The 64,349-nt window shown below is 50.1% G+C and overlaps 1 protein-coding gene and 1 pseudogene across 1 annotated transcript; one reads left to right on the forward strand and one right to left on the reverse strand.

Moving 5' to 3' along the window:
- Positions 1–14,785: 14,785 nt before the first annotated feature.
- FAM174B (family with sequence similarity 174 member B) lies at positions 14,786–45,877 on the reverse strand. The gene is made up of 4 exons (XM_034668897.1): positions 45,857–45,877; positions 45,007–45,344; positions 26,527–26,658; positions 14,786–16,608 (listed from the first exon to the last, which is right to left on the reverse strand). The coding sequence occupies exons 1-4, from the start codon at positions 45,875–45,877 to the stop codon at positions 16,605–16,607; spliced, it is 495 nt and encodes a 164-aa protein (XP_034524788.1). The 3' UTR covers positions 14,786–16,604.
- On the forward strand, positions 20,817–22,018 carry LOC100472053 (annotated as a pseudogene).
- Positions 45,878–64,349: the final 18,472 nt, after the last annotated feature.

Below are 64,349 nucleotides of genomic sequence, written 5' to 3' on the forward strand. Positions count from 1 at the left end.
AGGGGAAGTCGTGATGGTGTCGGGGAGGGGGCATTGGCAACATTGCTGGAAACTGTGTGGCTCAGCGCGACCCCCCTCATTGAAGCAGCCACATCTACCGAAGAGAGCAAGAAATGCTTGGGGACAAGGGGGGAAGGGGGAGATTGGCTTGTCTGGGGAAAATGGGGAAGGGGCTTTGTTTCACCTTTGCTGACGTGGATAGCAGGAATTCGAGCAGATGTCTGAGGCCAGGGGACAGTGAGAAGGCCCTTTCCAGAAACTGGCAGGAACACAACACGGCTGTGTTTCAGCCTTCTGTAGAACTGTGGCCTGGAGCAGGGCTGGTAACATGGTCCCACAAGGCGCAGGCACTGCCCCTCCTGGCCTGGGCAAGACGGCCCCTCCCCCACCTCGAGCCCTCCCCTATCCTGCAAGGCAGCCTCGCTTGGTGACAGGCATGTCTTCAGGGCGCTCAGTGCTAAATTGCAATCATGCAAATAGGTTATACATCCCATTTCTTAATCCATGTAATGGAAAGAAAATGCAAATGAAAGTATCCAGAAGATACTGTGACTGGATCGAGTCTTTTTTCAATCACCAGTCTTCTGAGGCTAGACCTCTAAACCGCAGCCACGCCACGACCCCGGGTCCTTACAGTCCGGCTACTGTGGCTCTTAGCGAACCCCTGTCTGGCCAGTGCTCATGCTCGCAGCCTCCCGCCCCCCACCCTGAAATCCCCCCCGTGATGAAAGCCTGCTGGTGCCAACACGGAGCTCAGCTCTACCCCACCGAGGGCGCTGCCCGGCCCCAAAAGGCTAGTGATAGAAGCTAAAGAACATCACGCACCTGGGCTGGCACGCACAAGTCCTGGAGGGAACGGCCGCTTGCTCGGGGGACAAGTAAACCTGCGGACCTGGCGGTGATCGGGAGGAGGGGGATTCTAGCACAAGGAGAGGGAAATCCTGCTCTGATGATTTAGGAGAGCGAAAGATTCCTAAATGCATCCTCATGCAAGACCATTCCTGAGAATATGAAATCCACCCAGGCGGGCTTCTTTTGTAGGCCTGTGTGTCCCCAGGGCCCAACACTGGACTTGGCACACAGTAGGTGCTCAGTAAATATTTGTGAAATGAATGAATGAATGAATTGATCAAGATGGGTTCCTTACCAACTGAAAGTAGACGTGTGGAATTATTAAGTTGAAGAGCACTGTGCCAGTTAGGCCGCCCACGGCGGATACCGAAAAGGCCAGCTGGCTCACCACCAAGCGGCCACGGGAGGATAGGAGGAGGAAGGAGGACCTCCACGCAGTTTCTGCAAGCTGAGAAGCCCGGTTTTCCCGGGTATCAAAAACTGATAAGCTCCAAGGCCGAGGGTAATCATTACAAAAAAAAAAAGAGAGAAAGGCTTCTGTCCCAGGGGACATGAGCATGTCCTGCAGGCATTCCTCCCTAGTATCTGCCCCCTCCTCTCTGATCCTCTGAGGTCTGCAGGCCCCTTCATCACCTCGGACTTCTCCTCTTCCCTCCTGGGCTGTCTCCAGGACACATCCAGAATTTACCTTAGGGCTGGGAAGTGTGGGATCCGGACAAGACACTTTAATGGGGGAGCACTTGGGCAAGATTTACATCATCGTATGTGGCTTCTTGGAGGGCCACGTGGTAGGCACTCTCTAGAAAAAGCAAAGGCCATGATGATATATACCAATAATCTTTGCCCTCCGTGATCCCACTTCCAGGAATCTTTCCTTAGAAGTGATGAGCAGAGGCAGTCATAACACAGCTGCCAAGGATGTTTTTCACATCATTAATGATAATGATGAGAGAAGTTAGAAGCTACATGAAGGTAAAGGGGTAAATCAGATCCTGGTCCTCAGGAAACCCACCCATGCCGCCAGCACACCGTAGGCCCAAGAGACACAGGAAGTTCCAAATGAAATGCAGCCATGCCTACAAAGAATTTTCTCAATTTGCAGGAAGTGTAGGGGTTTGCAGAGATGACTTACATCGTAGCTTGGACAGCATTTTACTCCAAACAGAAAAAAAAATTCCTATACTCAGCTTTTGTCCCTGTGCCTGCCTGGGCTCACCTCCAGCCTCCTGAGTCCCCAGCTGTGGGCTAGACCCTCTGGCCTCAGTCTCCCCCATGGGCTCTCTCTTCTTCCTTATTAGATATTTAGAAAAAGAGAGACCTATATATGATGTGTCCCATGCCAAATCTGGGGGGGGGGGGGTCATTGGCCCAGGCACCCACGAGCTATGACAGAGGCGGGCCACAGTCAGAAGGCACAACACACATATATATCCTTTTGTGAATGTAAAATACATAAATATATGAGAAAAGAATTGAGGTGAATTTTGAAGAAATGTAAATATAATTTGATTTCCACTTGGGTCTCTTTTTCTATACCAATGCCTAAGTTCAGAAAAACACAGACTACCCTACCTAAAGGCCTAGGTAGGAGTCCCCTAGAAGTATGTTGGCTCTTTATATCGTCAGGCAATTTGATCCCTCCTCTCTGATCCTCTAAGGTCTGCAGGCCCCTCCAGCACTCCTTACTGCTTCTCTCTCCTTGTGGGCCGTCCCTGTCCCCAAACCCCCTTAGAGAAATACAGACTTGCAGCTGGTGAGCCAGGAGGCCGGTTCTGGGTGGCCCAGATAGATGCCAGACCCTCCAAGCCTTCCTGGGTGGTCTGGACTTGAGGCTGTACCTCTGAGCTCTTCCTGCTCTAAAGGCCCAGAGAAGCCAGGCTCGGCCCCCCACCCCAGAGCCCAGCTGGCCATCCTCTGCCCTTCCCCCTCCCTCCCCAAGCTCTGCTGGGCTCCATGCTCCCAGGGTGGGCATCTCTGAAACTGAGGAGAAGCCCATGGCCAGGAGGAGCCTAGAGAAGTAACTTAAGACTTCAGCTTCTGGAAATGGCCATTGAAACTGTCCCCAGAAAACCATTATTTAAAAAAAAATAAAAAGGTGGGCTATCATCAAAGGAAGACCCTTTTTAAAGGCATCAAAGAGATGACAAGATAGTGAGGAATGATTGAGCAGAGTCACAGAGAAGAGAGAAGAGAACCCAGAATAGGAAACCCAGCTCTCAAAGCTGCTTTTGCCTTGAAGGCGCTGCTTAGAAACTGAGCTGTGCTTCCAGGAGACTCAGGGACAAAAGTCACAGCCGGGGTCCCACCACGCAGCCTGGGGCCCTAATGAGCCCCTCTTACCACCACCTCCTTGACACGGACCCCAAAGCGTTACACCCCCAGAGCAAAGGAAAACCAGAACTGAGCCAGACCTCCACGGGCTAGCGGCTCGGCTCCACGTCCTCTAGCTGGCCAGGAAACCTCGGGCCACGAGCTGGCAGGACGGCGGGCCCCACTCTGGCCCCGCCAGCAGGGGTTTGGCAGAAGCGGAGAAAAGTCTTCTCTGGAAGAAAGAAAGTGACATCACCCTAGGCCTCAAGTTGTTCCTATAAAGAGCCATTCCTGAGGTCTCTCCTCACCAGACACTCCTGGCAGGCCAGCTCCCTAAAAAGACATGGAGGTCACCTCACAGGGACCCTGGCATGTGTGCCCCACGGGCGGAAACCCACCTGACCCCTCCCCACCCTACAATGAGCCCTCACTGTGCCCTTTTCTGGGATGAAGCAGGACCCAGATGCAGGTCTCTGGGAAATCAGCAGTGTCCACGCTGGGGGCCTCTTCTCAATGAGAGAAATTTAAAAACTTAAAAACTGAGAACCACTAAAAACCCATGACTGTCCTCTTCTCCCAGAGTTTTCTTTGCGAGGAGCCATTAGGATCACTTAGGAATCGGGTGGCCCTGCTCCGGGAGGGGAGGGTGTCTGACTCCGGGAAATGGGCTCCAGGCTCTTTGACAGGAAAGTATCCCTACAATGGGCTCAGTTCACATCTCACCTCTTGGCCATTTCTCCTGAGCCTCACTCCTGGGCCTCCTCCCTTGTCCCCATCCCTTCCTCTCCCTTCCCATGCGATTCAGGGCTGACCACCGCTTTCCTCCCTTGGAGCTCTCACCACCACAAGGGACTTTCATTTGCTTGATGTCTGACTTTTGCTTAGTCTGAACCCCAAGGACACCCAAGCCAACTCTGTTTTGTCCATGAGGGTGTTCCCAGTTCCTAGAATAGTGCCTGGCACAGAGCAGGGCTCAACCGCTTTTTTTTTTTTTTTTCCCGAGTGAATGAATGAAATCACAGCATTTCCTATGAAGCCCAGAGATTCCGGGCAGCCAGCTCGAGGGCTTCACCCCTGCCTCTGCTTCAGTGATGGACTTCCTCCTCCTTCAGGAATACTGGGGGTCCTTCTCCTTACCTCCCTTCATTTTCCTCTTCTTTTGTCTCCTCCTTTTGTACGAGACCTTTCAGGTGCGGGCTCCCCGGGGCTCTTAGAGAACGCTTATAGTAAAGTGATGGTCGACTCGTTTCCGTCGTAAAAACACTCCCAAATCCATCTACCAGCAATGTCCTCATACTACCGTCATTGTCGCTATCAAAAATGGTCGCTGCCTCGCTGTCCGCGTGCAAGGGCCCAGACTGAGCCCAGGGAGAACTGAGAGTCGGGGTCCACCCGGAAGTCGGAGCGTCGTGGGGAGGGCGGGGCCAGAGCGCTCTGATGATGTTGCAGATGCGTCGACACGGGGGACAAGGGCCGTGGTTGAGAACGCACGCTGATTGCTGGGGGCGGGGCTGGGAGCGGGTTTGATCAGCGCTTGCGTGGCAGGGGAGGGCCCCCCGGAGCCTGACGGTGCAGGCAAGAGGGTGAGCCCACGGCTTCCAGCGGCAGGGGGGCAGAAAGAAGGCTCATGGGCAGGAGTGTCCAAAGTACTCTTGTAAAAGTGTGTGCATGTGTTTGCGGTGCACAGTCAGGCACCCTCAGGAACGCCCCAGGTCCTCCAGAACGTCGAAACGTTGCCCCCACGTATTTTACGTGATTGAGTGTTGACTGCACCTGACACCCAGGATGATCTGGTAAACAGAGAGCAGATGTAGAGAAGGCAGAAAGCAGGAGGCAAAGATGACCCCCCCGCCCCCGGTCACAAGACCCCGGGCCACCAAAGAAAGGCCACAGCGGTAGGACTGTGTCTGAGCTCCCTAGATCTTAAATCTCACCGGGGCCTGGTCACCTCGGGGAATCAAGCTCTCCGGAGATGGGGCCACGGGTCGGTGCGCTACTGCACCATATGAAAGTGGGGCTGGAACTGGACCTTGACCGGAAGGGGGCAGGGCACGAGGGTTTCCAGGAACCGTTGAGGACAAGAGCTGTGTGAAGACTTGGGGGGTGGGGGGGGACAGTAGCAGGTGGAGCAGGCTGCGAATCACCTCCTAAGCTAAGTTAAAGAGTTTGGACTTTGTTGGCAACGGGGAACCGACCACAGAAGCACCACCGCAGGGTGGTGTTGGAGAGGCCCTGGGGGCAGAGCTGGGGGGCGGGGGGGNGGGGGGGGGGGGGGGTTGCTGGAGCCCAGAGAGCAGTTAGGAGACTCTGCAGGAGCTCAGACTGGGGGAAGGAGGGCCTGGAGAAGAGGGGACCGAGGCCAACAATGGCAGGGGAGGCGAGGAAGTGACAAGAACCCACAGTGAGCAGCTGGTTGGAGGCAAGGAGGCAAGATGGGGGAGGAGGGCAGACATAAAATCAAAGAGATGATGTGGATGACCTTGATGCCTGGGGGAGGTCTGGAAGCTCAGGGGACCCTGGAGAGAGGTGGGGGTGGGGGGGCTCGGGGAGCGTCAGCAGGGAAATGTGCCAGGTGAGCACACCAGAGGGAGGGAGGCAGGGAGGCCTTCTTGACTCCCATGCCTTTTCTCAAATGCAAACTCCCTCTCATTCTCATCCTCTGTCTTCTCAAGTGCACAGAGGCTTCGTGCCATCTGGCCTTGCCCGTCTCACTGGATGGAGACGTGCACCACCCCAAAATGCCCACTGGGTGCCACGCACACACCCCAGCCTCCAGCACTAACAGGTGAGCGAGGCAGCCTCACCTGCCCCATCCAGTTGCTCCCTTCTCCTGGGGGTCAGGCCAGGGGCCCACCACCCTGCTGTCCTCCCGACCCCACTCACAGTCCGTGCAGCCACCCAGCTGCCCATCTGCCTTTTCTCCTATGCCCACGCTCAAAGGAAGCCCAGCACATATTTGGGATATCCTGGGGGGCAAACGTCTGAGATTCCCTGCCATGCTGAAAGTGTTGAAAATCCCCCCAACTATGCGCTTACCATCTTCTGTGCCAATTTTCGTGATTCTTTACCTCTACTTGCAAAGTTTGAACGTGTAACTTTCTATCAGGACTGACGTTTTGGGGGCACTTTCTCTTTTGCTCCTCTGCATTGATGGCTTCCTCATGCCACTTTGTGTCGCTGCTTGGCCAGCTTCCAAATACTTTGCTCTGTTCTTCCTCTCCATGCTCACCGTTTCCCTGGACGGTGGGAAATACACCACATCCTGTCTTTCCCTCTCCGAAGTGAACCCTCGCACCGTGCAAGCTAGCGTCCTGCAATCACCTTTTTTGAAAAGGTGATCTGTCTGTGCCACGGCGACGACTGCACGTCCCAGCCGTGGCCCATTTTGCCTGAGACATGCCCCTGTCACCCTTGGAAGGCATTAGGCCCTGCACTGAGACGCCAAGGCGAGATCACCTCCTTGACAATCCCGCCTGCAGTGTGTCCAGGGGGCCCTCAAGGGCTGGACCCCTGCTTCCTGAAGGGGAGAGTTAATTCTCAGTTGTTGGTTGCTTAGAAGAAAAGGAAACAAAAAAATTTTAAGCCTTTTCTTTTCACCGGCCATCCCAGGAAATCTGTTCCTCCAAGGTGACCCCACTCAAGTCCCTGCTCCCCGTGCTCCCCCAGGGCACTGGGGATAGCCCCCTCCTGGCCTTCTAGCCTGGGGTCTCGGGGCTGATGTGTGGGGTCAGCACGTGGGACTGTCTGGCCCGGACCTCCGTGTGACTCTAATACAGCAGGCTTCATGGTATCTGGGGACTGTTGAAGAAGTGGAGAGGCGGTGGGTCAGGGGTGACCTCGGAAAGCCAAGGAGTGACCATGAGGCAGGGTAAAGGAAATAAGCAGCCAAAACCATTGCTCTTCAGGACAAGTTTCCCTGGACCAGCTTTAGTGGCCTCTCTGGGGAACTTGTTGGAAATGCAGAGTCTCAGGCCACAGGCCTGCTGATTCTCCCTGGGCTCCTGCATCTTCAATGCTGTGTGGCCTTGGCCTCAGTGGACCCCACCATGGTCCCCAAGTGGGCCTCTTGTGGGGCCTGCTAGGCTGGCTGTTGGCAGTCCAGGGCCTGGCTGCCATCTCCCGGCTCTGGGGGCTCTGGCACCCCCCACCCCCGCCCACCGAACACCCCACCCTGGCACCTTCTTCTCCCAGCCCGGGCACGTGCTGGCGGGGCCTCCAGACGGGGACATGGGCAGCCGAGCCCCAGCAGCCGATGCCAGCATTGGCCGCAGCCAGTGAGGGGGGCACAGTACTCTCCACATTGCTTCCTGGTCCCCTCAGGGTAAAGTTCCAGGCTTTCAGACTCCTGGGTCCCTTGGCCGCTGAGCCGCTTTGAGGAAACACCCTACAGTACTTTCCTTTGGGAGAACCACGTTGTGAATCTGGGTTTTTTTATAGATGGGTCCAAATCCACTCTCTGCCCCAGTTGCAGTGGCCACACCCTTCCCAGTCTGGACTGTGCCCACCCCACCGACTGCCCTGTAGGTACCGTTCCCTGGACAGGGCGGGAAAACCACGAGGCACAGGTGTAGAAGGAAGACCTGGAGTAAGAGGAGGCCAGCGGCCACCTGCCGAGTCTTGCTTCGGGCTCTGGGTGCAGGTGGTCTGGCCGCAGAGGGGCCTTACCCTCCTGCGGAGGAAACAGTTGGAATTCCATAAATTCTGTGAGCCCCTGTTTCCTGAAGTGTAGCACAAGGACACGGGACTCCATGACCCCCCCAGCATCCCTCCAGCCTGAATACCCACACGACAAATCCCCCCGTGTCGTCCTGCGGGGCAGTGCTCAACCCTCCAGTGTAGACTTCGGCCTTTGGAGGCCCTAGGACCTAGTCCCACGGATAACTGTTAACACCACAGAGCAGAGATGCAAGAGCTTTAAACGTAAAACTTGGACGCAGAGCTTAGCGTATCACAGAGCTGGTGTCCCAAGTCCGTGGTGCAGGGACAACAGGAGAACAAATAAGATTGAGTCCAAACGTCACACGATGCTGTTTCAGGGCCAAGCAGAGGCCTCGGTGGTTCTGAACCCCGTCTACACATCAGAACAGCTGGCGACTCTCCATGGGGCCATCCCCATGGGGAGCGGACAGAGCTGACCGGGCTCGGACGGGTGTGGAGATTCAGCTCACTCTGCCCACAGAGCCCCCCCTGGGCAACAGTGGCCCTTTACAGGCTCGGTCTGTGCCGCATAGAGGGTCACAGCACAGCTGTCTGCCAGGGGAAGGACAGCAGAGGGTCAGGATTGCAAACAAACCAGAGGTGACTAGCCGTGAGCAGGAGTTCCCTGCTCACGCGGAGGTAAGGACAGACTGCGGTGGGCCCAGCTCCGTGCTCACACAGGCTTCACCCTCTAGGCTCCACACTGCAATAGTGAAAAGGGCACAAAGGGGAGGAAAGAGGAGCTGGAAAGGAAACTAACCATTATCCGAGCTCTCCTCAGGGGCCATGTCAGACCCCAGAGGCCTTGCTCCTTGTACTTGGCCATGCGGCCTCTGGCCTCCGTAGCTTCTGCCAATATAGGTTAGAGACCAGGTCACTCGGTGGCAATCCTACAACATACAATTCTAAGGCCCTCATGTAAAGAATTGTTTTAAATATTTATAGACGCCAGAAACGCTCGTAATAATAACAGCGGACACGCTCATAATATTAAGCGAAAAAATCAGCTGTGTGACCCAATTTTGTAGAGAAGACTGAAAGTCACCCACAGAGAAGTCCAGAAATCACTCCTCAACCACGCAGAGCTGGTCCCTTCCTGGTCAGGGCTTCTGAGCGCCCCCCCACGCACACACAACCCAGTGCCTGTCACGGCCCTTTCTTCTCTGTCATCACTGAAGGTCCTGTGTCTGGTCCTTCCCCAGACTCAACTTCTCGAACCTCTTAACTAACATGGAGTCTGGCATAAGTGGGCATTCAATAAATGTCTGCAAATAATGAGTGGATAAATGATGGATGGATAGAAGGAAGGAAAGAGGGAAGGAAGAAGGAAGGAAGGGAGGGAGGGAAGGGGAGGGAAGAGGTAGGGGAAGGGAAGAGGAAGGGGAAAGGAAAGGAAGGGGGAGGGTTGAGGGATGCGGAGATAAGGGAGGGGGGAGGGGAAGGGAAGAAAGCGGTGGGAGGAGGAAGGGATGAGTTCAGAGGGAAACACACTGAAATGTTGAGGGTTATTCTCTGGGGTAACTTATTTTATCTTCTTTATAGTTATCAGTCTTCCAAAATTTCACCAATTAAAAAAATCACTTTTATAATATATCCACTTTTTATCAAAATTCTATTTAAATCGGTCTGAAATGTTTTCTCTTAATTTCCAAGTCCTATTTTAGATGAATCTAGAAGACACTGAACTAGGTGATGTCTGTATGGCGGGCACATCTTCCAGAGCCAATAGTAGGGACATAGGATCTCACAAGTTCCCAAATGCTCCTAAAAGAAATGGAACTTAGTAGTTCGAATCAGGGCGCCCAAGAAATCTGGGCAAGACCGCCACATCTAAGGAACAGGCAGGAAGGCTGGGGGTGTGGGATCACTTGGGACAGTGGGCCTGCTTCACCCTGAGGTGGGCCCCTCTGGAAGGCCCACAGCAAGGATGGGAAGAGGGAGACATAAAGGAGAAAGACACCCTTCCCAGGTCTGATCTTCCTTCCAACCTGACTCGGCCTCCCCAACGCTGAACTCATCCTGCTTTTAGGACACAGCTCTTGGCATCCCACAGGAGGACTGGATTATCCAGGCAAAGAAAGGCCCTTCTGAAGCCTCCTGTCCCCACCCCACCCTCCCTTCACCTCTCTGCCCAGGGGCTACGTCTGGGGACCCCACTCTCCCAAGCACCAAGCACCTGTTGCCGCCAACGCCTTGCCCAGGGGAAAGGGAGCAGCCTCAGGAGAGCCCTCCGGGGACCGCGTGCTCTCTGTGCCTCTGACGCCGTGTGGCTCTCAGCAGGGCCTCCAGGCAGCCAGGCCCCGTCAGGCCCCGGCCCCCTGAGCTTGGACCAAGACCCAGCACCGGGCAGTGATGCAGCACTGTGCACAGCACCCAGGGCTTCGGACCCAGGCAAGTCCATCACCATACCCTGGTTTCATAGCTTGGAGAGCAGAAATGGTGGCAGAAGCTCCTTGAGAGGGGTGCCATCTACACTGCCACGTGAGAGCCATGGGCCTGGTGGGGACAAGAGCATGCCCAGTCCGCAATGCCCAGATGAGGTGGGTGCCATCGTTACGCCCCTTCTACAGGGGAGCAGAGGGGCTCATGGGCAGGTAAGAGCCGTGCCCAAGGTCCCACGCATGGTAAATACTAGAACCAGGCCTTGAGTCTGGCGTCGGAGCCTGAGCTCATAAGATGGCGTCTGGAAGCTCCTCAAAGCACAAGAAGTCACAGCTCGTGCTCTGCTGTGGCAGATGTCTCAGTAAAGCAGAGGCTGGCCCTGATGGGGCTCCGCGTGCAAACCCCCTCTTGCTTCCACTCTACCAGCCTTACAAGACGGAAGTATGCCTGTCCCCTTCGGCTCCATGGCCCAGCAGACCCTGTGTCATGCCTTGTGGCTCCCTGAACACCTTGAATGTGTAATACGATGACATCCCTTTTATCAGGCACCCACCACGGGCACCTCCTCTCATTCGATTCTCTCTCTCTCTCTCTCTCTCTCTCACACACACACACACACACACACACACACACACACTGAGAATTCCCTCAGCCAAAGGGTCCAAGCCAGGTGCAGAGCGTCCCTGGGGAGGCTGGCCTCACCTCGCAGCCTCTCTGCAAGCGAGGGGTGAACATGGACAAAGGGACACCAATTCTGCCCCCAGGGGTAGCTTTCCAAGGAAAAGGAGACGATCCCATTTCCTTTGTTACTTTATGTGGTGCTCATACAATTCTGTTGTTCTTTGCTTTCGACTCCAGAACAATTCTAAGCAATTATTCCATGGATTGTGACTCCAAGTAAAAGGAGAGAAAAGTACACTAACGCTCACCAGGACCTCGAGGGAATCAGGAGGGAGAGCGAGAACATTGGAAAACGCAGGGTGACGTCAAGGGCAGTTGAATGGATAATGGTTTCACATCGTGTAATGTGAATCATTACAAAGAAAAACAATGCAATCTCAAAGCACGTCCCTACTGCTCTTTTGATTGGGAGAAAAAAGAAAAAAGAAAAAAAAAAAGGAGACGTGGAAGATCCCCGTGAGCCAGACTCCAGTCTGGCAAATGGTCCGTCCTTACCCCACAGTTACCCAGGGCGGGCTTGTCATCGCATGTGTGCGTCTGATAGTCTCCCCACCATTGGTTCTAAAGTTGTACAACGATGCTGAGGAGATCAGACCTAGAATGGAAGCCAAACACATTCTTTTCCCCGACGTACAGCCAAAATCGGGTCCTGTGGATTGAGCCGAGTCACCGCCACTGTTTGCCGCGCCCAGGTCAGAATTCCAGCCAAGGCCCCTGGCGGCAGCCTGTTCCCTGGCTCCTGCCACCACTGCCTGGTCTGCACTGCGAGGGGCCCTGCACCTGCCCTTGGCCACCCCAGCCTGCACACCCCTGTCCCAGGCATACCTGGCCACTCTTCAGCCAAGGTGCAGGCACACAAGTGGCCCTAGGCAGGATGTCCCGGAAGCCAGGGACACTAAGGCAGAGAATTCTAGCATGAGATCCTGGCAGAGGGAAGGGCATGGGTCCCGTGAGGAGGCCACAGCCAAAATGGGGCCCTCTAGAGGGTGGGGTGCCAGGCAGGACACATGACCTTCAGTGTCCTAGCTCAGATGTCTTATGCCATCCTGCGAGTAGGCTGCTACGGTCTCTGGAGAGACACCCCCTGCCTCCTTCCTTCAAGGGAAAGTGCTGGAGAGGGCGGGAGACTCGAGGCCCAAGACCTGTCCCTTTTAAGCTTCTGACCCTGCACAGCGACAAAACCGACAAAACCGAGCCTCCAAGGAGAAAACAAAGACCATCCCCAGCCTCCCCACGTGGTTGGCTGGACTCCAGACTGCGAGAGTGCAGGGCCCACCTGAGATGTGTTTTCTTGTGGGGAGTCTGGGAGGAGGTGCAGCTCTGGACGGGAAGAGCTCAGGACCCGTGGAAATGACCACAGAACCCCGAGTCGGCTCCGGGACTGACGCCTACAGAAAGGGCTCTCCCAAGGAGCTGAACAAGAGACTGGATGCAAACACACCTGGCCCACAGGAGGGACTCAAACCTTCCCCATGATGGGGGGGGGGGTGGCAGCGGTGACAATTTCCCGAGTGACTCTGTGCCAGGCCCATGCAGCATGCACTTCGCTGGATCATTCCTTTCAATGACCACAGTAATCAAAGAAGTCGGCTTGCTCCCACACGGCCATTGGGAGGAGTGAGGCCAGGCTCACACAGCTTGTCGGCAGCCAGGCCAGGAATCCCACGCTGGTGTGGCTGCCTCCCTATTCTCCTTCCCCCGGGGACTCGGCAGCCTGGCTGGTTTTCCCGAAGATGCGCAGGCAAAGTCACCACACCCCTACCTGCCCGCGGCTCCCACGGCAGGTCAGCGGGTAGACGATCCAGGCCGCCAGCTTCGCCAACACGCTACAACGCTCTGTGTTCCCACCATGTCTGCGTAGCTCGTGGAAAACCCATCCCTGGGAGAACCGAGCTTGCTGATAAGCCAACCAACCATGTGCACAATCTCACACCTCAGCACATTCTGAGCACGCCCAGGTACTCAGTGGACCAAAGATCTAGGGTGTGGCTCACGACCACCTCAGGAACACTGGAGTCTGTCTGGTTCCCAAAAACAATGCCAAATAGGGGCGCCTGGGTGGCTCAGTCAATCAAGCATCTTGATTTCGGCTCAAGTCATGATCCCAGGGTCGTGAGATCAAGACCTGGGTCGGGCTCTGCACTGGGATTAAGATTCTCTCCTTCTGCCCCTCCCCACCTTCAAAAAAAATAATGTTAAAAATAATAATGCAAAATAAACCATTTTCACAAGCTTGTGTGAGGTGTGCGCTTGAGTTCACATGTTCTGGGGCCCATTCATAAATAAAAACCATAAGAATGTTTTAAGACGCCAGCACTGCCAGGCCCAAGGTCAGCCCTGCCCGCCCCCCGTCTCTGCAGGGGCCATCTGGGAGGCTTGCTGGGGCAGACCGTCTCTCTACACTGGCGGGTTGCAGAGACAAGCTCCCAGACCCTGAAGCCCGCTTGCCTCGCCCTCAAAGCATGAAACCACTTAATTGCTGAAGACAAGGCCTAAGGCCCATACCCTCGGAAGACTCAGGAGACCATTAACGGTGAGAAATGTAAGCAATATCGGGTCCTGCAGGTTCATGACTCTGCTCTGGGAAGAGGTGTGCAGGGGGCCGGGGGGTGAAGGGAGGCAGCATGGAGTCCTCACAGAGCCCTGTACTACCACTGTCTCCTGTGCTGGGTCCTCTTCCCTCCCCTTCTCCCCTCCCAATCCCCCACCTCTCCCTTCCCCTCTTCTCTCCTCTCCTCCCCTTCATTCCCTTCCCCTCCCTTCTTCTCTCCTCCGCTTCCTGCCTTTCTTCTCTCCTCCCTTCCCCTCCCTTCTTCTCTCCTCACCTCCCCTCCTTTCTTCTCTCCTCCCCTGTCCTCCTTTCTTCTCTCCTCCCCTCCCCTTCCTTCTTCTCTCCTCCCCTCCCCTTCACTCCCCTCTTCCCTTCTCTCCTCCCTTCCTCTCCCCTCTCCTCCCTTCTCTTCCCTCTTCAGGAAAGGGCAACTGTCTAATCTGCCGAAAAGGCTGCCAAGGGAAGGGTTTGATACTATGAACCCCTTGGCCTTCAGGTTCTCTGAGGTCATTTGTGTCACAGGGGGCATGGTGGGGGTTGACCCCAATGGAATCCCCCCAAATAAAAGGCAAGGTGCAGTATGGGTCAACCCCTGGGGACCCCCATCGACTCTGGAACATGCTTTGTCTCCCGCACCAGGCTGGCCCCTCCTTGGGTGTCTGAAGGACCCTGCCCCACAGGAGACCCTAGCTGACGGGAACTTCCCATGGGGGCTTGCTTCCCCATGCACCCCCCCCCAGCCCTGCTGGGAGAAAGAGCCACCCTGACAATGCCAGCTGCGAGGGAAGCAAGCAGGAGCTGCTTCTCTGGGAAGAGGAAGGTAGAGGACTCCCCCCAGCTCCTCCATAACCTCCACGGACAGCACGTTAGGATGGAAGCAAAGGACCTTCCCTTCCTGTCCCACCCAGCCCGGGCGGAGTCCGGCTCCTCGCAAGCTGAAGCCAGGCCAGGGAGGTAGGAGGCAATAAGCAGCCAGCACTCTTTGACACAACTGGTTCTCTCTTCCTGGAGGTACCCCAAGATTCTCCAAAGACGAAGGTGGCTCAGGACTTCCCAGCCACAGCGGCAGCCTCCAGGAAAGATCAAGTGCACGCACACACGTGTAGGGACACATCCATCCCATGCCCTCCACTCCGCCGCCAGCCCCACCACATTCCTAGACTGTCCTCTAAACCACCAGGGCCAAGCGCCTCCCCCGGGGCCCCCACCCCTGCCCTCCTCCCACCCGTGCGCCCGCACCCCTGACCACCGAAAGGCAAGGCCTCGCGGGTGCCTCCCCAGAACGCATCCAAACCGAGGCACACGTGGGTCACGCCAAACGGCTTTTATTGGAGAGCCCGCGGTGCTGAAGCCCTGGGATCTGGAAGGTCGCTCCTGGCGGCGGCCGAGTCTGCCAGGCCCAGTGGAGGAAAGCAGCCGGCAGGCGGCCCTCGTGTTGATTTGCACGGAGGAAGCATCCAGCTTTCCCGCTCAGGATTCCAGTTCCAAGGTCCGGAGGACAGCGCCCAGCTGCTAGGCGGCCGGTCCCACTGAGTCACCACTCTGGCCCATGAGTACCCGGTGGAGGGGAGAGGTAAGCAGGCCCGCCCCTCGGGCAAACAGGGCAGCGGAGAGCAGAAGGAAAAGTGAACCAACCCCTGAGATGGAGGAGGCAGAGAGACAGCGGCTCGTACAGGTGAGCTCTGCACTGCGCTCCTCTCAGAGCCGTCTCCCCGGGGAACCCCCTCTTTCGTGCAGAGGCCAGCATGCCTTCCCAACAGCTGGGCCTCAGAACCCCGGGGACCCCGCGGACCCCGCAGCACTGACTGCCCTTCTCAGGACACTGAAGGATCTGAGAACAGGTGAGTCAGAAAAGGCTACAGAGTTTTCATCCACAGCCAACGGTGCAGGCATCCACAGGCAAACGCACAAACCTTGCAGAATGCCAGGAAAAAGGGGATTAAAAGAAAAAGAAGAAGAAAAAGAAAAGCAAACCCCTCCTCCAGAAAGAACAGAGTCCCAGGGCCCCAAAGGCACTGCTAACCAAGCTTTAGCAGAAGCGGCTTGGTTGTAGCAGATAATCTCAACCCCCGGGAAACAGCAAAATGCGAGGTCTCTCTCCATCAACCCTGAGAAGTCAGCCCTGCTTCTAGAAGCTGGCAGACATCTGGGCGCACAGGCTCTGAAACAAGCCACCACCTCCCCCCCAACCCACAACCCACACCTGCGGGAGGGGCCTTGCTGCGGTAACCTCCTGGGTCCAGCCTGGCCTAGACCCAACTTCAAACCCAGTCCCCGACACTGTGCCTTTTCCAGCCAGCCCCATCCCCAACCATCTGAATCACCGGAGTGATTCTTTTTAAATTACATTTCCAAGAGCAACAGTGTAGAACAGGGCAGAGAAACACACTGAGGATGTTCCTAACCAAAGGCTGCCTGTCCTGCCTCTTCCCCCAGAAAAGGAGAAATGATTCTATGTGTACACACACATTCGTATGCACCTGTATACACGCATACGTATAGGTTTTTCCCTGAATTCAAAATTCTTTGTGAACTAGCTATGTCTGATTCTGCTGGGCCTTTTTTAAAAAAAAAAAAAAAGGAAAGGAAAGGAGCCAGAAATACCAGTTATACTTCTGCTAGGGCTGGCCAGCGCTCAACATTTCAACTTTGAACTTTCACACAGCCATCACCAAAAGCAGGCCAGAATTTGGCCAAGCCCGAAAGATCACCAAAAGCTCAGACGTCTAGAATGTCGTAGATCCAGGAGAGCAGAACGTCAGAAATTATAAGCTGAATATTCTTCAGGCTTTTTGTGTTTTTTAGGTTCCTGTTAACTTCTGATCTTTACCCTTTACTTTTGTCAACAGTTACCTTAAAATTATTAATTTTTTTTAAGTCAAAATGTTTCTACCCCTGTCCCTTAGCAAGGCAAGGGTGATATTTTAAAGGGGGCATCCCGAGTGTGGTCGAGGGGACTCTCCTGCAGTAGCACTCCGAGCTGACGTTCGACACACGCAACGTTGTGCCAGAGATTCATCAACGTTTGTTTTGCTTTCAACACCTCGGACGAGAGAACTTCCAGATCCTTCACACCCCAGACTGCAGCTGACCAGTGTTCCACAGGATGCCAACATGCTGGAAAGAGATTTTACCTGAAAGAAAAGGAAGAACCAGTCAGTGCCCTCAGCAGAACCCTGCATCCATTCTGACCCTAACAGTCTCCATCCTGCAGGCCACGCTCGCCAACCACAGGACCTTTGAACATGCTGTCTGGAAGGCAACTCCTTCCTTCCCTTCAGGTCCTAGCTCAGGACTCTAGCTCTCCATGCAGACTCCCTAGTACACAGCTTCTTCCGTCCTTACACCCCTCCTTCCTAGCACTTCTACCGGTGTTTACACCAGGGCTTGGCAAAATGTTTCTGTAAAAGTCCGGAGAGTAAATATTTTTCAATTTGTGGGTCCTACATTCTCTATGACGACTACTCACCTCTGTCCCTGTGGAGGAATAGCAGCCACAGACAGTATGAAAATGCTTGAGCGTGGCGGTGTTCCAATAAAACTTTATTTGTGGACACTGAAATTTGATTTGCAAACAATTGTTCCATGTCATGGAATGTTAGTTTTCTCTTAATTCTTTTTCAACTATTAAAAATGTAAAAATCATTCTTGGCTCAGAGCCTTACAAAAACAGGCCAATGGCCAGATCTGACCCAGGGGCCAGAGTTTGTGAATCCGTGGTTTATGTCATTACCTGATTCACATCTGGCTCTTGCTTAGGCTGGAGCTCCTTGCAGGGCAAGACCCTTGTCTGAGCTCACTCACCTTTAAACCCCCAGCATCAAGCACACAGTACCAGGCAATGTAGGGGGTGCAAGGAACATTTGTGCAGTGAGTGAAAGAAAGACACCATCCAAAGAGACTCGGGAAAGGAAGGAAAATCTGCGAGGTCAGAGCCATCACCGTCTTCTGTTCGTGTTTGATCACGGGCATCAAAAAAATCACACATGTAACAACACTGGGGATTTAACAGAAGTTATAAAATAATGAACTTCTTTTTAAAATGTCACATGACCCCAAATATAAATATTATCGTTATCAGGTAACTACTTTCTAAAAGACACAGACATCCTATTTTTAGGAAATACACACTTGAGTATTTGCTGGAAAGGGACATGATATATGTAAGTTACCCTCAAATAGTTCAGGAAAAAAAAAATCCATATGCACACACACAGAGCCATCATTAGGCAAATGAGGCAAAATGTTAAACCAGGAAAATCTGGGTAAAGAACATACTATTTTTGCTTTTGCAACTTTTTTTAAGTTTGAAATGATCTCCAAATAAAAACTTCTTCCAAGAAAAAAACCCAAATAGATAGGGGCAACCTCCTATTGGACACCAGGGTACCCTCCTTGACAGACAGGAGGACGAAAGAGACAAATCACCACAGCCGTGTCCTGGGGGTGGCTTTCTTCCAGCACCCACATGCCCCCTCCCCCTCTCTCAGCCTCTCTGTCTCCCCCCAGAAGAGCCCAACTGCTAATGACACTCCTGCTTCATCATTAAGATAAACCCCGAAGAGTCTCCATGCTGAGCCTGCCCCCCGCTCCCCCTTGGAAGTTCCGTGAGAAGTGAAGGGAGTTTTAGGTGCCACGCTCCATGCAAATTTACTCCTTTCAAACATCCAAGTGTCCTGTCCAATGACTTTGGGTCGTAACCGTCACAGAGAAAGAGAGGGACGTGTCCCAACCTGTCCATGTCCCATGCTCTGTCAGCAGAAATATCCCTCCCCACAGGAGCACCTGTCTCTGCACCTGCCCGGCGCCCCGGCAGCTGACCTCTCCGTGCAGTGGCGAAGGACACCTCAGGTAAAGGGCACACGGGCTCCAGGAATAAATGACAAGGAAGCCGAGGGAGGGAGCGAGGCCCCGTGTGGGAGTGTGCGTGAGACAGACGGACGTGAGGATCACCTGCCAGCAGTCCTGCGGCTGTCATCCCAGGACACCAAGCACAGAGAGGAACCACTGAATAATGTGGCTAGCTTTTACAAAAGCATCGCTAGTGAGGATTATTTGTGCTGGTTTTTTTTTTTCCTTTTTGCCTGATTCTTACGTAGCTCTATAAACTCTCTGTGTGTGTGTGTGTGTGTGTGTGTGTGTGTGTGTGTGTAGGCAGGAAACTGAGTAAGTCACATTCACTTAGTGGTAAATTTTCATTGCCACACAAATTCCTGTTCGCACAGGTCCTCCTCTCACAGACATGAAACTCAGAGAGTTTTAAGGTGCGCGATACCTTACCGAGAACTGACCCCAGATCGCCAATATTGCTCTTCAGGGAAACAAAAGGGCCTCATGACATGTCCATTTTACACACACAAGCTCGGCATCCTGCAAGGAAGGGGACGGGCAGAGCTTCATTCCGACTGGTCCGGGGAGGACCCTGCTCCCGTTTCAGGTCCAGGTAGGACACTCGGGCATCCTCGGTGGGGGGAGGGGGCCTGCGGGTCCCCGATTCCCTGCAGGCCTCAGAAGCTCATGACACCCATCACCTCCACGGCTGTCCACAGGTCGATGTTCCTAACAGCTTCACTCCTCACTCCCAAACTTTCGTTCCAGGAGATGAGGAAGCACGGGATAGGCAGAAGGGCCTTCTGAGCCCAGCCTTCCGGAAGGCCCTGCGCTGAGTGCACTTAGCAACCCCCACAGGGTGTCCCTGCGGACTCTGAGCCCCGGGCCTCCGTCTAGGACAAGCGAGTCAATCTGATTTCTCCTGCTCTCCAGCCTCACCTCCAGGGGCCATGTGCTGCAAACAGCCACCCAACGCCCTCTGTTCCAAAGACAAGATGCCAGGCATGGCGCCCAGCGTCACGGCACAAATCTCATCGGTTTCTAAGGAGATTCCCACAGGAAGCTCTAGCCCGGAGAGGGTGGGAGGCAGGCATTTCTAGAATGCAGGACTGTATTCCCACAGGCCACATCTTTTCCAAACCTAAGCGGCAGAGTGGGGAGGAAAGGTGTGTCTCCCAGGCTCCCAGCAGCCTCCACCTGCGGGCTGCACTTGTCACAGCTGCCGACACCACCCACGGGCAAAGGGTGGGAAGGGCAGCATCTGCCTCCTGTCGCGGGAAACACCTAGAGGGGATCACAGGAGCCCCCTGTAATAAAGCGGGGGTGCATAAGAGGCCCGAAATATCAGCCACAGCTGCACGCTGGGCCAACCAAGCTCAGAGCATGAACAGCCAGGACTCCCAACACCTTGTGAAATATGGAATCATTTCAAAACCCCAGGGCTCTCGGTAATCTGTGTAGCCATCATTTCTTTCCTCTAATTAGCCTTTTCATATGCAGAGCTGGAAATTCATTTCTACAGACTCTGTTGCCCCCCCCGACCAGCCCCCACCGCATCAGGCCCTAAACAGCGGAGGTCTTACCTCACGGATTAGAGCATCCCAGGTGCGTCCGAGCCTAAAAAGAGGGCTCTGCACAGAAGCCTTGCCCTGGCCACCTTCTCCCCATTTCCCGCCTGGCTGATGCGTCCAGGCTCTAAGTCACAAAACGTTATCAAAGAAATGCACGCGCAACAGCATGAACCGAGTTACTGCCTCGCTCCCTCGTGCCAAGAACACGATTTTCCTCTTCGCGCTCACTCGTAAAATAGCCCAAGGTCCCCGATTCAGCCACATCAACTTAAATGTAGTCTGTTTCCCAGAGGGAACCCCAGTATTTAGCTGAGCTATATCTAAGCAGAAAATGTCTAAGTACCTGTGAGCAGATTATCAGGTGCAGACAAGGAAGTTCTCAAAAACACTAAACCGAACATAAAACGGGACTTAAAATTCTTGTTCTTCCAAACTTATTGACCTATGAAGTTGTTTGTAATGTGTCGTTCAGGTGGAAAACGATCGCAAAACAGCATGTGTAACACGGTCCTACTTCTATAAAAAAAAGAAAAGAAAAGAAAATCCACAGATACGTACTCACACACACTCTAGTGGTTATCGTTAAGCAGTGAGATTACAGGTAATTTTATGCTTCCTTTCTCTTGTCTGTCATGTCTACAGCATACATTACCCCTGCACTCAAGAACGCTGTTGTTCGGTCTTCCTAGATGGTCAGTCGCCTTTAGGCCTGAGGACTGGAGCAGTCTTGCATCTTATGACCCCGCTCCAAGTTCACTCGCATCCTGATACCATTTCAACCCGCGAACAACACAAAATTCTACCAGGAGCTACTTGAAGTTCAGCAAACAGGGAGGCAGGGGAGGGCCTGGCGATAAGGAAAGCCTGTGGGAGGCAGCCAAAATGCCGACACCAGGAAAAGCTGAAAATAAAAGCTAAATACTCGATTTTCTGAATACTCAATGGAAGATGCTGGAAACACACCCAAAGAAAGCTTAAGGAAGGGAGGCAGAGCCCCCGGCCCCGTCTGCCTTCTCCACAGGGAGAGCAGCTCCCCTGCCAACCCTCAGCCCCTGAAAACGGGCGCCTGTGCAAAGTTCATCTTCTCGGTCAGGAGCACCTCTCAGCTGTTGAACCGATCACTGTCTGCAGCGGTGTGAAAACCACCAGAAATGCTGACAGTGGACAGCCCCAGCAGCTGGGCAGCCCCATGCCCCCTGACCTCACACATTCCCAGCTGCAGTTTCCAAACCAGCGCCCTTTCCTGGGACATCGTCATGGCAGCCGAGTTCATTGGCACTGGGGCTGCCACGGTAGGTGGCTGGCTCTGGGACTGGAATTGGGACTGTGTTTGGGGGCCTCATCATTGGTTATGCCAGGAACCCCTCTCTGAAGCAACAGCTCTTCCCCAACGCCATTCTGGGCTTTGCCCTCCTGGAGGCCATGGGGCTCTAGCGCTCGCTGGTGGCCTTTCTCATCCTCTGCGTCATGTCCAAAAGCCGTCTCCACCTCCCATAGGTCTCTCTCCCGTGTCTCATCCGCCCTGTATGTTCCTTTTCCTATACCTCAGGAACAGGAAAGTGGCTGGCTCAGAGTCTGACAGAGGGAAGACAAATAAACCCTGTATCGATAAGAGAAAGAAAAAAAGGAAGGGAGGCAGAAATCAACTCAAGTTGCAAATCAATGAAGCCAAAACATGGTTCTTTGTGTAGACAAAGAAAATCAAACTTCCAGCAAGATTGATCAAGGAAAAAGAGAAAAGGCAAACACAAGCAATGTTAAGAATGGAAAGGGGACTATGTCTACATGTTACCAAGATTTAAAAGACAGGCGAATGCTGTGAACAACTTTAGGACAATACATTTGAAAACTTAGATGAAGTGGACAAAATCCAAGAAATACAACCCATCCACACTGACCCAAAGAGAAACAGATAAAGACTACGGAGTCCTATCGCGGTACAAAGAACCGAACATCAGTAGTTTTTTAAAAAGTTTTGTACTGAGAAAGCATCAGGATCCAGGGAGTCAGAAAATAAGGAACATACCCTAACTTGTTTTATCAGGAAAACTTGTTTTACTACTAAAAACCTTTACCGAAGCCTGATAAAGACATCACAAAGTACGAGAAAGACAAACCAATCTTGGTCGCTCAGAGAACCAAGAAAGTCCTAAACAAAATATCAGCAAACTAAAAGGTAGTGATGTGTAGGAAAGGACACAACCATGATCAAGCCCATTTTATCACACAGATGCAAAGCTGGTTCAATATCAGAAAAGTTGAAAAAATTTTCAGAAAAGTCGATGAATACAATTTCACCACCTTAACAGACTGACGGTAACAATGACCCTCTCGATAGAGCTAGAAAAAGCATTTCAATAAAATTTGACATTAGCAAACTAGGAATGGAGAGAAACTTCCCAGAAAAGAAATTCTACAACCCTACAGGGAACACCACCCTCAGTATGGGAAGCACACCCTTTAAGGTAAAGGATAAGACAGAATGAGGGGCGCCTGGGTGGCGCAGTCAGTTAAGCGTCTGACTCTTGGTTTCAGCTCAGGTTGTGATCTCGGGGTCATGAGATCGAGCCCCATGTCAGGCTCTGCCCTCAGTGGGGAGTCTGCTTGAGATTCTCTCCCTCTGCCCCTCCCCACTCCATGCTCCCCCCCCTCTAAAAAATAAATAAATCTTTTGAAAAAAGAATAAGACGGAATGTCTATTGTTATCACTTATATTTAACAATGACTTAGAGGCCGAGAATGAGTACAAAAAGGCTTAAAAAGGAGATAAAATGTTGAAGGATCTGGGGGGGGGGAGCTTATTAGAACAGGTTGATATATCTACACAGAAAATCCCCAAATTCCCTTTTATGCTACTAAAATTAATGAGAGTTTGGCAAGGTTGCTGGATTTGTTAAAAAAAAAAAACAGCATTTTAAAAAATCAACCAAAATTCCAGATACCATAAACAAAAAGTAAGAAAATTATATTTTTAAAGTGATTTAGGAGACATGGTCACAAATCCTGTGACAGTAGCTCGCAGAGGACCGGTCTTTGAAGCTGTCCCCAAAGTGCCAGCAGAGAGAAGCGAGCAGCCCAGGAAGCAGAAACCCGGGCATGGAGATTGAACCTGCAGGACACAGGGGTCCACTAGGCCTAATGATCTGTGGCGGAAGGTCAACCCAAATGGATGTGCTGGGACATGGGACCTTAGGTCCCTCACGCACCTTAATGTCTCTCCTTCACCCCCCAGAATGCGTTAGAATGGGGGTACAGGAGAAACATCAAGATGCATGAGGGACTTAGGGTAATTCCTGTATTCAAAATCACCATGCAGGGTGCCTGGGGGGCTCAGTCGGTTAAGCATCTGCCTTCAGCTCAGGTCACAATCCCTGACTCCCAGGACTGAGGCCCTTGTCAGGCTCCCTGCTCAGCAGGGAGTCTGCTTCTCCCTCCGTCTCTGCCCCTCTCCCTACTCATGCTCTCTCTCTCAAATGGATAAATAAAATCTTATAAATAAATAAACAAACAAATAAATAAACAAATAACCAACCAGCCATGTGTGGAGGGGCTCCATGCGACTGCTGTCAGAGAGAGGTGGAGCGCCCATTACTCAAGTAGCCAACGACAATGTTCCAGAGCATGCTTCGAGACCCGTTTTCTTACCTGCTCTTGCCCTTACAACAGACCAGCGAGCAAACTCAGACTTTCAAAAACCACAGGTAGGAATCTGTTACCTTAACACCTACCAGGTGGTTCAATTTAAATCATTTTCTTTTAGAAGCAAAATCACCAGGTTGAAGAGATCTCTGCCGCGCTGTCCTCACCACAGCATTGTTGACAATAGCCAGGACGCGGAAACAACCAGTCCATCGACAGATGAACAGATCAAGAAAATGGGGTATACGTACACAATGGAGTATTATTCAGCATAAAAAAAGAAGGAAATCCTGCCATGTGCAATTACATGGATGGCCCTTGACACCATTATGCTCCGTGACATAAGCCAGACAGTGAAAGACTAATACTACATGATCTTACGTGTGGAATCTCAAAAACAACAACAACAACTCATAGGAAAAGGTCAGATTGGTAGTTACCCGAGGCAGAGGGTTGAGGGTTCAGGACGTGGGGAAAGGTGGTCAAAAGGGACAGACGTGCAGTGAAGAGATAAGTAAGTACTAGAGACATAATGCCCGGCATGATGGCTTCCGCTGCCTTATGGCCTATCTGCAAATCGCTAACAAAGTCCCAGCATCCATACAGCACAAACTGTCAGCCTAGAAAAGGCGCTTCCTCCATTGTTTGAAGAACTAAGATGAGCTGTGCGTTTTCTTAATCTGACGGTGGTTTCTATATGTACCTTCTTTTCATGATACCAGACACAATATCAAGCCAGCAGTCTTAGACCACAGTAACCCGTGTATCCACATACTCAAGAGAGGGCCCCCTCTACCACCGTGCGCCCAAGGACGAGTCTGAACACAGGATATCTGGATGGACTGATTGTTCTATTTCTCTGGGAGGGTCTCTTCCTGTTCAGTGAGACCTGAGGCTTCCACCCTTGGTTCACTCACTAAACATGGATCAGATTCTATTTAGCGTCTTGGAATCAAAACGGTGCACTGATCCACGTAAGCCCTCACGTGCTCCCCATCGTGTGATACTCCCAGGCCTGCAGGATGCAACAGGCCCTTTTCACCGCGACTAATAACGAGGACATAGTTTTCTTCACATTATGTTTTATTTCTGTGCATTCAGTGTGAGACAGATAAAATGGCTAAGCAATAAAACCAATACAATCACTAACTTCCTTATGTGTGTATTATGTTGTCGTACGGCTGAATATCACTGATTGTTTTGATTCTACTCAAAGAGGGCTATTTACCTAATGTGCAAATTACAGCTAATGGTTTGCTCTGCCATCTACAAGAAGCAATCCGTGTTTTAATGTTTACCTGTTCTTAATAAAATTTAGGTGTGATTCATTAACAAACTTTGTTTCTAATACTGGTATGAATATACACATGATAGTGCAGCCATTTTTTTCAGACATGATGATAAAAGAGTATTTTTAGGTTAAAAATATACACACACACACATATATATATTTATACTTGGAGATACATAACAAATATATATATACTTATATGTATTTATTTATATTTATATGTATATTTATTTATATATATTTGTATATATAGTGTATATATATTTATATATAGTGTGTATATATATTTATATATATATATTTGGGAATATATCTAATATATCTGGGAATATATCTAACAAAAACTTATAAAACATTTATGGAGAAATTTTTGAAAGTCCTAAAAGACATTTTTTTTAAATACCTGAATAAATGGAAAGCCACCCCCTGTTCGTAGATTGGAAGGGTTCTTATAAAGGGGCCGATTCCCCTTAAACTGATACATGGAGTCAAAAATCCCAAACATCGTTTTGTTGCTTCTGACAACTGATTTACGTAGAAGGTCCAAGAATGGCCAAGGCCGTGCTGATAACAAGTCAGGAGAGGTGGGAAAGACCCGCCTCCTCGAGCATGGAGAAGCTGCGTGTGCTCGTTAACCTTGCGTGTCACTGCGACTGAGCCACGGCGTGCCCAGAGAGTTGGTCAAACACTGTTCTGAGTGTGTCTGTGAAGGTGTTTCTCGGGCAGATTAACAATTGTATCAGTAGGCTGAGTGAAGTAGATTGCCCTCTCTGGTGGGGGTGGGCCTCGTCCAATCAGTTGGAGGCCTGAATAGTACAAAAGGTGGGTAAGACAGAATGCACTCTCCTTGCTGACTGTTTTCAAGCTGGGACACGGGTCTTCTCCCACACTTGGACCGGGACCTATACCACTGAGTCTCCTGGTTCTCAGACCTTCAGACTTGGACTTCTAAAATAAATCTTTCCAGTGGTTCTGTTTCTCTGGAGAACTCCGGCAGGGAAAGCTCAGGATGGGGTCCAGCCCGGATTTGTGGCTCCCCTTTGTTGGTAATAACAAGAACATTGGGCAGACAGCTTCCTCTTCTTTGAGGCTTTGAGCCCTTGTCTCTAAACTACGCTCGCGCCCAGACTTACAGTGAGAATCTCACATATCCGAAGGACACTCCAAAAGGATCCAAAAACCAAACTACAAACCCCAAAGTCACAAAGTCATTCTGACTTTCCCACAGGCTGCCTTCAGCTCACACCCCTGCCTTTGGAGCTCATCGGTCAATTCCATCCAAGGGGCAACCCCCACCCCATGCTCTCAGCCACGAGTTTCAGAGAGGCTGAAAGAGAAGTGTCCATTTGCGTGCCCCACGTGCAGCACCTTCGGCTGCTTGGACCCGGTCCCCCACCCCCCACCCCTGCCCCCTGCAGCACATGACAAGCCTGCTGTCTGACATCCAGCCCCCCTTTCCTTCATGTACATTTCTCCAGCGTTCGCATCCGGGAAAAATGGGAAAAAACCGTTCTCTGCAAGCATCTCTGCTGCCTTTCTGGGGGCTGTGTGTTCCAGGAAGGATCAAAGCCGTTCCCTCCATAAGCAGAACGCCCCAAAGTCAAACACGCGACCAAAGAACAAGGACACATGGACGCCACACCTGGCCTCGCGCTGTCTTCCAGGGTGAACCATCCTACCACCCGAGAGTCCGGGAGGGAGCTGCTGTCCCCACCCCTTACCTGTATTTGATGTCAAATACTGTGGAGTCCTCGTCCTCATCATCCTCCTCGTTCAGTGGGGCCATTTCCACTCGCTCGGCGGGAGTCGTGATGATGTCATACTTGCGGGTCTTCTTCAACCCCTTTCCCGACCTGGAAGAAGAGAGGCACATTCCTGAACACGCTACAATCCCCACAGGTAAGTCAGGCTGCCACCTCCAGCCGGCTCCCAGAAGCCCTGGCCAACGTTCCAGCTCCGTCCCTTCCAGCCATGGGACCTCTACGGACTCCTGACCTCGCTAGCCCTCCTGGTCCTCACCCACAAAGTGGAGATGATTACGCCTGCCCTGAGCACTGCAAAGCCCGGGCACTGAGGTAGATAATAAATACCCCAGTGCGATATTTTTCAAAGGGAAAAACTAATGCAAAGAAAATCTGCAATGAGCAGAAGATCAAAATGCTTCATGAAGACAGGATCCGGTGCTGCGTCTGCATGGGCGTGACACACCTGTCCCCTCGTGCCCTTGCTCCCTCACCCTCAACCTGGCCCCGCTGTGTCTGTGCATCACTGCTCCCAGCACAGGGGGCATAGACAGCAGCACCCGTGGGCCAACCTGCTGGGATCTGGGTCCGGGCTCGGGCACCCTCTACCTGTGTGATCTCGGCCAAGTCAGCTCATACCCCTAAGCCTCGGTTTCCTCCTAAATAAGGTAGGATACGGACAGGATTTGTCCCTCACAGGCAAGAGAGGATTAAATGAGATGGTGCATGCAAGCAGCCTGCACACAGGAGACCCTCCGCAAAAATTACTGCTAGTAATAATAATAAACAAACAGGAGCGCTCCAGCCTCTCTCGGATGACAGGGACTTGTCAAAACAAGTCAATAACGTTTCCATCGTGAGGATTTACGAGGATAGTTGTAACACTAAGCTTTTACCTCTGGGATGGTAAAGGGCCACTGTGGGCCACAGGGAAAGTGCTAAGACAAGGGCTTCGGTCTCTGGCGTTCGCCGCTCTGCAGGAAGGATGCAAGATTTATCAGGGCAGGGCTGAAAGTTTATGACGCCACGGGGAAGAATACTGTTACCATGACTGCCGACACTCTTTGCATTTGTTTTCCACGATCTCGAACGTTTTCCCAAATGCCTCGTAGTCTATGGTGTCCCTCCCTCCTTTTTGAGTGTATCTGATACGATGAGAAACCAGCCAAGCCCCTCCCCCGCAAAAATCCTTAACGGGGCACTGAAGAATCCTATGCTCCCACAGACTGTAAGCTGTTCTCACATGGTGACCACGTCCAAGACACACACAAGATCTCTCTGTCCCCAGCACACAGAAATTCTTCGGTCAGTTGGTACAATGATGACATGAGAAGCTCACTGTCAGGTTTCTCGTGATTTCTTCGCAACAGCAAATTGTTCTTGTCTTACCTCACGTGCTTTACCAAAAACATGAGAAGTATCATCTACACAGGAAAAATATATTTTTATTTGTATCTGTATCTTTGGCATAAAGCGCCCTATACAACCTATAGGACCTGCTCCTAGGGTTCTCTGGTAGAAAAGGAGGTGTCCCATGACCCTGAGGACTTGAGAAAGCCCCATATGGATGCCCCAAGAGACGGACACCCCGGTGGTTTCAGGCTGAGGGGTCACAGTGCTGTTTGTAACTCTTGCTTGGGTATCGTGAAGCCTAGAAAATGCAAAATCTGATTTGAAAACCTCGTTGTGCCCTTGGAACTCAAAACCTAGTTCAATCATTGGCCCTGGGGCAGGACTGACCGCTGACCCTGGAAGAAGGTTCCGGAGGCTTTGACTTTAGCTCTGCTTCATAGGAGTGGATCCCTATCAACCGATAAAATCACCTCCCTTCTTCCTGACTGTTCTTGTCATGAGAAAATTAACCTACTTAGTTTAAAATAAGATCCTTGAGCAGTTACCCAAGGGACAAGCTGGAAAACACCACCAGCCTCCAGAAGGTCACAGCCTACTTGCTTTAATGCCAACCATTCCAACCACACGACCTCAGGAAAGAATTTTCAACCCCAAGATAAAAGGTATGGTGATTAATTTCATATGTCAACTTGACTGGGCCACAGGGTGTCCAGACATTTCATCAAACGTTATTTCTGGGTGTGTCTGTGAGGGTAATTCTGGATGAGATTAACATTCAAATTGGCAGGCTAAGTAAAGCAGACTGCCCTCCTCAGTGTGGTGGGCCTCATCCAATCAGTTGAAGGTCTGACCAGAATATAAAGACTGATCCTCCCACAAGTAAGAGAGTGCCTCCTGCCTGACTGCTTTTGAGCTGGGACTTGTTTTTTGTTTGTTTCTTCCTTACCTTCAGACCTAAACTGAAACATTAGCTTTTCTTGGGTCTCAGGCCTGCCAACCTTGGGAGGGGAATTTACACCACTGTAAGCCGTTGGGTCTCTACCTTGCATATTCACCCTGCAGATCTTGGAACCTGTCAGCCTCCATAATCTCGTGAGCCAATTATTCAAAAAATGTGTCTTAATCTACTGATTATATTAATACAAATGATTAATTTAATTAATGTACTAATAATATAATTCATGTGTCATATACTGACATACATTCTGTGTGTGTGTGTGTGTGTGTGTCCATCTATCTATCTTCTTGTTCCTGTTTCACTAGAGAACCCTAACTAGTGCAAAAGGCCATTAGCAAGAGCCCTCATTCATGCTTTAAATGCCAGTTTTGACCTCACGAGCTGAAGAAATTACATTTCAAATGATCAACCTCTGAGACACAAAAACCCTTCACAAACAAGAAGCCATGTCACTGTCCGCTGTGGGACATGTTAACAGGGAAACTGGGACCTGTGAGAAGTTGAAGAGACTCAGGCTCACTGGCAGAGGCCTCCACGGATGAGTGCCTTCACGGGCGGGCAGGTGGCTGGGTGGTCACTGCGCGACACGCTGCCCTCAGAGGGGGCAGGATGGGAGGCTCCCCACATATTTCTCACCGTAGAAGGCGACCCCTCCTTCCATAGCTGCATGCGAGTCAGAAGTGGGGAAACGTCTAAACAGTCCACGAGCCCTTCCTGCAGACTCTAACTGCCCTGGGGTTGGAGAACAGTGCCGTCCTGCCCTGGAAAGGGAGCATGTGGGAAAACAGAAAATGGACATCTCTCCACTCTAAGTAACCTGGCCAAGTCTTGCTCTGTCCTCCCTGAGCGTGGACACTCTAACCTGTCTTTTCAAATTAATACTAATTCATAACAACTGAGCTCTTGCTGGGGGCCAGCGAAGCCATTTACACATAGGATCACGTGTAAAACTTACAAATCTCTCTATAAGGTGCTGCTGTCTGCCTCACCACTGAGGAAAAGAAGGCTCAGAGGGGTTGATATCCCCATGGCCAAGGCCAAAGGCTGCCCCAGACAAAGCTCCCCGGTGGTCACCTTGAACCACCCATGCCGGCCAAGAGGCAAGGCGCCAGCTGGCTCTTGCTGCTTCCCTGCTCACTCCCAGCTGCAACCCCACTCCGCACCCCCACCAGACTCCACACCCACTCAACGTTAATGCCAAGAAACTCTCTGCCCCCATCAGACTCTCTGGAATTTGCCACTTAACACAGCTCACACAGTCCTACTTCAAACTGATCTGCACACACCTCTAATAAGCTCTTTCGGAACCGTGGCTTCCTTAGGACCTGAGTTGCTTTGAGGCAGGCCGGCCTCCACCTCCTCCCTCCTTTCGCCCTCTGTATCTTCAGTGGCCTGGGCGAATCCCCTTCCCACCTGGTCCCTGCAGTTGAGGAGGCCTGGCCATTGACCACACCCCCAGCTCCAGGAGTCGACACGGAACTGAAGCCTGAGCCAATCAGTGTGTTTCCACCCCCAGGCCCTGACAAGAGGGGCAGGAGTGAGGACCAATCAGAGCCAATGGCCCCTTGCTAGCAAGGCTGGGAACAGGGACAATAAATGCTCCACCCACTGACCTTGAGACCCAGATGAAGTAAGCTATCTTGCCACCTTCTAGAAATGGAAAATGGGGGCAAATGAGTGGCTCAGTCAGTTAAGCGTCTGCCTTCAGCTCAGGTCATGATCCCAGGGTCCCGGGATCAAGCCCCACATTGGGCGCTTTGCTCAACAGGGAGTCTGCTTCTCCCTCTCCCTCTGTGCTCTCTCTCTCTCACTCTCTCTCAAGCAAGTAAATAAGATCTTTTTTTAAAAAAAAAGGGAGGGAGGAAGGAAGGAAGAAAGAGAGGGAGAGAGAAAGAAAGGGAGAAAGAAAACCAACATGGCAGAAGGCAGATGGGGAGGGAGAGAAACCAAGTTCCGAATCTACTATAAAGCCAGCCCTCCGCGACAGCTACAAAGCCAGCCTGGCCGGGGTTTCTGGCACACACAACATAGAGAATCCGAAGCACTGCAGGGTCCCGAAGGACCAAAGGCAGGTGCAGCGTGATGCGAACTAACACTGTAACCATATATGCTGTCTTGGGGTTCTCCAACATTCAAATGGTAAGACTGCCACCTTAGAGTATAATCTTCTCATTTCGTCAAACCCTTTCAAAGCCGAGGACGCATCCCTGCTCTAGAAACAAAGAACCACACGTACCAAGTGCCTCAGTGACAATATCACAAGAAGTTTTGCTTAGGGCCTCCAGGGGAACAGGTTTCCCAAGAAGACAAACACCCTGGTGACTCCTTCCCACGGGGCTGTTGATAAGCACACCAGCCTGAGGAAAAGGCAAAGGCCACATGGCCGCAAAGACTCTGAAATCCCCTGAGTCTCTCCAGGGGACAGTGGGTCAGCTTGAGGACACGGCCCTCCCCTCGCTCAGCAGCCTGAGGAAGAAAGCTCTAGACTCCTGGTTCTAGAGCCCAGGTGTAGGGTCAGACCTGAGTTCATAACCCAGACATACGCGGGGGTGGACGGGGCGGGGGTGGGGGAGACCAGGCAGGAGAGCCACTTGCCAAAACTGTGGGCACAGAGCTTCCGGCTAAAGAAGGAGACTCAGAAATCAGAGGAGCGCAAAGACATAGCCGGCCCGTGCTCCACAGCACGGCCCCTTGACACAGTTTCCCCTTCCTGGAACAAGGTCCCCTTACAGCAGGTGGCCTCAACGAAGAGATGGCAAATGGTGGTTTTAAGTAAATGTTCGCATTGTGCTTCACAGGAACAGGCAAGACCAGAGAAGTTCTAAGAGACAAAGGATCCTTCCAGCGGAGCCAAAACACACATTTCTAACAAGACAGAGGAGACGTTCAAGATTCTTGTACTCTGAAATGTAATCCTAAAGCCAGAGGATGTGTTTACTCAAAGGCCCTTTCAGCAGCTGGTCAGAAATGGGTTTCCCAATGAGCCCCGGCCTGCTCCGCCTGCACAAATGGGTTTCCCAATGAGCCCCGGCCTGCTCCGCCTGCACAAACACAAAGGCCGAGAGCTCAGCAGGCCAGCATGGAGGGATGCTTTCCGCCCTAGCCCTCTCCTACCGAGAGGAACACAACCAAACCCTTAAGGGTTGGGGGTATGGCACTCAGATCCACAGACTGCACGTCCAGAGATGGGGTTCTGACCTCAGCTCTGCAATTCCTTCGTTAAGTGCCTCTGGGCGACTCGCTGGCCTGAATGTTAACTTCACATCCATTTCTACCACTCGCCAGGTTCAGTTGGGGTTCTGGTGACGGATGCCCATGGTTCCTCCCTGCCCCAACCAACCTATGGGGTCACAGCTTTCCCATTTCCCCAATGAGGCCTTCCCAGGACACCCCACAAAAGTCAGGTGTCCCTCTTCTTCAGACTCCTGTGATCTCCACTGATGGGCATGGCCCCCACCGTGCGGCACCATCTTCGTGTGGCTCTGAAACCCATGTGGCCATCTTGCATCATTGCTCCACTAGAGTGACAGTGATGGCAGCCACCATGATGGGCACGCTCAGTGCAGGCATCACACACACGGTCTTACTGGAGCCTCCAGCCAGCAAGGTGTCATGGAGTCAAGGAAACAAAAACCGGGAAGCACTGAGTGACCTGACCCACAAGTGGGACTCAAATCTAGGTCCACCACATTCTAGAACCTCCAACAAGGGAGCGGGAAACTCAGCTGAGATACCCGGTGTCCTCACACCCTCAGAGCAGGCACTTTCAGGCAGCAGGAAGTCCAACTGCGAGGGCTTTTGGCGGCTGGCCGTCTCCTGACACCACCAAAAGCAACCAACAGAAGACTGTGTCAATGAAAAGAGGGCACGCCGTGCTTTGGACAAGAAAGTTTCAACCTCCATACTGATGTCAAGGCTCCGAAATGAATCTACCAGTTTAATTAAATCCAATAAAACACTGACAGATTTTTGTGGGGCAATCTAGACAAGTTGATCCCAAAGCTCAGAGAAGGAAAATTTTTTAGAAGGTAACAAGAATAGCCAGGAAAATTCTGGAAAAGAGGAGTATGAAGGGAAATGGATCCTAATTGAGTGTTTACCCAAGCCTGGGGGTTGGGAGGGAGATGGGGGTTCTGCTGATGGGCTTCGAGTTTCTTTAAGAGTTGATGAAAATCTTCTAAAATTGACTGGGGTGGGAGTGCCTGGGTGGCTCAGTCAGTTAAGCATCTGCCTTCAGCTCAGGTCATGATCCCAGGGTCCTGGGATCGAGTCCCGCATCAGGCTCCTTGCTCAGAGGGGAGCTTGCTTCTCCCCCTCCCTCTGCTGCTCCCCCTGCTTGTGCTCTCTCTCTGCCAAATAAATAAATATAAATCTTTTTTTAAAAATTCAAAAAATAATAAAATAAAATAAAATAATAAAATAAAATAAAATAAAATAAAATTGATTGGGGTGATGGGGCACAACTCTGCACACACTAAAAACCATGAATCGGGACACTTTAAATGGGTGAATTGTAGGATACGGGAATTCTATCTTACAAAGCTGTTATTAAAAATAAGGAAAGATATATATATTTACATGCGTATGTACATATGTTACATTCATTCCTATACTTTTAAAATCTCTGGAAAGAGGGGTGCCTGGGTGGTGCAGTCGTTAAGCGTCTGCCTTCGGCTCAGGGCGTGATCCCAGCATTCTGGGATCGAGGCCCCACATCAGGCTCCTCAACTGGGAGCCTGCTTCTTCCTCTCCCACTCCCTGCTTGTGTTCTCTCTCTCGCTGGCTGTCTCTATCTCTGTCGAATAAATAAATAAAATCTTTAAAAAATAAATAAATAAAATAAAATCTCTGGAAAGAGTCACAGGAAACCGTCACAGGAAAGAGTCACAGAAACCACAGGAAAGAGTCATCCAAAGAAAGAGGTGCAGTGGCCGAGGGGACAAGAAGTGAGAAGATTATTCACAATATATTCTTTGGTTCCTCAGGAATTCTGAACCATGTGAATACAGTACCTATTTTTAAAATGAACAAACAAGGAAGTAAGATTCGAAGTCAGTAATTAAAATAACATTTGTAAATGCAGTAGGCACGTGTCAGGCCTGCTCTTTCCTGGAGCTGGCCCAGGGGTCCCTCTGCTCCACCTAAAGGCTACAACTGTCGCATCGGGTGACTTTGGGAGCCAAACCCAGCAGCTGGACCTGCCTTCCACCCTAGCTGATTTCATTTTCAATCCCAATCCCATTAGAGTATTTCCGTAGGGGGCGCCTGGGTGGCTCAGCGGGTTAAGCATCTGCCTTCCGCTCAGGTCATGATCCCAGAGTCCTGGGATGGAACCCGGACTCCGCCGGGATCCTGCTTCTCCCTCTCCCACTCCCCCTTTTTGTGTGCTCTCTCTCTCTCTCTCTGTCAAATAAATAGCTTAAAAAATAAATAAAAATAAAAAACATATGTCTATCTGTAAAAAAATTAAAAATAAATAAAGTACTTCCGCAGCTCAAGGACCAGCATGCTGCTGAAACCACACCACATGTCACAAAGAGCACGGGTCACCTCTGACATTTAGAAAAATTAATAAAGAAAACAAGAACAAAATGGGGGCGACACCAAATCAAGCAGCCACCAACAGCTGGCCGAGATGCCACGCAGCCTTAATGCCTGGTGGGGCTTCTGCCCTGGGGTCAGAGGCTTTTCCCATTTTTCACTCTGACCTTGACCCTGCACCTGCATCCTCGGAGCATAAGACATAACTGAGCCACACAGACCTGTACCCCGGAAACAAAGAATACATTATAGGTTAATAATAATTTTTTTAAAAATGACATAACGGAGCCTTCCCTAGAAAACTAAGTAAACTTGAAGAAAGAAAGAACCCACCTCCCAGCATCCCTGCAGGGAAGCAGGTGCTGGAGAGGCAGGGACAACGGTGCAGTCCCCGGAGAGTGGGCAATGACTGGGGCTTAGCCCCGAGCTCCGGCGGCGAGGCCACCACTGCCTCCCACCAAGGCAGGAGGCCAGGATACAATTCCCAAGGACAACGTTCCTTCTTGCCCTGCCTTGGGCCCGGGCCTGCACTCCACCCAACACCTTCCTTTTAAAGCAGTTTAAACAAGCCCCTGAAAGAGGTAAACAGCAATGCAACATGAACCTCATGGAGACTGACGTTTGGTGACAAGAGACAGAGCTTTTCCTCCAAGGTCTTCAGTGGCCCCACTCTAACACGGCTCCCGTCAAGCCCTCCTGAACACGGCGAGAGCCTTCCAGAGGCACCTGGAAGCCCCTCCACACCTCGCCCCCGTCCTCGTGCCGCACCCTCCCCACCCTCCCCACCATCTCAGGGCTCCTCTCTTCCAGCACCCAGCTCCCAGGCAAGCACTGTGACTCAAAGCACCCGGTCAAAAACCCCCATGCTCCCGAGCTCCCCAGGCAGAGGAAACCCGGGAAGCAGGTCTGGCGTGGCATAAACATTAGAATGAACAGGATGGCAAATGGTGACCAATGAGCCAGAAACACAAGGAGAGATGTTCAGTACCCCAGCCAAGACGGACACCCGCCCATTACTGTCACACGGAACGCAGGCCCTGTGTTTCCAGGTATTCCCCTCTGTCCAGAAATCAGACCTAGATTTTTTTATGTGAAGACTTCCAATTTTTAAGTGTTCTCTTCCCTCTCCGTTGTTTAAAAAAACCACTGTGCACATCAGAACAAAACAAAACACAACATGTATCTGGGGACCCTCAGTTTGCAACCCCTAAGTGTTTCCTGGCTGTGGTCATGGATGCGATGCCAAGCATGAGTGACATCGAACAAGTCAACTAAAAATCAGGAGCCCGGGAAGATGAGATGACACGCATGTTCAACCGACACGTTCCTCATACCTGCTCACCAGCAGCTCGTTGGATTAAGGGGTACCAGTCGTTAATTGTACAACCAAGCGCTTCCCCCCACGTGGGCACCGTCCCTTTGGGGTTAACAGAGTGGTGCCATTTCTGACCGAGCCCAACGCCTACATCCAGCACACGATACACATTGTGCCCGGGGGTGCTACAGGTCATCTAAACATGATCCCACAACACGGAGCCCATTACCCCAAAGAGCTCAATTACAAGCCTCAGGGCTTCTCTTCATCACGCCACAGCTTCTGGCCTCCATCTGCTCTCCACACTTGCTTCTCTTGCCCTCTGTCGATCCCTGAGGGACAGATCCAACTTTCATTCTTCCGAGACAAAAGAAGTACACCCCAGCTTTAACCTGTTGAGGCGTCACCTGCAATATGGCGATGGCAAATACACCAAGACCTGTTCCTCCAGCTACCCAGGTGTGTTTGCAAAGGGCTGGGTCGTCCTTGTGTTTAAAGGAGGTGCCAGTTGGGGAAGCGAGGCATAAAGCAAGGAAGGCAGCCTCCAGGGGCAGCTCCCTTGGTTCAAGGGCAGTGGCAAGATGACCAACAGGGACACTGGTGGTGGACCCAGAAGACCCGACTACAGCATGGAAACACTCAGCTCACCGTGCCTTGGGACACGTGGCATGAATAGCCCTTTCGGCATCCACCTGTCCCTGCCACGTGGTGGGGGGGGGGCTGGGCACGTGACTCCTCGCTGCCAACACCCCCACTTCAGGGACAGTCACCTCTCACAGAAGCTCCCAACCTCTCCACCCCAAGCCCAGATGTCCAGCTGTGTGGCTGGCATTTCTGTGAGCAAGTTTCACTGTACACCATCTTCTTCCTCCCCTTCTCCCCTGCCTGACCATTCCCTTCACCCTGCCCCTGTTGTTCTCCAGGCCCTTCGGGGGCCCCCTGACACTCTCCTCTCCCTCCTCCTCTTCACCCACTCAAGCCTCCAGGCCTCCCTACCTGTCCTTCCAGCACCTTCCATGGGTCTCCACAGTCACCCTGAGTCCCGGCCATAGCTACATCACAATTCACCTACTAACTCAGCAAATACTTAGTAAGCCCCTAGCATGGGTGCGCAGTAAAAGCAGCACTGTGATTACCCCATCCGCTCCTCTGACCCACGACAAGTCCCCGTATCCTCCAGCTAGAATCCATGTCTTCCAAAATCCGGCTGCAACAAGGCAAGGGCGGGGAATGCTGGTTCTGAAATCAGACTCCGGCCCTTCCCCAGCTGCGTGGTCTTGAGCAAGACTTCATCACTCTGTGCCTTGATTTACTCATCTGTAAAGTGGGGACTCCGGCAGCACACTGATCATAGGAATGAGGAAACACAGAAAACGTTTAGTACGGAGCCTGGTACACAGTAAGGGCTTAATAAATATCAGTGGCTACTATTACTATCATCATCATGATTCCCCAGTGATCACTTCCTCCAACCCTTCCCACAGAAAATCCTGCTGGGCCATCTGGTCCCAAAGAACCTCTTCACCCTACCCTGCACCAAGCCCTAATTCCCCTCCTCCCCATTTTCCTTCCCAGAGCAGGCCAAAGCCCCCCCTTTTGCAATTTACACTTTTGTTTGCAAGTGTTACTTTTGGTACATTATTCCCCAATTGAATTGAAGTCTTTTTTTCTCCACCCAGTAGAGCCATCCAAGGGCAGTCCCAGATTGAACTAGGAGCTCCTTAGCCTCTGGTATGCTCCCCACAGCGCAGTCCCCCCATTGCTTACAGTGGGTCTTGAGAAAGCTTGAGCCTTTCAACCATGTTTTCTCCTGGGTCCTTGGCTGATGGCTGGGGAGACCCAGCTGAACAGACCAAACCCCAGCCCACCATGGCTTGCGGCCCAGAAAGGACCGAGCTGAGCATCAGAACACCTGTGCTTACGTTCCGCTTTTCCTGCAAACTCACCCGATGACCTCAATAAACCCCTCCCCCTCCTGGGCCTCAGTTTCGTCATCCGTACAATGGAGCGAAGGGAGGGAAGTCAGGGGAGCTCTCTATGCCAGGGCCTCTCCTCTGCTTCACACTTGCCAGTGAGCGTGGATTTCCTCCCCCCACTCCCACCCCCCCCGGGAAAATAAATACCAAGTCCAGCTTCCCGGCAGATCACCCTTAGATTAAGCACAGATTTTTGTAAGTGAAACCATGACAACATGCTTCTAAATTCATGGTCCCAGAAATTCCCTCTGCAAAGAGTTAGAACCAAAGCATCAGCCATAAGACGAAAATACCAGCACAACCCAGGAAGCCTTAAATCTGGGAGCATGCTATGTAGACACTAACTCTGGGGACCCCCACCCCTAGATGCTCTTCGTGCGCCAAGTAGGATCTGTGTTTGCAAAGCCCCCGAAACCAGTGCGTGTGTGGGCATGAGAGTTTACAGGTAAAGCCACAGAAGAGGGCTCAGGGTTAAATTAAAGAGGGATTTTTCTCCCTTCGCAATTTGATAGAAGAAATCAGTGGCAGGTGCCAGGTCCTCGCAGGCACATTAACAAGAGCAGCCATGAGGTATCTCCTCCACTCAGGGTCCTACGTGTCCAGGGAGGCTCACGCAGGTTAAAAAGTCACCAATTACATCTCAAAGAGGCCCAGAGGCAGATGCACCCGCCTGATTATTTTGGCCATATGGCTGTATCCTCATTTACAGGCAGAAGCAAGACCAAAATGTTGGATATAAATTACATCTGTTTTCAGAACCGTATTTTAAAATACAATAAGACACTTAGCTGTTTAAAGGGGACCCAGGGGCTCAGTTGACTCCATGTCTTTCTAAATATCCCCGCAAGGCCTTGGAGGCATATATAGCAATTAGCGCAGGGCAGTGAATGCCCAGAAAGGCTCAGTAAACTGCTCACTTCCGATGACCAACAGCCTCACAGCCCGGACTCTCAGGGAGCGTTGGCACTACTGACAACTCGGGCTCAACTGCTCTTTGTTAAGGGGCTGTCCTGCACACTGTACAGTGTCCTACAGCATTCTTGGGCTCTAAATACTAGATGCCAACAGCATTCCTCGCTGCAAGTCATGACAATCAAAAATATCTCCAGGGGTGCCTGGGTGGCTCAGTCAGTTGAGCGTCTGCCTTCAGCTCAGGTCCTGATCTCAGGGTCCTGGGATCAAGCCCCGCATCGGGCTCCCTGCTCAGCAGGGAGTCTGCTTCTCCCTCTTCCCTGCCCCTCCCCACCCCCGCTTGTGCTCTCTCCCTCTCAAGTGAAATCTTTAAAAAATATATATATGTATCCAGACACTTGCCAGATGACCCCAAGGGGGCAAAAATCCTCCCTGGATGAGAACTGGAGGGAACTTAGTTTCCCGTGTGCTGTGACTTTTTTTAACTTCATGGAAAATGGAATCAAAGGTACACTCTACCCTCTCTTGATGAAAAAAAAATATCTGAATTTTTGCTGTCTTAGATTTATTTAACCCTCTTTCTTCACTGTCGTATATAAAATTAAACACGGGGGGAATCAGATGAAAGTGGTCAAAAGGTACAAACTTCCAGTTCTAAGACAAATACATTCCGGGGGGTGTATGGCAAACATGACGACCACAGCTAACGCTGCTATACGGTGTACCTGGGAGCTGCTAGACCGGGAGATCCCAAAAGTTCTCATCATAAAGAAAAAAAAATTTTTTCCCTTTTTTTTGTTGGATATCTCTATGAGGTGACAGATGTTAACTGAACATACCATGCTAATCATTTCACAATAAATGTAAGTCAGACCATCAGTCTGCATGCACTCTACGTGCACAGGCCGTATGTCCGCTTTATCTCAATAAAACTGAAAAAGAAAGCAGAAAATCCACTAAAAAATTTAAAATTAGGGTAAACATGTTTCACTTCTATAGCTCTTCCCCCAATTCAAAACCTTGGTCAAATTATCAAAAATGACCTGACACTAACATGCTTCCCAGTCTCTCTCAAACTCATAAAAAGGGACTTAACTGGCTAACTGCGTTCTGCCTAAGGCTCTAGGTTATTACAACAATATTCTTACACTAACGAGCAATAACTAAAACCATGTCAGAAGGTAAGTTTCCCCAAATCCCAAAAGTAAGAAGTTGTTATGTTTTCTCTTAAATAACATTTGTTCTCATTATAAATGTAAATACACAGACGATGGGAAATTTGGGGAATCTGGGATGGGCAAGAAAGTCTTCGTTCCTTTTCAAAGAGCTGGCTTAGGAAAGTAACGGAACTTCGGGGGTCCCAGCATCGTCAGGACGCGGCGACTCGCACCTCTGCCTTTGGTTCAAGTGTGGCAGCGTCGGACCACCTAGAATTCATCCTCCTCCCCATCCCCCAGGAAGCCCCCAAACCCTCCTTCCACATAAGAGGATTTTACAAAGCTTTTGAAACAAGAAGTGGCTGGGAAAGCAGCCAGCAGAGATCTGGGAGAAATGTGGCCTGGGCAGCGGAGCTCGGAGCCTCGCCAAGATGGGGAAGGGATCCCCACGGGGAAAGGAGAGTCGTGGCAGAGGTGGGGGCTTCCCTGCCTGGTCTCTACCCTGTTCAGAAGACCCTGGAGAGTGAAGTCAGACTCCTCCCAGGTCTCGAAGGGTAAACTGAGACCTCAGAGAGCACCTGGGGCACCATACTGGCTTATGTCGTGTTATCTCTGACGCCGTGCAACCCACCAGATATTTCTAAACATCAAAAAACCAGAGGAATTGCAGTTTTCTACTTCTGAGACACAGCCTCCTCGTTGATTCCCTTCCAGCTCTCAGAGAAACATATCAGGTAACATACCTGGGGGCACAGCCCTGCGGCGAGCCGGGCAGAAGTGCGCACAGAGACGTGCGCGCGCACGCACAGAGCGTGCCAGGCACGCAAACTCCCTTTCCCTCCTTCCAATTTTGTCTCCAGTCTTAAAACAGTGTTCCTTAATGGCTCAAATACATGAAAAAGGTGTCAAAGATTCTGCAAATGAAGAGATCTGCTGGATTAATAACTACGGGAAGGGGGTGCTGCTCGATCTCAGTAGAAACTGGGAAAATGCCAAACGAACTAGAGACCAAATTACACCCATCTAACTGGAACAATGGCACTGCAGCCTGGAGGATGAACTGGTACAGACTCAAGAAAATCAAGTGAGTAGCTCTGGGACCCCCAAATCCCACCTGTCAATGTACATCCTAGATGCTCTCATACAGGTCTTCAGGCCTCAGCCACATCCCAAGACACAGCAAGGAGCTGACTGTACAGACAGGGAGAGCTAACCGTACAGACAGAACATATGTCCATTGTAAGGAAGTCCAGATCATGTAAAAACATAACCCGAAAAATAATAATCACCCCCACACACATAGATTTCTTAGCACATTTGTTGCATGTATAATTTATTATTTAAATGAAATCATACTACACGTGCTGTTTTATAAACCATTCCACTCAGTAATATATAGTATTAGACCAACATCATCATTTTTTTTTAAAGTAGGCTCCATACCCCGTGCAGAGTCCAACGCAGGCTTGAACTCACAGCCCTGAGATCTAGACCTGAGCTGAGATCAAGAGTCAGACACCCAACTGACTGAGCCACCCAGGCGCCCCCAGCGTCATCATTTTTAACAGCTGAACAGTATTCCATACTTTCCCTAACTTATTTAACCAAGACCCAACTGTTAGATACTTAGGTTTTTAAAATATTTTCCCTACCACACAGAACTGCTCTGAACTTCACGCCCATGCATCTTTGCTTCCTCTTCTAATTAATGAAATCGGAAGAAAGAAGATGTATCACAGTGAAAAATCTGTGTACCTTGGGGATGGAATTACTTTGTTAAATCTATACATATTTTTCATTACTATATACATTCCACACTTTCAATTTTAACAGTTTCCTTGGATCCACATTTTTTCTGTTGTCTGGCAACGTGGTTCCTTCGGGGAAAATGACAATGGGCTAGGGTTGCTGCTTGATAAGCAGTAACCTGCCTACCCTCTTCCTCCCTGGTCTGCGTTGTTAAGGAAATGGAGGGTCACTATCCAAACGAGTTCCTACCTCGCAGGCTTCCGGCCCCAGCCACGCATCTAGTCACAGACAACTTTTTGAGGAGTATCAGTAACATAAAATACTTAGGTGTTCAACATTCATTTGCTGAAAATATCTTCATTAGACCAGTGTGGGCTTGGAGGCTCCCTGGTGTTAGAGAGACACAAATGATCGAGGTCCAGCTCTGCCCTTGGGAGCCCCCAGGCTGAAAAACAGAGGGACGTGTTCAGTGACTGTCTCCTGTTGCGACGCCACGTGAGAACTTCAGAACTCCAGCGTGTTCTGGGAGCACTAGAGGGCCCTGGCTGAGGAGGCTTCTCAGAGGGAACAGACAAGGGCAAAGAGAGGGAGCTGGCCTTGTAGTCATGAGGGCAGAGGGGACTTCAGGCAGAGCATGAGAGTGGGGCAGGGTCTGCAGGTCCCAGGCCACACGACCCCTCTGGAGACCCTCTGGAAGCCCAGCAGGGCTGGAGCAGGAGGCAGGGCTGACACAGGGGCTCAAGAGGGAGGCGGGCCCTGTTTATAAAGAGCCAGTATCATTGCACACTAAGGAGCTTGTGTACGGAGGCATCAGTGGGCAGAGGAAGGACGAGACCAGAGAGGGAGGATGGACAGGGGCAGGGACAAGGCTGGCAGCAGGAACAGCAGTGGCCGTGAAGGCTATTGCTAAGACTCAGACACAAGGTAGGGAGTCAAGCCGGGCAGAAGCTCTGGCAGATGGGGGAGCTTCCATGGGGGAGGCATGCAGGCACAGGCAAGACAGCCTCAGCGTCCCTCGAAGAGTGGGATGGCCAGAACTCAGTGACTACATGGAAGCAGGACACCCAGCCAGAGCAGCAGGCAGTCGGGAGGCCTAAGGCGCTGAGAGGCCACAGTACAGACAACCAGCAAGATGGGGCACCGGCCCTGCCTAAGCCACAGATTTATAGCATTTTCGAGAATCTGGTGGGTAACTCACTCTGCTCCCTGGAATGTAACTTTCTCCTTGCAAAGGAGCCCATGGAGACTGTGTACCCTCAAGGCCCTTCCCAGCTATAAAATGCTGTTAAGTTCCTGTCTGCCTCGAACCAGAGTGGCAGCAGTCCACCTGCAAACTCCCCCCAGCAAGAACACCTGTCCTGAAAGAAGAGGCAGATGATAGACATAACCAGCTTCTATGAAATCAGAACCTTCTTCCAACACTGCACAAACCCTCCAACGAGGCCTGAGTACCGGCTCTCCCCACCCCAAGCACGCAGCTCACATCTGGCCACATGCTGCCTGCTTCTCTCCCCCACCCCTGAGTAATAAGGAGCAGACTGGCAAAATAGTTCAAATGCCTTCTTAAAAAGTGCACCGCCTTGTAGGCTCAGAGGCCTATTTTGAGCAAAATGTTTCAAACCTCCATGCTCAGAGCTGCTCTAGGCATCAAGGCTCACTCCAACTGAACAATCCGAAGTTAGTAAAGGACCATGGCACCTCCGCTGAACGCCAGGTCAGCGCGGGACACCGAGACCCCAGGAGGGACTGGACATCCCAGCTGCCCAGGGCTGTCTGCTGAGGATGGGAGCTTGGCACTAAACCCAGCCGCCCAGCACGACGTGAGAAGGGTTGTATGGAAGATGCGCAAGGCTAGGGCTGGGGCAGGCCAGAAAAGGAAGTGAGGGCCTCACTCGGACGTCCAGAAAACCACACAGAGAAAGGAGCCTGGGCCTTGGGGCAGTCACGGCAGGTGCGCAGCAGAAACCAGCCCAGGGGTGGGAAAGCACAGGCCAATTCCATGGAGCATAAGGAAATACGCAAGTGACAGGAGGCTCAGAAGGGCTGGCCGATGGCCGCCAGATGGGCTGGGGCCAATTGGTAAGAGCCTCGAATGCCACACCCAGGTATAGCTACACAGGGAGCCACTGAAGTTTGTAAACAAAGGAGGGAGGGCAGTGGAAAGGATTTGGGGGGGGCGGGAATTCAATGCCCAAAGCACATCAGGGGGGCCAGCGCGGTGAGGAACAAGGTGGGCTGTGTCAGGGCAGGGGATAGGGAAGGCGGATGTGGAAACACGCCCCCCCCTTCTTCATTTTCTCAGGACCTCTGGCCTTTAATCCTACAGACCCACAAGGAAACACCTTGACTCAGGGTCACACAGCAACACCAACAAACCTCAACAGATAACTCCCTACCCTGCCTTTCCAGGTCTGGTTTCCGCTCCTGTGCTGAAAATGCTCCCCCTCGGACAGCCAGCCCCTGGCCCCAGACCTCCAACAGCTGATCAAACAGCAAAGCACACTGTGTACACTTGGAATGGGGGTGGTGGGCAGTGAATAACACACACACACACACCCAGATTTCCCAGCGGCCCGCCTGAGCAACAGGACACACTTGGTTCATTTCCTGCAAAAACAGGATTTCCCAGGCATTTGGGGAAAATGTCCTCCTTGCATCCCAGGTAGCTTTTCCCATCTCTACGCCAAGCAACCAGGTCCTCCTTCCTCATTTCCAGACTTTCTCCCTGAACTTGAGCAACTGACAAGAGCTTTCCCAAGACCCCTCATGCCCCTGTGAGTCTTCACTGAGGCAAGCTCTGTAAGGCAGGAGCCTAGGAGAGCCATTTGCCTCCCCGAACCGAAAGTCCCTGAGACCACCAAGGGTCGCCAAGCATCCTGGAGTCCAGCTCCAATCCCGGGTGCAAAGCACACCTCCAACACATGTCCTGGGCACATCCCCGAGCCCTAGACACTGCTTTTTTTTTTTGGTAGCACAATGAAGTAAAAGGAAAAAGTCAGGCGGAGCATTAAGGAGCCTCTGAGGCAAGGGAGGGAGGGACAGCACGGTGGGGAAGGTTAAAGGCAGACGGACCTGGGTTCAAATTCTACCGCCACCACTGAGTCTACTTGGACAAGCCACCCTGCCTCTACGGAGATTTCCTCCCCCGGCCGTGAAATGGGTATAAAAATAAATTCGTGTAAAAATAAATACTGAATTATCAGAATCGGCAGCGCTACCGTTAGCGTTAACATCAGCAGAGAGTTCAAAGGAAGCCGGTATTCATGACAGCGGTCGTTAAAGGAGGCGAACATTTCTAACTGTGTACGGGGAGAAATGGGACAGAGCGCACTGCTGCGGAGCAGGGCCCGGGACGCTGGGCTGCCTGGCGCGCACCGAAGCCCCGAGCGGAGCCGCGCGCCCGAGCATCTGTGCGCGCAGGTGTGGCGGGCGCGCGGTGACAGCAGGCTGGCGGGCCACGTCGGCCCGCGGGAGAAGGACAGGGGTGGCCGGACCCACCTGAACACGCGCAGCAGCAGGCAGGCGATGAGCAGCGCGGTGAAGGCGCACGCCACTATCACGGCCGCCTTCAGGGTGGGCAGGTCGCGGAGCAGGCTGGAGATGCGGGTCACCAGGGCGTCGCCGCTGCTGTTGGAGCTGCCGCCGCCGCCCGCCGGCGCCTCGGACCCCGTCCGGGTGGCGTTCCCGGGCCCCGGGCCGGGCGACGGCCGCGGNCCGAGCCCGGGTCCCGCACCGGCGCCGCGGCCTGCACCCGGGGCTTCCGCGGCGGAGGCGGCTGCGCGGTGCTCGGCAGGAAGCTGCGGCGCCCGGAAGAGCCCGAGCCGCAGCCGCCGCCGCTGCCACCAACACGTTGCACCGAGTCATTCGACGGGCCGCGGCCCCACGTGGGCGGGGCAGGCCACCGGACCCGGGTGCGGGCTGTGCCCTGCTCCCCGGCTGCGCCAGCCCCCCTCCCCACACCGGGGCCCGGAACCCCTGCATGGAAGCAATCACGGTCAGGCTCACTATTGTGCAAGCTCTGTGCTTCGGAGTTTACGTTTTTATTTCATTTAATCCTAAAACCCCTTTAGGAGACAGGTATTTCTTCATTCTCATTTAATCGTTGATTTAGGACCCAGGGAGGCCGCTCACAGCAAACCCAGACTGTGTCAGACTAAGAACCAAAGTCTATGGGATCTGGAGGTAAACCCCCATTTTAGAGATGAGGAAACAAGACTCCAGAGTGAAGCGGTTGCCCCATGCCTATGCATTGCATTATATTTTAGCATCTCCCCAATTTCTCTCTTTCTCTCCAAGGAGTTTCTTATCTCATGAGGTCAATTTCCAGACATTTTGCACCTCTGCTTACGGAGTGGATTGGGAAGTGCATGTCTGCATTCATACCTTTGCTGTGGAAGGAGTGGTTGGCAGGATTAATAATCTCCCCCCACCCTGGGGCGCCTGGGTGGCTCAGCCTTAAGCGTCTGCCTTTGGGGGGGAGGGGGGGACACTTGGGATCAAGCCGCATCAGGCTCCCTGCTGGGCGGGAGGCCTGCTCCTCCCTCTCACACTCCCCTTGCTTGTGTTCCCTCTCTCACTCTCTCTGTCAAATAAATAAATAAAAATCTTCCAAAAAAAATCTCCCTCCCAGGCTGAAGTTTTAGACTGCAGAAGTAATTGACTTGCTGCCACTGGTTTATAAGCTAAATGATGCTTAGGTGGAGAACAACTGTGGAGGGTTCCGGGGGGAGGCCCAAAGGTGGGAACTGATGGAGAGCACAGAGGGCTTTCCTGGAGCATCAGGAACTACACTGAGGACCTTTCACCTTTCACCTAGAAGATCCCGGCAAGAAACTCTCCAGTGGTGGCTGAACAGGTAAAGACACATTACAAGAACTCACTGACCTCAAACAGCTCTCTCCTGACCCTGCTAGAGAAAGAGACAGATAAATAAAGATACTACCGTGTATCAGTTAGCTGTTGCTGCCTAACAAATTACCCCAAAACTTTGAGGCCTAAAGCAGCACACATATCTTATCTCACAGTTTGTGTGGGTCAGGAATCTGGGCATAGCTTAGCTGAGTCTGCTGTTTAGGATCTCTCACACGGGACTTGAGTGTTGGCAGGTGCTGGGGTCTTATCTGAAGGTTCAGCTGGGGAAGGACCTGCTTCCAAGCTCAATCAGTGGTTGTTGGCCAGATTCAACTCTTCACAGGCATTTGGACTGACAGCCTCAGTTCCACACTGACTGATGGCCAGAGGCTGCCCTCAGTTCCCTACCACATGGGCCTTTCCAATATGGCAGCTTGCTTCATTAAAATGGACAAGGGTGGAAGCCGACAGAGTCTGCTAGCAGGGCAGAAGTCACTATCTTATGAAACTTACATAGAAGTGACATCCCACTTTGCTCTAGTCTATTGGTTAGAGGCAAGTTACACTCGGGAGGAAGGGATTACACAAGGGTGTGAATATAGGAAGCAGAGATTATTCAGACCGTCCAGGAAGATACCTGCCACTGTGTGATTCACTTTGATTTAGTGGGATGAACAATAATCAAGTTATCACCCAGGGAAGGGTGATATGTGTGTTGAGTATTCTGGCATGCCCCAGGGGTGATAAATTTGGACAGTCTCTTCCAACTCTAAAATGCCACTTTGTGGTATGTCAGAAATGTTGTTTTGGTAGAAAGCCAGCATTATCATATCACCACAATAGAACTTATAAAAGAAGTTCCTTAAAGAACTATCTCTGACGCCCATGACTTTGCAACACTGCCTTCAAAGGCATAAACCTCAGACGTCACAGGCTCATATTTGTGTCCTTATCAGAAATTCCTGTGTAGTAGAGCAAAGAGGTCCTGGGCTTTGGAGTCTCTCAGCCGGGATGAGAGGTCTGCCGACTGAGTGGCCTTGGCCAAGGTACTTAGCCATCAAATTCCAGTTCTTTTCAATGTCTAAAATAAGAGCAATACTACTTAGCTCAGTAAGATCATCTGAAGCACTCATAAGAAAGGAGAAAATATTAGTACCCTTATCTTTCTTTTGCCACAATTCCTGGACCTATGTAGACTTATTTGATTATTTAACATTGACTTAACACCAAGAATGTAAAAAGCACAAATGTTAGATTGTTTTAGTAAACGGCAACTATAGAATCTTTCATTCTTCCTCATTATTTGCTGGGTAAATCCTCATTACAAAGGACTTATTTATAAATTGTCCTAAATTAGAGTTCCTTAACACACTTAGATTCAACCATCCATAAACACTGACATGTTTAACAGGGAACACTGGTGACATTAACAGATACCAACTCTGGCTGATTTCAGAAAAAGGGAGTTTATTGGAATCATGTTGGGTTGCTTCTGGAATCAACTATAAGCTACAGCAGAAGTTCTAAAAGTGTGGTCTGTGGGGGCCCCTGGGTGGCTCAGTCAGTGAGCATCTGCCTTCGGCTCAGTTCATGATCCTGCTCAATGGGGAGTCTGCCTCTCTCTCTCTCTCTCTTTCCCCCTCTGCCCCTGTGCAGCCACTGTGGAAAACAGTATGGAAGTTCCTCAAAAAGTTAAAAATAGAACTACCTTACAATCCAGCAGTCGCACTATTGGGTATTAACCCAAAGAATAAAGAAATACTAATTCAAAGGGATACATGCACCCCGATGTTTATGGCAGCATTATCTACAATAGGCAAGATATGGAAGCAGCCCAAGTGTCCATCAACAGATGAATGGATAAAGAAGATACGGTATATACATACAATGGAATACTACGCAGCCATCAAAAAAATGAAATATTGCCATTTGCAACGACGTGGATGGAACTAGAGGGTATTATGCTAAGTGAAATGAGTCAATCAGGGAATGACAATTATCATATGATCTCACTGATATGTGGAATTTAAGAAACAAGGCAGAGGATCATAGGGGAAGAGAGGAAAAAAATGAAACAAGATGAAACCAGAGAAGGAGACAAACCATAAGAGATTCTTAATCTTAGGAAACAAACTGAGGGTTGCTGTAGAGGAGGGGTTTGGGGGGATCGGGTAACTTGGTGATGGACATTGGGGAAGGGAGGTGGTGTAATGAGCGCTGGGTATTACAGAAGACTGATAAGTCACAGACCTGTACCCCTGAAACAAACAATACATTATATGTTAATTAATTGAATTTAAATTAAAAAGAAAACTAAAAAAAAAGAATGAAAAAACATATTTATTCAAGGTTGGGTATGTATTAGAATAAAGTAACTAAGTTTGTTATAAAGTTAGGATGAAAAGAATCTAAAACAGGAACAAAAGAAAAACGACGAGGGGTTGTTGAAAGTTTAAAAGTGTGATAGAAATAAGATAAATAGAAAAAAAAGAAGATGTGGTATATATGTACAATGGAATATTATTCGGCCATAAAAAAGAATGAAATCTTGCCATTTTCAAGGACATAGATGGAGCCAGGGTGTATTATGCTAAGCAAAGTAAGTCAGGCAAGAAAGACAAATACCGTATGATTTCACTCATGTGTGGAACTTAAGAAACAAAACAAATGAGCAAAGGGAAGAAAAAGAGAGAGAGACAATTCAAGAAACAGACTCTTAATTATAGAGAACAAACTGATGGTGGCTAGAGGGGAGGCGAGTAGGAGAGGGGTGAAATAGGGGATGGGGATTAAGGAGGGCACTTGTGATGAGCACTGGGGGGGGTGTATGGAAGTGTGGAATCACTATATTGCACACCTGACACTCCTTTCACACTGTGTGTCAACTAACTAAAAATAAAAAGGAAAACTGATGGTGTCTTATCACGTATCATGACAAACTATACTCATTGTATTCTTCACAACCTGCACAGCAGCTAAAACAAAGATCCAGTTTTACTTTAGAATACCCTTGATAAAGCCATGAAATTATTAAATCTTGACCCTCGAGGACAGAACATTTTAATATTACATGTGGTGAAATGGGAAGTATGAATAAATCACTTCTGCACACTGAAGCATGATAATTGTCTTAAGAAAAAGCACATGTGCAATTCTTGGAGTTGCAAACTGAAGAAGCCACTTTTTTTCACAGAATACCATTTTCAAACAAAAAAGGGCTTGACAAACTTCAGATATGATTCTGGGGCAGGCATTTTCTCAAAAAGGAACAAGACGAGCCTGTCATTTCAAGGATGACAACTAACAGTATTGTAGCCAATGAGAAAATTCAAACCTTCCAGTGAAAATCTGAATTCCCAGAAGACTTGTCAGTTAGGATGCTTTCTGCAGTGAGCTAGACTGCTTCCCAATCCTTCGAGTCTTTTCTGATTAGCTTTCTGATTTAGATATTATATAATGAAATATATCACACTTCAGAAGATCTGTATAAATCAACGCACCAATTTTAAATGACCAATGTGCAATGCTACAAAATCGTGTGGGGGTTTCAGATCCATTCAAAGTACAAGGTAAACAAATGCATCTGGATGACACAAAGTGCAGAAGTTCATTGTCATGGTTTTAGATTTCACATTGCAACTGATCTTTAAGAAGCTACTAGTTGTGGGTTGCCTGGGTGACTCAGTCGGTTAACCATTGACTCAATTTTGGTGCAGGTCATGATCTCGGGGTCATGAGATCAGCCCCACATTGGGCTCCACGCTCAGCATGGAGCCTGCTTAAGATTCTCTCTCTCCCTCGGGGCGCCTGGGTGGCACAGCGGTTAAGCGTCTGCCTTCGGCTCAGGGCGTGATCCCGATCGAGCCCCACGTCAGGCTCCTCTGCTGTGAGCCTGCTTCTTCCTCTCCCACTCCCCCTGCTTGTGTTCCCTCTCTCGCTGGCTGTCTCTATCTCTGTCAAATAAATAAATAAAATCTTTAAAAAAAAAAAAAAAAGATTCTATCTCTCCCTCTCCCTCTGCTCCTTCCCCCTGCTCCTGCTTACTTGCTCTCTCTCTCTCTCTCTCAAAAAAAGAAACTACTAATTCCAAGTTGTGGTGTAGTATCAAAGAAGAATGTCCATACTCTCTGAAAAGGTTATTAAAATTCCCCTCCCTTTTCTGTCCACATTTCTGGGTGAGGTTGATTTTCTTCACATTCTTCAATCAAAACAACAAATTGCAACAGATTGAAAGCAAAAGCAGAGGTGCCTGGGTGGCACAGCGGTTAAGCGCCTGCCTTCGGCTCAGGGCGTGATCCCGGCATTATGGCATCGAGCCCCACATCAGGCTCCTCCGCTATGAGCCTGCTTCTTCCTCTCCCACTCCTCATGCTTGTGTTCCCTCTCTCGCTGGCTGTCTCTATCTCTGTCGAATAAATAAATAAAATCTTAAAAAAAAAAAAAAGCAAAAGCAGGTATGAAAACCCAGCTATCTACTATTAAGCCAGACATTAAAGAGTTTTGCAAATAAAAAGTGAAATAATGCCACTCTTCTATTTTTTTGAGAAAACATCGTTATTTTTCATAACAATGTTACTGGTGTTAACACGTTAATATATTTGTAATTTTGTTTTTAAATGAATCAGTAAGTATTTTTAAGTTTTCTCCATTTTATTTTTTTAAAGACTTATTTATTTTAGGGGGGAGGGGCAGAGGGACAGGGAGAGAATCTCAAGCTGAGTCCCTGATGAGCCCAGAGCCCAGCACAGGGCTCAATCTCATGACCCTGAGATCATGACCTGAGCCAAAACCAAGAGTCGGACGCTTAACTGACTAAGCCACCCAGACGCCCCAGTTTTCCCCCATTTTAAAGTCCTAATGCAGCACCTGGCTGGCTCAGTCGGTAGGGCAGATGACTCTAGATCTCAGGGCCATGAGTTTGAGCCCCACATTGGGGAGTAGAGATTACTTAACATAAAATAAATTTAAAACAGTTTTTTTACTTCTAACGCAGTAAACATCAATAAGTACAACCTACAGAACAAAAGCTCTTTGAGGGCCATCAATTTTATTAACACTGGAAATCAAGAAGAAACCAAAACATCCTGAGACTAAAAAGTTGTTTAAGAAAGGCTGAGCTTAGAGAATCACGTCTGGGGGAAAAAAAAAAAGCAGCAGCAAATTGGTTAGGATACTTTCCGCTATGGGAAACAGAAAACTCCGTCTGAACAGATTAAAACCAAAAGGAAATGTCTTGTCTCACATAAAGGAAGTCCCAGATGGAGATGCTCCAGGGTTCACTGATGCAGCAGCTACATGACGTCAAGGACCCTGGACCTTTCCATCCCACCTGCTGTGTGGCCCACAGCTTTGGCTTCAACCCTTGGAAGGTGGTCTCCTGGTCACAAGATCACTACAGTGGCAATCAAGGCGGCGTGTCCGTTTGTCCACATACAGCAGAGAAGAAAGAAGAAAGAGAAAACCTTCTCCCACCCAGGCCATATAAACCCTCCTCTCGGTGTGACTGGCCCATCATGAGTTAGTGCCCACCAGGGGAATGCCGTGCACTGACTGGGCCAGAGCTGCCCCTTGGAGCTGAGGTCTGGGGACGCCCCCGAGAAAAATTAAAGGAGAAGGAAGTTTCTTAAGAAAGGAGCAAGGGAAGAAGGAGATGCTGGATAGGCTGCAACTCTCATTCCAACGGGCAGGAAACAGAGAAGTGAGTCTGGCTGGGCGCCTAGCGTGAAAGTCAAAGTCAGACCTCGGGAAGGATCCAGGTAGCAAGCCGCTCAGCAGCGCCACTGCCCAGATGTTCTGCGGCCTCCACCGCAACTGCTGTCTCCTTAGTCCCTGGACCGTAGATGCCACTGCCATTACCACCGCGGGAAATGTAACCTCTAAACTGACCTTGAATTGTATCACTTGCTTGGCCGTTCCAAGTCCCGGGCTGGAGCATCTGAGCGATTTGCCTAAGCCGCACATCACTGTCCTAGCTGTTCCCAGAGCTGGAGAGGGCATAGCCCACCGCCTTCAGCTTCCACCTACAAGGTGGGGTCCTCTCCCACCAAGACTCACAACCCACCAAATATAGCCCACCAAATAAGCCCACCAAAATAAGGACTTCTGGATGCAGGCTAGCCAAAAGTGACAAATGCTCCCTTGAGACAGATGAATATTCTTCAGAAATAACTCAATCAGGGGTGCCTGGGTAGCTCAGTCAGTTGAACATCTGCCTTCGGCTCAGGTCATGATCCCGGGGTCCTGGGATCGAGCCCCGAGTCAGGCTCCCTGCTCGGGGGGAGAAGTCTGCTTCTCCCTCTGCCCCTGCTCCTTGCTTGTGCTCTCTCTCTCTCTCCCTTTCTCTCTCTCAAAATAAATAAATAAAATCTTTAAAAAAATAAAAAAAGAGGGGTGCCTCGGTGGCACAGCGGTTAAGCGTCTGTCTTTGGCTCAGGGCATGATCCCGGCGTTCTGGGATCGAGCCCCACATAGGCTCCTCTGCTATAAGCCTGCTTCTTCCTCTCCCACTCCCCCTGCTTGTGTTCCCTCTCTCACTGGCTGTCTCTATCTCTGTCGAATAAATAAACAAAATCTTTAAAAAAAAAATAAAAAATAAAAAAAGAACTCAGATCAAATAAGGATAGATAGGTAGAAAGATGATAGAGATTGTTATATTCACATACTTTATATATACATGCATATCAATGCTTACTTATTTATCTGTTCATAGCAAACACAAGAGAAGTCATTTAATTCCAGCACACTGTTCACTAGCTATGTGACCTTGCTTAAAACTGCCAAGCCTCCGTTTGCTGTCTGTACTATAGGGATAATAAGAAAACCTACCTCATGAGAGTATTGCAAGGACTAAAGTATTTGTAATATGCTTAGCACGATATCTAAGAAATGTTAATTATTAATATCACAGCAATGAAGAAGGAATATTGACGTGGTAGAAAATATTTAACTGTAAATTGTTTTTCCAACCTTCAAGGCACACCAATAGCAAAGGGGGAGAGTTTCTGATTCCCAGCTGGGGGCACCTCCAGGGGCAGTAGCTGAGAAGCCAAACTAGTAACCTTAGTTAATAAGCGTGTATATCACCTTTGAATTCAGAGCAGAAACCACCTTTGGACACGTCTCACCCATTTCCTGTTAGCCCAGAGGAAACAGATCTCAGGCAAGTAACCTAACCCTTCGGAAGACAGTCTCCGTCCTCTGGCTGAGAACAGCTAACTTCACATGGAAGAACAGCAGAGAAAAAAGATTGGAAGGAAAATACACCATCATACTAACAGTAACTATCCCCAAGTGTGCGTTCATGGGGCATTTGTATTTTCTTCTTCACCTTACCAAACTTTTCTGGTCTCTAAAATAAATGTGTATTAATTTTGTCTTTTTACATGTAATAATATATCATTACATATTCGTAGATTATTTATTATATATAAATATACAGTATATATTTTAACTCATTTGTTGCCGAAAACTGAGAATGACAATCCTTCTTTTTAACACGACTTTGGGAAAATACTTACACAGATGACCAGAGATGAAATCTCAGAGCGTGTGGAAGGAAAATGTGAAAAGCAGGCTTCGGAACCTTAGGGCCGACACTGTCCCTTCCAGCCGTGCCTCACACCCCCAACGCTCTTTCGTGAAAATAATTTTTAAGGAAAGACTTACGGAGGGTAAAGAAGTTCGAGATGATGGCCGCTGTTCATTGCACTTTACACATGTAACTGCACCTCCCTTTCCAGCCCCAGGGGGAAACAAGCATCGGTTGTCCTATTTTACAGAGGATGAAACTGGGGCTCGGCTCAGTTTCTCAATTTAGGGACTTGAGAGGCGCCCATGGGCCTGGGCAGTGGGAGAAAGGTCTGGCCTGGGGAGGGGCCGCTGCAGGCCTTGGGGAGAGATTTCTACCTCTGTTTGGAGAAGCAGCTGACCAGCCATCTTCCCGAAGGGCACGCACTGCAAAGGACTGGAGGAAGACCAACCAAGTCGGCCAGAAGCCATGGGGAGCAACTCACGCCGTCTCGGCCAGTCTTTTATTTCTCGTTATTCTGTCAGCAGAGCTCATGTCATCTGGAAGCCTTCTTTCCACAGCAATGGATTTTTTTGTGTGCTGTGTTAGGAGCTGGCAATGCAGGGAGTGAAGAAACATGTGACATGTGGCCCTTTGGCCTTAATGAAAGCCATTCTGATTTGCAGACGAGACCTACTGGCCACTAATCTAATCACTAGTGAATAAAGTTTCCAGACCTAAGAGAAAGGGGTCAGGGAGAGAGGATAATAGGCTTCGAGCATACTAGACAATCACGGCTAGAGAAGTTTGGACAGGAAACTAATATTTTTTGAGCGCCCACTGGGTGCCAGACTCGCCTCACCCACAGTCTCTCTCAGTCCTCCACCTTTGTGGTCTGTGGTCTCCCTGGGGCGTGAAGCCTTGAGGGGTCCGATGACTGTCTGATCCCATTCCTAATCAAGGCTGAAACTCTCTGCAGATTGTCTGCTACTCACCTAGAAATGTCCTGTGAGCCTCCCTGGTGCCGTGAATATCTGAGTGCGGGCAAAAAAGCAATGCTGGCTTAGTGGGAGAAGCTTCTGGAACCCTGTTCAAAATGCCTTCTGCACAAGCCTCAGTCACTGGTATGCAATGTACTCCTGGAATACCAGTAAATGTCATGTTCAAATAGTATTCAACAACGGGCTCTTTTATACACATTTCTGTCACCCACGTAATTAAAGGAATCACACTTCTCCGCTGTGACATCCTTGCCTAGTTTCCTCCCCCTTCGGTGGGTGGGGAGACTTGCAGTAACCCTGCTAGGGGGCGGGGGGCTGGCTTCACAGCCATGCTGACACAGTACCCCATCACCAAGTGGCCATAAGGTGGCTCTCCCCTTCCCTTCTGTATGGCAGGTCAGTCAGGGTCATCGAAAGCGGGAGGGAAGATCCCCAGGAGAACAGATGACGCATGCATGCTGCAGCTCCGGTATGGTCACAGTCCCCAAGGGAGGGGGAGGGAGAATAAAAGTGGGCACCTGATCTAACTCAGGAGGGTGAGCAGCTCTCCCGTGCACCTGCCTCTGAGAGGGCTCCCAGCAGGCAGGACTTCGCATTTTAAGTCAAGCTAGGGGCGCCTGGGTGGCTCAGTCATTGAGCTTCTGACTCTTGATTTCGGCTCAGGTCATGATCTCAGGGTCGTGAGATTGGGCTCCACGCTAGGCATGGAGCCTGCTTAAGATTCTCTCTGTCTCTCCCTCTGCCACTCCCCCCATGCTCTCTCTCTCTCTCTCTCTCTCACACACACACACAAATTTAATTAAAATTTTAGAAAATAAAAATAAAGTCCTGCTTGTCCCAGACAAACCAGAAAGAGGTGTTCACCTGACCCAACCTCTCCAAGTTCAGCTAACGTGAACTGCTGTTCCTGTCCTCCCCAGCCACGTGCACGCCCCACTCCGCATGGTCCCCAGGGGGTAGGCTTGGTAACAGCTACTACTGTCATTACTGCTTCCTCGGTGTCAGGCACTTACCAGTTGTCTCATTTCATCCCCGGCACAGGCCTAGGGAGGAACTACAATGATCCTCTCCTGTCACCGATGGGGAAACTGAGGCTTAGTCAGATAGAGGAAGTGTATACATAAAACAGCTTCTGCCCATGATCAAGTTCAGAGAGGGGCTCCATACTCTGCTTTCTGAAGTTTGCCAGAGTGACAAAGGGAAGGCGGGAGGAAGTCAAAGAAGAAGGAAGGAAGTTAGGACAGAAGGAAGGGAAGGAAGAAGAGAGGGAGGAAAGTGGGGACAAGGGACAGAAGAAAGAGGGAGAGAGGGAAGGAAGGTAAGAGAGAGAGAGAGCATGTGTGACGGGGGAGACTTGACCACCCTCCCGCAGAAAGGGCTCCATCTGGGCAACCCCTTCCAAAGGACGCAGCCCCATCCTCCACTTGCTCCCCATTCCGCTCTCCCAGGGAGCTGACAGCGCACAGCTGCAGCTCATTTTACTCCCCGCTAGAAATGAGAGTATTATCATATGATATTCATGCCTATTTTTATAAATAATTCATCTTTTTTTTGCACAGAAAGTAAAACAGCCTGAAGCTAGAACATGTAAAGGGAACGTTGGTGCCTTATTCATAAAATAATCATGTGCTGGTTTGCCAGACAGTTTGCGAAAGTCCCAAAGCTAAAATACACTGAGTTCTGGGTCTATTTTTAGCCTGGAAAAGGCTTTCCGATGTCTTTCTCAGTTCACACTTGATAAGGGCAGTGTTATGCTTTCTCTGAATGTGGGCTTTCCCAAATCAGTTACATTCACAGAGGGAAATCTAAAAGATCACTTGGCAAATAGCATATTTATAAAAGCCAAGCCCCTAGTACACACATGCTTTTTTTAACTCACAAAAAAAAATAAATAAATCATAAACAAAAGGATAATGGAGTCTAGGGTCAACCACAGCTATGGAAAATGGGGCCACAGATTGTGAATGTTTACGTGAGTCTTTTTCCCAAGCCTGACAGGGAGATTTCTTTTCCAGAGGGACAGCAATTCTAGAGATGGAAATGCCTAGAAACAACTGCGAGACGATTAAGATTTGGGCCTCCAGGTTAGGTTATGAAGGGTTCTCCCTTCCTCTTGAAGTCATACAATAGTTTTTTACAAGGTCTTTATCTTGTCACCTGTGATGATCTTTAAAATACAAATGCTGGGCACCTAGGTGGCTCAGTCAGTTAAGTGACTCTCAGCTCAGATCATGATCTTGCAGTTGTGGGACTGAGGCCCCCGTCAGGCTCTGCGCTCAGTGCAGAGTCTGCTTTGGATTCTCTCTCCCTCTCCCCCTGCCCCTCCCCGCTCTCGCTCTCTCTCTCAAATGAATAAATAAAATATTTTTAAAAATAAAATACTAAGATCACTCTTGCCATATTATCTCCAGAAGAACACACAAAGACTCAAAATGTTGGTTGCCTGTGACATAGGATGACCAACCAGTTTGCTAGGGACTCTCAGTCTTAAACCAGAAAGTTGCAGGCAGGGGCGCCTGGGTGGCACAGGCGTTAAGCGTCTGCCTTCGGCTCAGGGCATGATCCCAGTGCTCTGGGATCGAGCCCCACATCAGGCTCCTCCGCTAGGAGCCTGCTTCTTCCTCTCCCACTCCCCCTGCTTGTTCCCTCTCTCGCTGGCTGTCTCTCTCTGTCAAATAAATAAATAAAATCTTAAAAAAAAAAAAAAAAAGAAAGAAAGTTGCAGGCAAAGCAGGACCAGTTGGTCACCCTACCTATGCCGAGGGACTCTGGATCGCTAGGACAGGGGCAGGGGAGAAAATGGTGACTATCCCCCTTCACACATTTAGAACATTGACCCATGTGAGTTTATTACCTGTTCAAAAAAAGGAAGTTAAAAATGTTCTGTCAAGAACTAATGACCATGCTGTGTTTACAGCAAGGTCAAGGTGATACCCTCCCCCCTGCCACAGCAGTGGAAACCACTGAGCTCTGGCCCATGGTACGTGCCTTTTGATCAAGTTTAATCTACACTACTAGGTAGGACTAAAACCCAATACCACAAAAAGCAACTGTGCTGGGACACCTGCTGAAGCCCTTGTCTCTAAATCTGACCCAGGTGAAACATTCACATGTTACATCATTGCACCTCTTGGAATTTGTGATAAGGAAGTAAGAATGAGCACAGATAATTAGCAACCAAAACATCTGTGGCAGTGTTGTTAGTGACCGTAATAAGACAGAAACAACATAAATGTCTAACAGCAGCAGATGGCTAAAATAAATAATAGAATAACCAGACAGAATAATATGTAACAATTTTTTTTAAGAGAGAGAGAGAGCACATGGTGTATGAGCGGGAGGGGAGGGGAACAGAATGAGAGAGAGAGAGAGAGACTCTCAAGCAGGATCCACTCCCAATGTGGAGCCCGACAGGGGGCTCGATCTCACAACCCTGAGATCATGACCTGCACCGAAATCAAGAGTCTGGCATTTAACCGACTGAGCCACCCAGGCACCCGTAATATGTAACAATTTAAAGGTTTTTAAAGATTTTTAAATTTTCTGTCATCTCTACCCCCAGTGTGGGGCTCGAACTCACAGCCCCGAGATCAAGGGTTGCATGCTCTACTGACTGAGCCAGCCGGGCAACTGAGGTGATGCTTCAGAAGACTCTTCTGCCCTGAAATGCGTTCCTGATACAGTACCTGATACATTACATAATAAATATGTTAAAAGCAGATTACAAAATAGGTATGTTTTGATCCCACTTTCGTTAGGAAAACAGTATAGGGCCTGGATCTATTAAATATTATGGAAATGAATGAACTGATAGTTATTTCATGTCCAATTTTTCCCCACACAGCGGTCTGCACTATCATGACGTGATAAAAATGTTTTAATAGTGGGGCGCCTGGGTGGCTCAGTCGTTAAGCGTCTGCCTTCGGCTCAGGGCATGATCCCCGAGTCCTGGGATCGTCTTCCTCTCTCACTCCCCCTGCTTGTGTTCCCTCTCTTGCTGACTGTCTCTCTCTCTGTCAAATAAATAAATAAAATCTTTTTTAAAAAGTTTTAATAGCATTTAAAAAAATGTTCTGTTAGTATCAGGTGAGAGAGCTGTTTACTTAAATGAGTAGATCTCCAAGAATGGCAAACGAGAGTGTATGAGACCCCGGCGAAATTAACATCATTACATTTGTTTATGATTTCATCAGTTCCTAAAATATGTACTCCAAATGACTTGACTATTATTCACCTTAAGAACTCAAAATTTGGGGGCGCCTGGGTGACTCAGTTAGTTAAGCATCTGCCTTCAGCTCAGGTCATGATCCCGGGGTCCTGGGATTGAGCCCCTGCGTCAGGCTCCCTGCTCCTCAGAGAGCCTGCCTCTCCCTCTCCTCTCCACTTGTGCTCTCTCTCACTATCTCTGTCTCTCTCTCTCTGAGATAAAGAAATAAAATCTTCTTAAAAAAGAAAGAAAGAACTCAAACTTTTGCAAAGTTCTGTAAATACTCATTCTCACAACACCGGAAGGTAAGTGGGGCTCACAGACAGGGTTGTTCCGTCTCAAAGATTGGAGAACGGTGGCCTAGCATGGCCATCTAACTTGCCCGGGGTTGGACACGAGTGTGTGCGGGCCTTTCTCCCTGGGGCAGGCCTCTCCTTTGCTGGCCTACATCTGGTTAGTATTGTCAAACCATGGAAACGGTGGGCCATTGCCAGAGAGAAATATTTCTATCAAAGTTTCTCAAGTGTCCCCTAGGAGAGCCCGCCAACACCCGTGATGACATAATATTGGCCGATGGAGCCCTCCCGGCCAATTGCGCAGCAGCACAAAGTGCCACCCACAGAGAAACTTTTTATGGGACGTCAATAGGACACAAAGTCTCGAGGTGCATGATGTGGGGAGGGCCCCAACCTGGGCTGCACCATCTGTCCCCAGCTCCTTTTGCAGTGCAGTATTTGTCTCGTACACATCAAGGTCACATTCATTCGTTTTCTTCTCAAAATGAAGATTTGAGAGGCGAAGACCAGCTGAGCAGAACAAAACCAGCTACAGATCTCTTTCTCCAGGAAAGCAGAGGGTGAGGAGGGGGGCAGCTCGCCCTCTGGGTGGCTGCTTGTAAAATAAATAGCGACCGTGGGGCAGACTCCAGCATGCTTGATGAGAACACACCAGCCATTGTCTCTGTGTGTTTCAGGGTCTGCAAGTGGGAGTCACCCCCCATAGCCAAAGACACCCCTCCATGCCTGTCCCACTGTGATTCCCACAACTGGCATCAGCGACCTCGCAGTGAAGGCCTGAATTAGGTTGCATGTTTGCAGAAGTTCATGTTTTCCTTCCCAGGCAGAGCTCTTTGAAGGGCTGGGGCAGGGAAATGATGAGTTTTGAGATCGTTCCGGGTGGTATCTCTCCCATTCCCCACACTGTGAATGCCACAGCTGCAGCCTTCCGTGGATGCCTCCTAGCCCCCCTCTGGACCCTTCCATCTCCAAAACAACCTTGCCACACCTGCTTCCCAAGAAGCACTATTCTGCATCCCTACCCACCTCTCCTGGCTCCCCTTGGGTCCTAGGGCTGAGCCCTCCCGTTCAAGAACCCCCCTCCAGCTTCACTCTGGATCCGGTCTCCTCTGTGTCCTCAAAAGCTTTGTCCTACCGACTGCCTCCACTTTCTCCAGGATTGTCACTCCCCTGCTAGATACTCCTGCTTCCAAAATAAAATAAAATAAATCCCTGAATTTTGGATGTCTCCCTCCTTGCTCTTCAGTATCTCTTGCTGCTCCTTCCCTGAACCTCTAGGTGGCATTTGAGGATGCCAGGGCTTCCTGTCCTGGAAGTCTCTGCTCCCCGGAGGGCTGGGACCTCCTTCTCTCCAGATTTCCCATCTTGCCTGTGACCTTCGTCCCCCTCTCTGGAGCTGGCACCCCTGCCGGTAGCTCAATCTGCAAGGTTTCCACCCGAGACCTCTCCTCACTCTGCACCCTCTCCTTGGGTCCTCAACCGTGGCCCCAGCATGAAACGACTCTCTCAATTTGCCCTATGACTGTTCTTAAGATCTTCTGATTCCAAAAACCTCAAACATGTCCAAAACCGGACTCTCAACTTCCCCCCAAACCTGTCCTGATTCCTGAGCTCCCTGTCTCAACAGATTCCCTGGAGCCAGAAACCTGGGGGGGTCTCCCGTGCTCTTCCCCTCCTCACTGCCCCATCACCAAGCCCTTTCTCTTCTCCCTCAAAATGAAGTCCAAAGCCAGTCACATTCATCTGCTTGTCTGTCTTCCTAACACACACACACACACACACACACACACACATACACACGAAGCCAAGAGCCATCAAATCAGGAATCGTGTCTGTTTTTTTTGGGTTTTTTTTGTTTTTTTTTTTTAAAGATTTTATTTATTCGACAGAGAGAGAGACAGCCAGCGAGAGAGGGAACACAAGCAGGGGGAGTGGGAGAGGAAGAAGCAGGCTCATAGCGGAGGAGCCTGATGTGGGGCTCGATNTCTGTCTTCCTAACACACACACACACACACACACACACACACATACACACGAAGCCAAGAGCCATCAAATCAGGAATCGTGTCTGTTTTGTTTGAAGCTATATCCCCACCAGCCAGAAGTATGCCTGGCACATAGCAAGTGCTCGATAAAGGTCACTCAACTGAATGAGCAAATACACGCAGACTGAGTTTGTGTCAGGTGACATCGTGNGAATCATGTCTGTTTTGTTTGAAGCTATATCCCCACCAGCCAGAAGTATGCCTGGCACATAGCGAGTGCTCGATAAAGGTCACTCAACTGAATGAGCAAATACACGCAGACTGAGTTTGTGTCAGGTGACATCGTGGTTAAGCATACCTATTTAGGGACGCCCGGGTGGCTCAGTCGGTTGAGTGTCTGCCTTCAGCTCAGGTCATGATCCCAGGGTCCTGGACTCGAGTCCGGCATAGGGCTCCCTGTTCAGTGGGGAGCCTGCTTCTCCCTCTGCCTGCCGCTCCCCTTGCTTGTGTTCTCTCTCTCTGTCAAATGAATAAATAAAATCTTTTTTTTTTAATGTTAAAAAAAAAGCACACCTATTTAAAGTCAAAAGGTAAGAGTTTCAACCTCGGCTCTGCCATTTACTCTTTTCGTGACTTTTTAAACTAAATTAACTTAACCTGAGTCTGAACTTCCAGATCTATCACTGGGCATAAAAATAGCAGATGACTCAAGAGTTCATTGTCAGGATTAAATGTGGGAACACGGGTAAAGAGTTCATCGCAGTGCCTGGTACACATCAAGGCATCAATGGGCATTTAGATACAATTGTTGTTGTCCTCATTCCTTCCTGTCTTCGGATCCCACCTGTATCAGAACACCCTCTCAACTGGTCCCTCACACTCCAGACTTCCCCCTCCAGTGATTCCCCTTCTACTCTCAGAACCAGAGTGATCCTGACGAATGTAAAACTGAGCATAATACTCCCTGGCCGAGTAACCTTGTAGGTGAACTCCACCTCTCCAGTCCAAATTCCGTAGTCTGGCCCCAGCTTCCCCACCCCCAGCTTCATCTACCCCCAACCCCATGCACCCCGAACTCTACTCATCTACTTGCTGTCCCTGCCCCTCCAAGCTATTGCCTGAGCTATTCCTTGGTTCTACCAGGGTGCTCTTCTCTACCCTGCTCCCTCCTAATCATTCTACAAATAAGACATAAAATCTCTGTGAAGCTTTTCCTCATCTCTTACCCATACCCCCCACCATCCCGTGCAAACTTACTACAGCCCACTTACACCCCTCTACAACAGCTAGGGGGACCAACTGTCCATGCCCGCCCAGGACTGAGGAGTTGCAGGATTTTTAGTGCTAAAACCAGAGAGTCCTGGGCAAATGGGGGCATTTGGTCACCCTCCTAGCATCAATCACCTTGTTTGGGAATTAGCTGTCTTTCTGATAAGATCGCAGAGCACAAATTTTGTCTTGCTTATCTTCATATCCCCAACATCTAACCCAGTGTCAGGCACGTTATATGGTTCATACTCAATAAATATTTGCTGAATGTGTTCATTGAGATAACAGTTAATTGGGGCAGCAGGAGAGCTACGGGCCGTAGTTCAAATCCTGTCCCCCTTCCTGCATGACCTTGGGCAGGTTATTACTTTTACTTATGTATTTGTTTGTCCCTGAATGATTGAAGTAAACTTCCTTGGTCTCACTGAGCCTCTGTTTGCTCATCCGTACAATGAAGATGATATTCACTTCCTAGAGAAGCTGCAAAGACGAAATGGGTACGAAGTGGTTAACATAACTCCCGGCACACAGGAGCTTTCAGGAAAGGTGAGCTGCTGTTACTATTGTCCTATTTATTATCATATAAAGAGTTAACACAGTGCATTCAATAAAGGTTGTTCCCTTTCCCTCCCCCAGCCCCCATTAAAAAAATTAATAGAGGTGGCCTTCAATGTAATTATAACACAGAAAAAGCAGCCCTTAAAACAGTGGTCGGCCACCTCGCCTGAGCATTAGAACCCCCTAGGGAACTTTTATGAAGACTGATGTCCAGCCCTTGACCAATTAATTCAAATATCCAGTGATGACTCCACACAGCAGCCCCTTTAGAGGCCCCCCTGGAGAATCTAATAGGCGCCCAGGTTGAGAACCTCTGCCTTAGGGCACTGAGTTCATCACTCTTTAAAACTTAATTGCTGTGCTAGGTCTTTCCAAACAGTTATCCCTAACGTAGCTGTGGTCAGCAGTCGAAAGTCCTCCATTCCCTTCCTCCCCCTCCCTTGTCCTCAGGGCAAGACATGGAGAATTCTCAGCCGACCTGAGGGGAGCAGACAGTCGCTTCTCCTGTTACCCAGCCCAGGCTCGTACCCTAGTTCCGAAAGCCCCGCACCGCCTCTCAATCTCTCAGGAATTTAGAGAAGTGAAAAAGAGGTCATTTCATCTGTGTCTACCCTAAGGGTACAGATGGCTTTATTTTCTAGCCAGCGCTTCTCAAACGGGGCTCCTCAGACACCTTGCCAGGGACCAGCTAGTTCTGCCTGAGAAAAGTTTTGTTTGCCTTCTCCATCTGCTGATAATCTAAAATACGACTATTGTACATTCTCTCGTTGCCCCTTTATAAGAGACCTACTGCAAGAACTGAAGACTCGTGCCTGTGTTTTGGAACATAAAGGCAGTGCACACATACAGGTTTGGAAGTAGACCCAACAGGGGGACCACGGCGGGAAACTGAGTCCTCCCATGACACCAGGCAGAAGCAGCAAAACAGACTCGAAGGGACCAGCGAGTAGCCTCAGTGTGGAACCAGCTGTAGAAACATCTGAGGTTTGCGTTTTCCATGTTTGTAGCAGCTAATTAGCACTAAAGATACAGTTAGGATGTTTTTTTCCTATTCCAGACAATAGGTAGAGAAATCCCATTTCAAGTAGATTCTAAGAAGGCTGACCATAACTTTTAGTGAATGTGAGTAATCTACAGATTTACCAAGTAACACTCATCAAAATCAGCC

Source organism: Ailuropoda melanoleuca, chromosome 9 (assembly GCF_002007445.2).
Source record: "Ailuropoda melanoleuca isolate Jingjing chromosome 9, ASM200744v2, whole genome shotgun sequence".
Classification (NCBI taxonomy): Eukaryota; Metazoa; Chordata; class Mammalia; order Carnivora; family Ursidae; genus Ailuropoda; species Ailuropoda melanoleuca.